The sequence below is a fragment of the Dama dama genome, chromosome 7 (genome assembly GCF_033118175.1).
Source record: "Dama dama isolate Ldn47 chromosome 7, ASM3311817v1, whole genome shotgun sequence".
In the NCBI taxonomy this organism is placed as follows: Eukaryota; Metazoa; Chordata; class Mammalia; order Artiodactyla; family Cervidae; genus Dama; species Dama dama.
The window spans coordinates 31,524,374-31,596,462 of NC_083687.1; the positions used below are offsets into that span (position 1 = coordinate 31,524,374).

A 72,089-nucleotide genomic window follows, 5' to 3' on the forward strand; every position below is an offset into this window, starting at 1 on the left:
GTCTTAAAATACTTCATTCTCAGTTATTGGTACATAATATAGAATTAATGATTCTTTTTTGGGTTGTGAGTATATAAAAATGTATAAACATAAAAAAAGCAAACTCTTAAAATTCAGAGGTGTTTGTTGCAGAATAATATGAAAAATTCTTGCCAAGAGTCCTCATAATAAAAAATGAAAAAAAAATAATAATACTTAAATTTAAGGATAGAAGAAGAAAGTTGAAGTGAAAATAATTAACATGTTATAGTAATATATGTTATCAATATGTACTTGATTGTGGCAATCATTTCACAGTGCACACATACATAGAGTCATCACATTATACACCGTAAGTCATAACTCTTGACAATTTTGTCAATTTTATCTTGATAGAGATGAAGAAGAAAAAAATGTTATGATAATGTTACAATCAGGGGATGGTAGTGACGCTCACTAATGACCAAGATGTGTTTTGCCACATATGCTGTTTTCCCAAAACCTAATAAATTTAGGACCAGAACAGCATATTGTGGTTTCTATTTGTATTTTTATTTGTGTGTAGTCAATGAAGAATGGAAATAAACTGAGCATGCAAAATTAACTACTTAAAAATCATCCTACAAAAATGGGCAGGAATTATATGTAGGCATTAGAGATTATTATTTATAAGTGTTTATTAATCTAAAAAAATGAATGATATTAAAAATTAAAGCAAGTTAGAAACAATTTATGTAGCATGATAATTTTTGTTTCATTTACTAATTTTGAAAAGTTTTACAAGTTTGAAATGATCAAAAACTCGTCAGTTACATGTAAAAAATAAAATTACATTTCCTCTAACCATATACAAAAATAAAGTCAAGAAATAGATTAAAGACCTAAAAGTAATAATAAGACTAGGAGCCATAAAACTCCTAGGAGTGAACATAGAACACTTTTTGAGATAAGTCACAGCACTCTTTCTGGATCTGTATGCTAATGCAAAAGATATAAAAGCAAAACCAAACAAATTGGACTTAATTAAGGTTAAACGCCTTTGACGGCAAAGAAAGCAATCTATAAGTAACAAAAGGACAACCTACTGAATGTGAGAAAATATTTGCAAATGATATGCTTGATAAGGGGTTAATACCCAAAATATATAAATAGCTCATTCAACTCAGTATTCAGAAAACCAAATGACTCAATCGAAAAATAGGCAGAAGGCATGAATAGACATTTTTCCAAAGAAGACATACAGATGAACAACAGGCACATTAAAAAATGATCAACATCACTAATTATTAGAGAACTGCAAATAAAAACCAGAAAGAGATATCACCCTCACACCTATCAGAATGGCTATCAAAAAAAGAAATCTTTGAGCAATAAATTTTGGCAAGTATGTGGAGAAAAGGAAAGGAAATTCTTCTTGATAGGAATGTAAATTGGTGCAGCCACTATGGAAAACATTATGGAGGTTTCTCAAAAAAAAAAAAAATACAACTACCAATCCTGGATATATATCTGAAGAAAACAAAAACACTAATTTGAAAAGATACAATGAGGTACCATTACACGCCAGTCAGGATGGCTGCTATCCAAAAGTCTACAAGCAATAAATGCTGGAGAGGGTGTGGAGAAAAGGGAACCCTCTTACACTGTTGGTGGGAATGCAAACTAGTACAGCCGCTATGGAAAACAGTGTGGAGATTTCTTAAAAAACTGGAAATAGAACTGCCATATGACCCAGCAATCCCACTTCTGGGCATACACACTGAGGAAACCAGATCTGAAAGAGACACGTGCACCCCAATGTTCATTGCAGCACTGTTTATAATAGCCAGGACATGGAAGCAACCTAGATGCCCATCAGCAGATGAATGGATAAGGAAGCTGTGGTACATATACACCATGGAATATTACTCAGCCATTAAAAAGAATTCATTTGAACCAGTCCTAATGAGATGGATGAAGCTGGAGCCCATTATACAGAGTGAAGTAAGCCAGAAAGATAAAGAACATTACAGCATACTGACACATGTATATGGAATTTAGAAAGGTGATAATGATAACCCTATATGCAGAACAGAAAAAGAGACACAGAAACACAGAACAGACTTTTGAACTTTGTGGGAGAATGTGAGGGTGGGATATTTGAAAAGAACAGCATGTATACTATCTATGGTGAAACAGATCACCAGCCCAGGTGGGATGCACGAGACAAGTGCTCGGGCCTGGTGCACTGGGAAGACCCAGAGGAATCGGGTGGAGAGGGAGGTGGGAGGGGGGATCGGGATTGGGAATACATGTAAATCCATGGCTGATTCATATCAATGTATGACAAAACCCACTGGGAAAAAAAAATAATAATAAAAAAAAAATAAAAAAAAAAAAAACAGAAAAAAAAAAAAGAAAAGATACATAGAATCCAATGTTCATAGCAGCATTAATTATAATAGCCAACATATGGGAGCAATCTTAGTGGATAAAAGAGATAAAGGAGATGTTACAATATATATGTCACACATGTACTGAAATACAAATAGTCCGTGTCACCACTTCACACATGAAAAGTTGTCAACATGATTATTAGAGAAATGCAAATTAAAACCAAAAAAAATCACCTCACACTTGTCACAGTGGCTTTTATCTAAAGGACAAGAAATAATGTGTTGGCAAAAAATATGAAGAAAGGGAACATATGCCTGATTCATGGAACTGAACATTGGTGCAGACATTATGGAAAACAATATGGAGGTTCCTCCAAAAAATTAAAAATAGAACTATCATGTGGTGCAGCAATTCATATTCTTGGTATTTATCTGGAGACACCAAAAACAGTAATTCAAAATGATATATGTACATATATGCTCATTTGCAACATTATCTACAAGATCCAAGATATGGAAACAGACCAAGTGTCCATCGATGGATGAATGGATAAAGAAGACGTGTTATTATAAACACAATGTAATCCTACTCAGCTATAAGAAAAGAATGAAATTTTATCATTTGCAACAACACAGATGGACCTTGAGGGTATTATGCTAAGGAAATAAGTCACACAAAGACACATACCATATGATTTCAACTATATGAGGGGTACTTTTTTAATAAAGCAAATGAACAAACAAAACAAAATTTATAGAGAAAAGATTTTGCCAGAGGGGAGGAGGGTTGAGGCGATGGAGAGGGGGTGAAGGGAATCAAGCAGTATAATATCCAGATATAAAATAAATTGGTCATGGGGTGTAATCTACAGCATGGTGAATATAGTCAATAATATCACACTGAAAATTTAAAAATTGCTAAGAAAATAAATCTTAAAAGATCTCATCACAAAGAAAAACTGTAACTTTGCATAATAGCTAATGGTAATTAGATTTACTGTGATCATTTGAAAATGTATACAAGTATCAAATCACTATGTCATATAATGTAAAAGTAAAAGACACACTAAAAAGGAAAATAAATAAAATAAAATTAGTTTCCAGTGTGTTGAAAAACCAAATGAGTCTATTTTAAAACAAATCTAGCAATAGAGGAGATGATACCAACCTCAGTTCAGTAAGTAACTAAGTATACATAAGGGACATTCTCATGGAGAACTCTGTCCCATGGAACTGTGTCTGCTAGCTCATCTGGGATAACCATAAATGGGCTGTTGAAAATAATGTCCAAGGGGCTCAGGAATAAAAAAAAAAAAAAAAAAAAAAAAACTTGCACGCCAAAAAGCACTCTTGATATTAATATCTATTTAGGTCTTTTGAATCTGGGCTTTTTTTTTTTTTTCTGACAGCATTATATCAAATAGAAAACTCACATTTCTGAAGATATTTCTTAAGCACTCATCTGCAAACTAGTTTCTTTGTCCTTTTCTGAAAATTTGAAAAATTCAAGTATGTTCCTTCACACTTCCTTTTTCTTAAGTGATGTTTATCTAAAATAAGGGTAAGTAAAAAGACTTTTGCTTCAAAAGCTATCCATTCTTAGAGAAGGTTGGAATGTGTGTACATCATAGTGCCAAATATTCATAGGAAAATTGGAAAGTATTACATTTCTGGGAGCCTTCTTTAAACATTGGAAATAACTAGTTTCGTACCTATAGAAAGAAACGAGATTTTTCTTTGTAATCAACTCAGTTTCTCAGTTGAACCTACCTTAAAAACATGTAAATTTTAGTAAACACTATATCTGACAGATATTAAATACCTGAATGAAGTGTGTAACCTTCATACAGTCATATGAACATTTTTAATATGTAGCATAATAAAAATCTGATAGATCGACTTGTCCACATGTTTCATCCAGATGTTTTTATGTCAAATAAAAATATTTTCTTTCTTAGCAATTTCTTAATTGCTTAGAAAATAAATCTTAAAAGATGCCATCACAAAGAAAAATTGTAACTTTGTATAATAACCAATGGTAATTAGGTTTACTGTGATCATTTCAAAATGTATAAATAAAAATATTTTAAAATAAAAAATAATATTTTCCCTCACATAACTTTAAAATCACTTCAAATATAAATAAAATACTGTATAAAGAAAACTATATATAAAAAGATACACTAGAATGATAATTTAGTGGAGACACAAAGAACTTTAAACCTTCACAGATCAATAGATCCCTATATGGTTAAACCATAAGCCTATGGGCTTTCTTTGTAGCTCTGTTGGTAAAGAATCTGCCTACAATGCAGAAGACCTGGGTTCAATCCCTGGGTCAGGAAGATCCCCTGGAGAAGGAAATGGCAACCCACCCCAGTATTCTTGCCTGGAGAATCCCATGGACAGAGGAGCCTGGCAGATACAGTCCATGGGGTCAAAAGAGTTGGACATGACTTAGCGACTAAATTACTATGGTTAAACAGTGATGGAAAATCACTGGAAGTAGATCAAAAATTGGATTAAAATGCCATGGTATGTAAGAGTTAGAAGTAATGAAATATCATGAGATTGATATGGGAAAAAATTAGAGATCTAGGGTAGAATTATAGCACTTAAATATACATTTTTGGAATGTAGAAGTCTGAATTTATACTCTCATTATCTCTCTACTTCATTGAAGAAATGTATTGATTTTTGATCCTTAAGAAATTTCCTAGTTATTAGCATACAATTGGGATGAATTATTAACAATATCTTAAGGTAGGAATACTAAAGTTTCCTTTGTCGAGGCGTTTTGGGATCAGTACTAAATGATTTAATGGGTATAAAATGCTTCCTGTAGTGTTTGGCACACCAGGCTCATTCAGAATTAGTTGGAATTATTGTTTTATTTTTTATTACACACATCTGACCTAGGTATTGTGTGGAATCAAAGGTGTTGTGTGGAATCAAAGACATCTTATCCCAGAGAAATTTTGTGTGACATTTCCCAGGATGGCTTTGAGGATTTAATAAAACAGAGAAAATGAAAACTGTGCTTTGCAACCCTACAAATGTAGTCTGTTGCCCCTAAACCAACGTCTCTGATCCTAAATTGGAAAAAAAGATTTTTCTCCTGGACCCAAAGGCTGTCTTTGTAGCTACATGCTGCTACTGCTACTGCTGCTAAGTCACGTCAGTCGTGTCCGACTCTGCGACCCCATAGATGGCAGCCCAACAGGCTCCTCTGTCCCTGGGATTCTCCAGGCAAGAATACTGGAGTGGGTTGCCATTTCCTTCTCCAGTGCATTGAGTAAATCACTGATAACTGTCCAAACTCTTACTTAAAAATAAGATAATCCCACTCAATAAAGAAAAATTCCAACATAGATCATTAAATTTTAACAAAATAATCAGTTGCCCAGTTTAAATCAAGTGGTTATGCAAGACAATTTACAGCATAAAAAGAGATACTACAAACTACTGACTGAATCCGAGTTTACTGAATGAGTCTAAATAGAAAAGGCACACCAGAAAGGTCACATTAATAGGGCTATTTGCTGGCAAGGAACATCAATATACCTCTTAGTATAGCCTTCTTGTGTTATTTATTTACATATTAATGAATATCCTAGTTCTGATTATTTTCTATCTAATACATTCCATTTGCACAAGAACAAGTATTGGTACTCATTCCCCTGGAGAAGGGAAGGCTAACCCACTCCAGTATTCTTGCCTGGAGAATTCCAGGGATGGAGGAGCCTGGTGGGCGGCAGCACAGGCTCTGTGGGGTCACACAGAGTCGGACACAACTGAAGTGACTTAGCAGCAGCAGCAGCAGCAGCAATGCCATTCCAGGCATATATCCAGAGAAAAACTTGGTTTGAAAATATACATGCACCCCAATGTTCACTGAAACTCTTTACAATAACCAGGACATGGAAGCAACCAAAATATCGAACCAACAGAAATATCCATTGACAGATGAAAGGATAAACCAGATGTAGTATACATATGTATACACATACTACAATATTCCATTGTATATATACATTCATAAGTAAATATACATATACATACCATATACAATGGAATATTGTAGTATACTTATATATATAATGGAATATGTATATATATACACACATGTAGAGGGAGAGAGAGAGTGTGTGGAATATTACTCAGTCATCAAAAAGAATGAAAAATGCCATTTGCAGGGACATGGATGGATCTGGAGATTATCATACTAAGTGAGGTAAATCAGATGGACAAGACTAATAATCTATGGTATCACTTATATGTAGACTCTAAAAGAATGATACAAACTAACCTATTTACAAAACAGAAAGACTTACAGATTTAGAAAATAAACTTGTGGTTACTAAGGGAGAAGGGTGGGGTGGAGGGATAGTCTGGGATTGACATGTACACACTGCTATATATAAAATACATAACCAATGAGGACCTACTGTATAGCATAGGGAACTGTGTTTAATACTCTGTAATAACATAAATGGGAAGAGAATTTGAAAAAGAATAGATACATGTAAATGTAAAAAAAAAAAAGTCCTTCCTCTCCACTCTTTTTAAGTTTATATTTTAAACCCAAAACTCCTTTAGACTTAGAGCACTTGATGCCTTTTTCTCAAGAATAGATTCCATTAAGTTAGGCCTTTATATTATTTTTTAATCAGACTAATTTATCAGCAACCTTATATTTGCTTTAACTGGAGAAGAAAATCTTCTGATAAACTTTTTTTCTTATTTGCATAAAGTGAACCTTTAATAAAAATACATAGATTAAAGCTAGTGCTTGCCTGCTAAGTCGCTTCAGTCATTTCTGAGTCTTTGCAACGCTATGGACCGTAGCCCACCATGCTTCTCACTCCTCTGTCCATGGGATTCACCAGGCAAGAACACTGGAGTGGGTTACTGTGCCCGCCTGGGTTGCCAGGCCCTCTTCCGGGGGATCTTCCCAATCCAGGGACTGAACCCACATCTGACATATCTTGCATTGGCAGGCAAGTTCTTTACCACTAGCGCCACCTGGGAAGCCCAAATAAACCTAGACTTAACGCCAACCCTTAGGTGAAGCCTTCTGATCCTGTGTGAGTGTCCTGCTTTCTAGCAACCCTGACATGGCGGGCCTCAGCTTCTCCAGGACTTGCATAAGTAGAAATCTGTAGCACTAAGCATGTTCTCCACAGCAACAGATCTGCCTCAAGCTTCCAGGACTTTTCTATTATATAACAAATTGCAAAGAACATCAAGAAGGTCCTGCTTGGAAGATAAACCAGCACCTAGCAACTGGGAGAAACCATCAGTGGGGGAGCAGTGGGGGAGGATTAACAAACATTACCAAATATCTTCATTTTATTGGTTTCCACCAATGCCAACATAAGGCGGAAATGTACAAGTCTACTCTTGTCCAGAAGACACTGACTACAGTGACTCTGTCCTTCCTAGGCCCTAATTAGTAACTGCAAAATCTGAGAGGATAAAGGCCTTTTCACACATGTACAGTACAAGGATCACTGTTTAAGAAGCTTGGAGATTACAAACTTACATGTCCACATTAATAGTCAATGTTCTCTTAAACTATGCCTATCTTTCAGGGACCCACAGCACCTAATATTAAAAAAAAAAAAAAAAAATTATTTTCCTGCCTTCAGTAACCAATCCCTGTTTCATTTTTGGTTAGATCACAAGTGTAGTCATGCAGAGTTGAATTCAAATTGTTAACTTATCTGAACTTCAAATTTAAGAAGTCTTAAAGAATCAAGTTAACCTGGAAAGTCTTCAATTTCAAGGATTTACAGTCCCGCCATAAATGACTCCCCAAATCCATACCAGTGTTGCCTCATTCTCAAACACAATATAAAAACTCTATTTCTCAGGAGAAGGAAAAGAATAACTAATAAATGTTGTCAACATTAGTGCCATGTCTTGATTTGATATTTGTTGTTGTTGTTCAGTCGTTCAGTCATGTCTGGTCTTTACAACCCCATAGACTGCAGCACACCAGGCTTCCCTGTCCATCAGCATCTGCTGGAGCTTGTGCAAATTCATGTCCCGTGAGTCATTGATACCATACAACCACCTTGTCCTCTGTTGTACCCTTCTCCTCCTGCCTTCAATCTTTCCCAGCATCAGGGTCTTCTCCAATAAGCTGGTTCTTCACATCAGGTGGCCAAAGTATTGGAGCTTCAGCTTCAGCATCAGTCCTTCCATTGAGTATTCAGGGTTGATTTACTTTAGGATTGACTGGTTTGATCTCCTTGCTGCCCAAGGGACTCACAAGAATCTTCTCCAACACCACAGTTCAAAAGCATCAATTCTTACAAGTTCAACCTTCTTTATGGTCCAAATATCACATCCTTACATGACTACTGGAAAAACCGTAGCTTTGACAATATGGACCTTTGTTAGCAAAGTAATGTCTCCGCTTTTTCATATGCCATCTTGGTTTGTCATAGCTTTTCTTCCAAGGAGCAAGCATCTCTTAATTTCATGGTTGCAGTCACCATCTGCAGTGATTTTGGAGCCCAAGAAAATTAAGTCTGTCACTGTTTCTTTTGTTTCCCCATCTATTTGTCATGAACTGATGGGACCAGATGTCATGACCTTTGTTTTCTGATAGTTGAGTTTTAAGCCAGCTTTTTCACTCTCCTCTTTCACTTTCATCAAGAGACTCTTTACTCTTGATTTGGTCCACTCCATGCATTTCTGGTGAACTGCTCATTGGGTAACTTCATCTCTTTGTTTATAGTAGTGGTCATATGACCAAAACAGGTAAATTAGTCCTATCCCAAAGGAAAATCTGAGATTAGTCAAGATCATCTTATTAAAAATGATATATGATACAGTGTATATAAATATATATGGTACAAAAAACTTTTCCTTCCAGTAGAATGCCAACTGTGCCAGTTTCCCATCATTGTTATAACATATTGCCATATACTTAGTGGCTTAAAACAATACAAATGCTTAGTACCTTAGAGTTCTGGAGATGAGGAGACTAAAATAGGTCCACAGGGATGTGTCCTTCTGCAGACATTAGGAGAGAATCTACTTACTGGTCTTTTCCAACTTCTAGAGGCCACCTATAATCCTTTTCTCCATCTTTAAAGTCAGAAGCTTAGTATCCTGTCTCCTCCCTGACCTCCTGCCTCCTCTTATAAGAATCTTTGTGATTATGTGGGCCCACTTGGGTAATTCAGGTTAGTCTCCTCATCTCAATTTCCTTAATTTATTTTTATCTATAAAAGTTATTATACCATGAAAGACAATGCATAATCACAGGTTCCAGGGACTGGGATGTGAACAATTTGAGAAAAGAGAACAATGAGAAATTATTTACATATCAAATTAAGTAATAAGTGTACAAGAAATAATGTAACTTTTTCTTTTTTATTGAAATATAGTTGATATGGATATGAGTTTGAGCAAACTCCGGGGGATGGTGAGGGACAGGGAAGTCTGGCATGCTGCAGTCCATGAGATCACAAACGGTTAGACACAACTGAGCAACTGAACAATTACATTCATTTCAGGTGTACTATGTAGTGATTTGGCATTTGCAGGCACCATGAAATGATCACCACAAAAAAGTCTAGTAACCATCTGTCCCCATGCAGTATTATGGGGAACTGACAATATTCCTTATGTTGTATACTACATTCCCAAGTCTTATCTATTTTCTAAGTGAAAGTTTGCATGTTTTAATCCCATTTCATATTTTGCACCCCCTCTGGAAACCATCTACTTGTTCTCTGTATCTATGAGTATGTTTGTTTTATTTTATTTGCTTGCTTGCTTTATTTCTTATATTTCATACATAAGTGAGATCATGTGGTATTTTTCTTTCTCTTTATTATTTCACTTAGGATAATACCATATAGATCTATTCATGTTGAAGTAAATGGCAGATTTCATACCTTTTTGTAGCTGACTCATATTCCATTACTGAGCATGCGTGCATGCTCAGTCACTCAGTCTTTTCTGACTCTTTGTGATCCCATGGACTGTAGCCCCCCAGGTTCCTCTGTCTAAGTAATTTCTCAGGCAAGAAATAGTGGAGCAGGTTGCCATGTCCTACTCCAGGGGATCTTCCCAATCCAGGGATCAAACTCACCTCTCTTCCATCTCTTGCATTGGCAGGTGGATTCTTTACCACTGAGCCACCTGGGAAGCCCAATATATATATATATGTCTTCTTTATTCCTCTACTGATGAACACTTAGATTGATTCCACATCTTGGCCATTAGTAATGCCACAATGAACTGTGATGTCCCTATATTCTTTCAAATTAGTGGTTTTGTCTTCTTCCAGTAAATACCCAGAAGAGAAATTGCTGGATCATATGGTAGTTCTTTGTCAGCAAAGGTCCATCTAGTCAAAGGTTATGGTTTTTCCAGTAGTCATGTATGGATGTGAGAGTTGGACCATAAAGAAGGCTGAGCACTGAAGAATTGATGCTTCCGAACTGTGGTGTTGGAGAAGACTCTTGAGAGTCCCTTGGACTGAGAGGAGATCAAACCAGTCAAACCTAAAGGAAATCAACCCTGAATACTGAATACTCATTGGAAGGACTGAGGCTGAAGCTGAAGCTCCAATACTTTGGCCACCTGATTCAAAGAACTGACTCATTGGAAAAGACCCTGATGCTGGGAAAGTTGAAGGCAGGAGGAGAAGGGGATGACAGAGGATGAGATGGTTGGATGGCATCATCAACTCGATGGACATGAGTTTGAGCAAGCTCCGGGGGTTGATGATGGACAAGGATGCCTGGTGTGCTGCAAACCATGGGGTCACAAAGAGCCAGACATGACTGAGTGACTGAACTGAACTGAACTGATGGTACTTCTATTTTTCATTTTGTGAGGAACCTCCACATCCTGTTTTCCACAGTGACTGCATCAATTTACAATCTCTGCAACAGTCACAAATGTTCCCTTTTCTGCCCAAGAATAAATGAACCTTAAAAATCACCATTTGGTGCAAAATAACAATCACTGTTTCTTGTAAGGATTAATAAAGGATGCTTGATAATAAGACCAGTGGCTGAAGGCTGAAGGCTCTCAGAGGGCGCTGCAAACATAAGCTTCCTGACCACCTGAGTGCCAGTCGCCTCCAGTAGTCACAAGTAGCTTGGTGGCCCCAGAAGTTTTCCTTGGCTAGAGGAAGCTTCATTTCCTCCAAGATCCTAAAGAGATCCTGTGAACCCAGGCTCCCAATCAAGCAGGGCACCAACCCACCCATGGCATCAAGTTCCTGACCATCTCCCATGACCATGGGCATCTCCTAAGTACCAGGCTCCCAGCAGGCCAGCACACTCAGGCTTCTTGGCATATTTCTGCCCTCGCCAACTCCCACAGTCCAGGATATCTCCTCTGGTCTTAGCTTCTGATCAGTAACCACAAACCAGGGTCTAGAGAGCACTTGTTAACTCATGATATTGGAGGGCCCCAGTACCAGGTTGACTGCTATTCCAGGCTTTTGATGCACCCCAGCACCAGGTCACCAAAATACTCCAGCAGCAGTTGACCATGGATGCCACTAGAATGCACACACAGACTCTCTAGACCAGCTGACTGGTAGAGGCCTTTGCCTGCCAAAGCAGATTTATAAAGACTAGTACAGGAACCTACATCCTCAGATGCACAGATACCAAGGCAAGACCACAAATATCATGACTAATCAAGAAGGTATGATACCACCAAACACAATACATACTGTAAAGAAATGCCAACTTCTCAATTCTCATCCTGTTATTAATATCTAATTCCATACCATTCTTTGTTGAACTTCATTTTGTTCATATAATATTTTCCTAATTTTATTTAGTTGTATACCTCTGTTTTCTTGTACTTGCACTGAATTTTTTAAAGGATTATTTGAATTCTTTGTTAGACAGTTGGTAGATTAAATTTTCATCCAACAGCAGCAGTGCATACATTCTTTTCAAGTGGACACAGATTACTCTCCAGCATAGAACATATGTTAAGTCACAAAGCAAGCCTTAGCTAATGTAAGAAGACTGAATTCATATCAAGTATCTTTTCTTACCAGAAACATAAGAAATTAGATGTCAATTACAGGATGACAATTGGAAAATTACAAGCAAATGGAAACTAAACAACACACTCCTGAACAACCATTGGTCAAAAAAAAGAGGGGGGACATCAAAAAATATCTTAAGACAAATGAAGATGGAAATACAAAATACCAAAACTTGCAAGATGTAGCAAAAGCAACTCTAATAGGCAAGTTTATAAAGATAAAAAGAAAAAAATTACAAAAAGCAATCTATCTTTATCTCAAGTAACTAGAAAAAGAAACAAACTAAGCCCAAAGTTAGAAACAAGAAAGAAAATAACAAAGAGCAGAAATAAATGATAGAGATACAAGAAAAGCAATAGAAAAGACCAACAAAACTAAGAGTTGGTTTATTTGAAAGAGAAACCTGACAAACCTTTAGGAAGATCAGCACAGAAAAAGAGAGAAAGCAGCTTTATTCACAATAGTGAAGACATGAAAACAACCTAAGAACCCATCAAAAGATGAATGGATAAAGAATATTCTACATACAGTCAAATATTCTTCAACCTTGAGAAAGAAGAAAATCTTGCCTTGTGCAACAATATAGATGAACCTTGAGGGCGTTATGCTAAGTAAAATAAATTAGAAAGACAAAAACAAGTACTGTATGTTCTCACTTTTATGTGAAATTAAAAAAAAAAAGGCAAACAGAAAAATAGTTAGTAAAAGGACGGTTACTAGTAGCTGAGATTGGGAGAAACAGAAAATGTTGGTCAAAGAGTACAAATTCTCAGCACTAAAATACTTTCTGGGGATTTGATTTACACATGGTGACTATAACAATAAATGAGTGTTAAGTCGCTCAGTCTTTGCAACTCCAGGGACTATAGCCCACCAGGCTCCTCTACTTGTGGAATTCTCCAGGCAAGAAAACTGGAGTGGGGTACCATGCCCTCCTCCAGGTGATCTTCTCCATCTAGTGATCAAACACTAGTCTCTTAAGTCTCCTGCATTGCCAGGCAGGTTCTTCACCACTAGTGCCACCTACTGTATTATAAACTTGAAATTTACTAAAAGAGTAGATCTTAAATATCCTCACTACAAAAAAAAATGTATAGTAAATGGGAGAACAGATGGGTTAACTATTTTTTGGTAAATATCTGCAATATGTACATGTATAGATCATCACAATGTACACCTTGAACTTGAACATGTTGTATGTCAATGATACCTCAATAAAGCTGGAGGAAAAATAAAAATATAAATAAATAAAAATTATGGATGAAAATTAAAGGAAATTGGAACTTCACCTAATTACGACCTTCTCCCCACCAGGTTCTTGTGAACTACCAAATAAACATAGTAACTTTATAGTAGAGAAGCCTAAAGACACCATGTTATCCAAGTGTTCAAAGTTCATATCATCAGTAATAGAATAAGTAAATACCAGGTTCCTTCTAATAAGATGCAGCTCAGGTGGACACAATATCAGTTTTGTGGAGTTTCATTGTCAAAAAGGAAAATTCTAATTGTGTATAAACACTGCTGCTGCTGCTGCTGCTAAGTCGCTTCAGTCGTGTCACTAGGCAAATATAAATTGAAAACCATTGTATAAAATAAATGGCCTATACTCTGCAGAAATATTTAGCTATTAAAGGCAAAGAAAAACTGAAAAATGGTTTCAGATTAAAGGACACTAAGAGACATAACACCTAAATCTCATTTGTTATCCTGAATTAGATCTTCACTTTAGGAAATACTCTCAGGAACAGTTAGGGATGGTTGTGCATATATACTATTTCAGAAAAATATTTAAATTCATATTAATATTATATAATTATAGACAGAATGGCAAAACACCCATGGTAAAACATTAACACTATGAACTCTGATGGAGGTCTAAATCTGTACTATTTTCTTTTCTGTAAATTTTATTGTTATTGAATTGTAATTCGAATATGGTGTATTTGTATTTGAAACTTTATTATGCTTGAAATCACTTGACATTGTCATAGCGTATGATAACCAGTGACCTTTCAGCTTCATATTTGTAAAAAGAATACAGTGTATGGCAATGAGGCTAATAAAATAGTAGAGAATGAGTGAATCTGAACTGGAAGCCAGAGCTAGTTTCTGTAACTATCTGATAGCATATTTGTGCCAATAATCCTGCACTGCTGAGATACACTAAGAACAAATAATTGAGCATGTGCTTGGGGAATATGCTGCACAGGAATCAGTATGAGAAGTGGGAAAAGATTAGGAGATATTGTCCTGAAGAGGAGGAAAATTTTACTAAGATAAAAGAAGAAGATGATCCTTCAGTGCATTTAGCTTCCATTCTTAGCTGAGAAAATGCTTTCATTGTCAGTTCTTCAGTAAAGTTGCCTGTGACCCAAATTCATGTGTGCTGTGTAAATGTCAATTTACCAAATATTGATTGGAGGTTTAGGGTTGGCAATGATAGAGTCTCAGATCTCCTAGTTGTTGTTGACCATAACAAGAGAACTCAGGTAAAAATCTATTGTCATTACCTGATTTGTCATATACAAGTTGCTTAAGCTTAGGTAAGTCTCAAAGCTTCTTCTCTTCAGTTTTCTCATCTAGAAAGTGAGAAAAAAACATACTTATATCCTGCCTGTGATAAAAAAGTTTCATGTAAAAGGTATGAAAATAAAGCAATAAAAACAACAGTATCTGCGGTGATCTTTGGGAGAATTTTTTGAAAGTAATCTTTACTTTAGATTACAAATAAATATTACAGCAACATGGATAGGATTCAAAATCATAAACACTAAAATTATGCATTTCAAGAAAAATAGTCTACACATACAAAAAAATATTTCTGTGTTTTTCAAGCATAAAAGGAAAAGAAGAAATGGAAAATTTCAAAGCTTTTTCAAGTTAGATAGTGAGATACTCTGGTACTGTATGAGGTATACCAAACAATAAGAATTTCATAAGTACAAGGTGGTTCAAAGAACTAAGCTATGTCTTTTAAGTTCTTAAAAGTGTCTTTTAAGTTCTTAAAAGATTTTTGCTCTGTGATAGTTCTTTTGTGTGGCCCCAGTTATTTACTAAAAGTTCTTTTATAGATATGATTCTCGGTTCTTCATTTCTTGAAAAGTAGCTTAAGGACAAATGTATATACCCCATATTATTGTTTATGGCTAGTTAGAGAAAAAAACTCACAGACACACAAAGGCAAAGACAAGACATCAGAATCAACGTACATGAGAGCCACACAAGAAATTGAGAGGAAAATGTGGGAGGTTTTTCTTTTTAATAATTTAGGGGAAAGGACTTGAATCAATCATATCTAAACTTTAGAGGCCCCCCAAACTAAAACAGACATTTAAGAACCATACAAAACTCAGGTGTTGCCAAGATTTTACTTTATTCCTTATTCCATTTTTTAGCTCAATATAGTGCAGTTTAAAGTGTTACATACATAGTACACTTATTTCAGATGGAGATGGTATCAATAATATAGGAAACAACACTATTACTTTAATCAAAAGTGCATTTATTTATTTATTTGAAAAATACATGCTAATTTTCATAAGAACTTTCTAACTACAAATATTCAAATCAGATCGAGCTTAGAAAAGAAAAAAACTACCATTTTCATATAGCTTTTATCATAAAATTTTTCCAACATATTTTCAAGTAATTCCTTCAAGTACCCATTGGATTCATCAAAACATTTTTCAGAGCCTAGCACTTTGTTGCCTTAGATATTATTTACTGCTTCTTGGGTTATCCAGGTGCTACAAGCACTTATTTCACCTAACAATACCTAGCCTATGATGACCATTACTTTATGAGCTATATAGCACAGCTTTAAACTTATTTCCATTTTCTTTACACCTCTCACAGAATTGAAAAAAGAGAAATACGAGATGCTTACTTCTGCTGCATTATTGAGAGCACTTCTAGTTACGACTTATGCAAGTCACTTTGTTACTAATGATAATAGGATATTATGGAATACAGACCAAAACTCCTCTCAATATTAACTAGTATTCAAAAAAAGAATAACAATGTTGGAGAAAATATTTAAAGTGTTTCAAAATGTCTTTCATTAAACAGAAGATCGAAGACAAATTGTATGACAAATTCTGCCTACAAAGCAAGAAATTAAACAACATATTCTAGGCTTTTTTTAAGGAATTATACCTGAATTTTATCAATTTTTATAATATTCTATGCTTCATTTTCAATTAAGAAAATTATACTTTTATTAGGTTTGTGCACTAAAAACTTAATATTAATGTTTCATCCATTTTTAATGGCTGTCATCACCACTAAAGAATGATTAGTATTTAGACAGACCTTGTCTAATTCATATCTATTACCACGAACTTTGTGACCTTGTGAGTGTACACACTCATTAAGTTCTAATTGAGTGAATGAAAGAAAGACTGATGAGTGGATGACTGGAAAAACCATTGGTGTAGAGATGTTCCACTTTACCATTCATGTCACCAGTATAACAGACCATCCTCACCCCATTAATCTCTTTACTGCCCCTCTTACATCTTTGTTTCTGAGGGTGTAGATTAGAGGGTTGAGGCTAGGTGTGACAACAGTATAAAAGAGGGCAATGAACTTGCCTTGATCTTGAGAATTTCCTGTTGGTGGCTGGAGGTATATGCACATGACTGGAATGAAAAAAAGGGATACGACCATAAGATGGGCTCCACACATCCCAAAGACTTTCTGGAGTCCAGTTGTTGACTGCATCCTCACCACTGCCCAGGCAATGGCACCATAGGAGCTGAGAATGAGGATGAGAGGTATGAGAACAAAAATGGAGCTTGTGACCATGAGGGACAGCTCATTAGCACGGGTATCAACACATGACAGTTGAAGCAGTGCTGGAACTTCACAGAAGAAATGGTCCACTTGGCGATGTCCACACAGGGGTACCAAAAATGTAAAGAAGGAATGAAGTGCTGAGTTGGTAAAGCCACTTACCCAACAAGCCACAGCCAACAGATGGCAGAAACGAGGGTACATGAGGACAGAGTAATGCAAGGGTCTACACACAGCTGCATAACGGTCATAGGACATGACCATTAGTAGCACACATTCTGTGCATCCCAGTGCGAGGACAAAATAAAGTTGAATCATGCAACCAGTGTAAGAGATGGTTTTTCCTGGACCCCAGAGGTTGATCAGCAACTGAGGGATGAAGCTGGTGGTGTAGCAGAGATCCAGAAAAGAGAGATTTGAGAGGAAGAAGTACATAGGGGTATGGAGATGGGAATCCAGGTATGACAAGATAATGATAAACAGGTTGCCTGTCAATGTCATCAAGTAGAACACCAAGACAACCACAAAGAGAACTACTTCCAGATGAGGCCAATTAGAAAAACCCAGTAGAACAAAGTAGCCTTCAGAGGTTGCATTCATTTTTTTCGTGGTCATTCATTACTTCTTATGTGAGGCAAGTATCATATATACCCTAGAAATGTAAAGAAGAACTGCAAGAGAAAAAAAAAAATCCCATCAGAGCCATCTGTAGTTACCTCTTTTGGGGTCTTTTAATTGCTTGTGTTTTATAAGTGCAACTCCTGAAAAAGATGTTAGCAGTAGACAAATACTTGAATTTCAGCAGGAACATTAAAAACAGTTAGCTTCACACGTGTAAGTCTGATACAGGCTTTAAAACTCTTAGTCTTTAACTAATTGTTACGCTAGACTACTGTTATAGCTCAGAAACCATGGAGGATAAACAGATAGCACATTGCCTAAAATAAATTTTTTGTAATTAAACATACGATTAATTATAAAGAATTATTAATCTATAAAAGGAGAGGAATTGTTAAAAAAAAATGTCGTCAGAACTCTAAATGATGTCTTGGGCCAAGGGACAGTATCCAAGAAAGAACAAGCTTGGAAAGAGGTACTTCCTGCTCAAGGCTGCAGTTCAGACCTCATCAAAGAGGGTGTGGTTGAGTCCACTGGATGACGAAGTTCACTGTGGCTGAATCAAAAAATAGCAATGGTCAAAGAGTGAATTACAAAGATACACCACTTAGAGATCACTGCCATTTGAGGGGTAATAGGAAATTTTCAAGATTTTTAATAATTTCTTTAGAATGAGACAGTATATCATGAGAAATATAAACCCAGATGCTTTTGTTGCTTCTTCTGATGCAGATATAATTTTCTTCTTCCTTACACAGTTGCATGAATTACATAATACATTAATTTTAAACAGTAGAAGCTCTGAGATATATTTATCTGTTGCATGACCCATCCTTCAGCATTCTTATAAAAGTTAAAAAGAAGATATGAGACCCAAATTTTTGTTTCGCTTAAAAATAGATGTAAGTAGAACACTGGTAGGAAATTTAGGATTAAATTTCTACTTACAGTAGGAAAGGAAAATAAAGACATCATCAAAGATTGCTTTCATAGGCTGTAGAATGAAATATCTCTTCTCTATTTTTGAAATACAACATTATGGATGATTCCCTGTATTTGTCTGCCCAATCTATGCCTCTTTATCTGTGGGCCAATGATCTCTTTGAAATCACCAACATAAATGTCTGGCTACACCATGTATTCTAATCTACTACATCAGTGCAGGAAAGCAGAGTCTGAAAACAACTATGATTATCATTATAACACAATAAAGGATCCTGAGTCTACCTAAAAGATCTCATTTTAGCTGGAAGGAGGGACTAGTTAGTGCATATACTGTGTCAGGGAATGGACCCCTTTTCCTAGAGCAAACAGAGCCCTTATGGAAACAAAAGAATACTGTGTTTTGTTTTCCTTGACAGAGGCTACTGGGAGTATAAATCCCAAAGTAGCAATTAATGCCCTTCAAGGAGTTGTCCTAGGTTAGAACAGTTTCCTGCTTTCTCCCAAAGCAGGGTGGAAAGGACCAACTGAAACCACTCAGTTAGCTGACTTGTTTCCCTAGACTGCCCTTGTGCATGCCCCACCCTGAGCTGAGCAAACACTCACAGCTCCACACTGGAGGGAGGGCTGCCACAACGGAGGGAAAAGCTCAGTGTGAAATGCTCTGGCAGCTGAAAAATCAAATGGCCTCTGAGCAGGGAGCGGGCAGCCATTCCTGGCACTTAGACAGGCACATCACGAGCAGAACAGATCTCTGACGGCAGCCAGACCACCACGCCCAGTACACTGACCATCGCCAAATAAACATCCCCAACCTCTCTTACTCCAGCACTGCTCCCCTCTGGGGCTGAGGGGCCAGTGCTGGGAGGGAGAAGAGCACACACTATAAGGGAATGGAGCCAACTAACCCAAGTCTCAGGGCTTCTGTTCCAGCAACGTGGGACCCACGCTTGCCTTAAATAGGGTGGTGACAGCAATTGAGCAGAGAGGAAGTCTTGGTTCACACCTGGCTCTGGCCCTAGCCCCTTCATCTCTAACCCTACCTCCTAATCAGGTGGTACCTGCCAGCACACTCTGAAGAAATATCTGTCTTGTATTCAAATCAAACTCAGCTTTTCCCCCAAAGCCACTGCACCCACACGAACTATACCAGGACACTCCCAAATCTGTACACTATTTCAAGATTGCCAGTGGTAACTGTTTCACCTAATTTCACAAAAACAGAGGAAGTTAAGCAAAATGAGAAGACAGAGTAATTTGTCTCAGTTGAAAAAGCAAGAGAAAATTCCTGAAAAAAAAAAAACAATGAGATGAAATAAACAATATACTGAAGAATTGAATAACCTCAGATATGCACATGACACCACCCTTAAGGCAGAAAGTCAAAAGGAACTAAAGAGCCTCTTGATGAAGGTGAAAGAGGAGAGTGAAAAACCTGGCTTAAAACTCAACATTCAAAAAACAAAGATCATGGCATCTGGTCCCATCACTTCATGGCAAATAGATGGGGAAACAATGGAAACAGTGACAAGCTTTATTTTCTTGGGCTCCTAAATCACTGCAGATGGTGACTGCAGCCATGAAATTAAAGATGCTTGCTTCTTGGAAGAAACGCTATGACCAACCTAGACAGCATATTAAAAAGCCGAGATGTTATTGCCAACAAAGCTCCGTCTAGTGAAAACTAAGGTTTTTCAGGTAGTCATGTCTGGATGTGAGAGTTGAACCATAAAGAAGGCTGAGCACTGAAGAACTGATGCTTCCGAACTGTGGTGTTGGAGAAGACTCTTGAGAGTCCCTTGGACTGCGAGGAGATCAAACCAGTCAAACCTAAAGGAAATCAACCCTGAATACTGAATACTCATTGGAAGGACTGAGGCTGAAGCTGAAGCTCCAATACTTTGGCCACCTGATGTGAAGAGCCGACTCATTAGAAAAGACCCTGATGCTAGGAAAGATCGAAGGCAGGAGGAAAAGGGGATGACAGAGGATGAGACAGTAGTATGGCATCACCAACTCAATGGACATGAGTTTGAGCAAGCTCCGGGATACACTGAATGACAGGGAAGCCTGCCTTGCTGTCGTCCATAGGGTCGCAAAGAGTCAGACAAGACTGAGCAACTGAACAGCAACAAAAAAGTTGAAAGCATTAGTGATAAGAATGCTAACTGAATAAATGGAAAGTGCGAGAGGAAAAAAATGGATGAAAAGAATAGATGAAAACTGTAAGAATTTTACCAAGAAAATAGAAAATTTTTTAAAAACAAGTCTGAACTGTAGCACACAATAACTAAAATTTAAAACACACTAGAAGGAATGAACAGCCAACTAGGTGATAGAGAAAAATACATAAGGGATTTGAAAGATTACTTTAAAATCACCAAATGAGACGAGCAAAAAGAAAACAGAATTTCAAAAAGTGAGCTTCTCGGTGCTGCTCACTGCAGGATGGAGTCCAGCACGCCTGTCAAAGCCAAAAACTCCAGCACCACCAGCCTGTGACAACCACCTCCTCCCCTTGTCCTGCCACCGCCACCGCCTGTGTCACCACCACTGGGGACAGGATGTACAATTAGGCCACAGTCCTCAGTGAGGAGACATATTTCTCAGTTCTGCGGTGTTCTTCATCACACATTTAGAAGTTTCTGAAGGGCAGTGGAGACTATTGCCAGGCACAGCGCAACTTCTATGCAGACACGTGATCTGTAGAAATTCACTACCACTCCAATAAGAAGCTTCCAGTGAGTAACCTGGACACAGAAGAATTGAACTGAAATTCACAGAGCATTTTTTTTTTCCACAGAGCATTTTTTTTTTTCCACAGAGCATTTTTTACAAGACTTCTGATCTGAATGGAGTAAACCTCAGTGCTCTTCATTTCTATCACCTTAGTATTACTGGATCAAAGAATTGTTGCTTCTTGTTAGGAGGGTCATTTCACTTCCCATTACTCTCAACTTCATACTCCAAAGCACTCAGTATTTCAAGTGGAGTATATTGAAGTAGATTCAGTTTCTTTGCATCATTTCTGTATTCAATTTTTAAATTTTTTCATAATCTTATTGAGCATTTTTAAACTAAATTAACATGCTTCAAATGAACCACCAAGATTCTATGGAACTCATATACTCATGGAACATGAGATTTCTTATTACACACAATCAAATTAATGCAACTTAAACAACTGTACAGAGGAACTTTAGAAGTACCACAATAATAAGAGGAAGTGTTGTTGTTCAGTCACTAAGTCCTGTCTAACTCTTTGTAACCCCATGGACTGCAGCAGCCAGGCTTCCCTGTCCATCACCAACTCCCGGAATTTACTCAAACTCAAGTCAATTGAGTCGGTGATGTCATCCAACCATCTCATCCTCTGTTGTCTCCTTCTCCTCCCACCTTCAATCTTTCCCAGCATCAGAGTCCTTCACTATCTCATGGAGCTTTCCCAAACTCATTTCCATTGAGTCAATGATGCCATCCAGCCATCTCATCCTCTGTTGCTCCTTTCTCATCCTGCCCTCAATCTTTCCCAGCATCAGGGTCTTTTCCAATGAGTCAGCTCTTTGCATTGGGTGGCCAAAATATTGGAGCTTCAGCATCAGTCCTTTCAATGAATATTCAGGGCTGATTTCCTTTAGGATTGAGTGGTTCGATCTCCTTGCTGTCCAAGGGACTTTAAGAGTCTTATCCAGTACGTCAGTTCGAAAGCATTAATTCTTCTGCACTCATTCTTTTTTATGGTCTAACTCTAACATCCATACATGACTACTGAAAAAACCACAGCTTTGACTATATGGACCATTGTCAGCAAAGTGTTACCACAATCATAAGAGTATGTGAAGTTACCACAATAATAAGAGTGTGTGAAGGAACTTACAACACTATTCTTGAGAAAGAAGGCATCCGTGACCTCAGTTGGCCTTTTGATGATGGTCCTGTATAGTAAGGACTCGTTCATAAAGTCAGAAGTTGAATGACTCCTTACTAAGATAAATGAACCCCCTTTCATGTAGTACTTTATCTTTTAGCTAACACCTGTTCACATGGTAAGATCATGAGGCTCCAAGGGAGAGAGTGGAAGCATGCAACACCTCTGAAGTCCAGCAGAATATCCCTCTACCACACACGTTGTATTAGCCAAGCAAGTCAGAGGACCAGTCAAAATTCAAGGGAGGAAACACTTGAGAAACACTAACACATCACTTATGCATGGAAGGAGCTAATCACACACATTGCAGAGGGTGTGGAGAGAGAAAAAGGTAGCTATTTTTTTTTTTTTTTTTTTTTGCTAACCATCTTCAACAGACACTATGCTTCCCCTGTATTTAAATAGATATTCCCTATCTATTTTGTGTCAAGTCTACCATTATGTCTTTAGTGTGTGTGTATGAATCCCTGAAAAACCAATGATCTGTGTTACTTTTTAAATAAATATTAGTTGAATAAATTCCTTAGAAAATACTGAGGGAGGAAATATCTATAATAACTCTCACTTTGAATCAGAACCATATGGAGAGAAATAAGGTCGGTGTTCCCTGGTAGCTCAGTTGGTAAAGAATCTGCCTGCAGTGCAGGAGACCCAGGATCCATCCCTGGGTCAGGAAGATCCCTTGGAAAAGGAAAGGGCAAACCTCTCCAGTAATTTTTCCTGGAAAATCCCATGGACAGAGGAGCCTAGTGGACTGCAGTCCATGGGATCACAGAGAGTTGAGCACGACTGAGTGACTAACACTTTCTCTTTCAAGGTGGGTGTAATTTATGTGAAATTAAAAGGAATTTTATTCATTAAAAAATACTTCTGGCTAAAACAATTCTTAATCATAAAATTCCTGAAATTCTTGTAATTTTCCCATACTTGTCTGAAGTTGTTTTCCAACTTATTTTTGTTTGACGTGTGATTCCCAACCTCTCTCACCAAAAAAAAAAAAAGTGGTTTCTGCTAATGAATTGAGCAGACATTTAATATTTTATATGCCTTTGGAGCTGTGTAACTTAACATTTGATACTTGACAATTTGTTTTATTATGTAATTGATTAAAACCATATATTTATACTGTCTGGGAACATGTGGTTATGGTTCTGTGGGAGAAATAATTTGTCAGTGTTCACCAGCTTGTAAAAATACAGTGTAAGGACTTAAACATTAAATAAATAATTACATGCATTTCTCTTTAAAAATGAAAACAACTTAAGGAATCTCTAGGACAATATCAAGGGTAACAGCATTCACTTTATAGGGATCCCAGAAAGAGGACAGAGAGAGAAGAGTATGGAATATGTAAACGTGGACCTGCATCTTGAAGCAAGCAGAGTTGGAGTGTTCCCTAGGCTCAGGCTGGGACATGAGCCTGGGGGGCAGTTTTGGGAAACTGGTCAGTCACTCATGCAGTTTTCAGTCCTCTCTCTCCTCACTGCTTTAGGAGCAAGCAAGTGTGCACAGCTTCTAAGGAGTGGAGTCCAAGGCTCCCACAGCCCTTCTCTTAATCTCACAAGCCCTGCAATCAGTCAAAGGCGCTCATCTCTGTCGAGGAACACAGAGCTGAGGTGCCCAGTATCTGGCTGGAACCACTCACTCTCTGGGGAGGATCTCTGCCCATGTAATCTCTCTTTTCCTCTGAGTCCCATCCCAAGGGTACAGGTCCTGACCTGATGCTTCTCTTCCTAACTGGCTTCCATGTGGATATTTCTTTTAGTCTTGGTTGTACAGGAGTCTTTCTCCCAGTCTCCAGTTAGTTTCCAGTAAGAACTGTTCCACATGTAGATATAATTTTTGTGCATTCATTAGGGGAGGGAGTTTCCTCATCCTCCTATTCCACCATCTGTTCTCTTCCTATGCATAATTCATCTAATGGGGCTGCAAGAAGCAGAATTTATATCCAAATGACAACTTCCTCCTCCCTAATCATTCTCATTTCCCTTTAGATCATGTCAATGGTAGGTATTCAGTACCTTATCCACTTTTTTAAATCATTTAAACAATAAGTATTAAGTATCATCTACTTTTTTCATCATCTTAATATATATCTTTGACTACTGAGGTTTTTTTTTATTACTTTTGACAGAAACAAATACTTTTATCAATTCCTGTATATCTGGAAGATTATTAATATTTATTAGAATGTTTTATAATAATCAGAATAAATACTAACTGCATTGATATAATATGATATGGAAGTTATTTGTTGTTTTCATAATTATTTTGGATAACTACTTAGTTTAATTCAAACAAAAATTTTAAATCTGAGAATTTCATAGTAATATTAATAGCATAGAGTGGTCACATAAATATTTGATTCCAGTAGTACATTTCCTTAGAGTTAATATCACATTGTGTATGCACTCTATGATAGCAGTTACATATAATATAGGCTATTCATTATATTTTACTGTTGATGTACTTTTACTTTGTTTTACCTTTTACCTTTTTTTTTTTTGCCATACTGTGAGGCATGTGGATCTTAGTTTACCGACCAGGGATTGAACCCATACCCCTTACACTGGAAGTGCAGAATCTTAAACACTGTACCACTATGAAAGTCCCTACATTACCTCTTATATTTATTTATTTTGCTTCCTAAATGTTCATATTCACCAACAAATGGAGACAGATGTGTCCATGGCAATCCCTGAGAGATAGAATCAGACTACTTCCTTACATACTTCTGAGAATATGTCTCCTGGGCAAGAAAGACAGGATAAGGATTCAGAACAGGGAGAAGAAATGAAGTGTAACATATTCATATACCTTTTTTTTTCATGGCGAGAAAAGTTCAAATATATCATCACGTAATCAGCACAGCCCTTCATGCACCCACACGTGTGTGTGTGTGTGTGTAGTTGAGAGCATGGCTAGGAAGGACATAGTGCTCTCTGAGAAGACAATCATCCTGGGATCAGATGTGGCGCTGATTACAACAAAATCTTCCCAGTCCATGGTCTTAGAAAAGAGGATTAGGGAGTTATACATCCTCTGAATTTTGGGAGGTTATACAGAGAGTGTTTAGACAAAAATTGGGAGTGGCTCATCAAAAGCAAATACTATCTACTTTTTTCTTCAAATATTAGGATTAAAGGTATGTGATATAACTGATGCCTTAAAAGAAAAGAGGGTTGTAGAAAACAGTGTATTAAAATGTGCACATGGATAGGCAATACCAAAAGCATTATTCAGTTCTGGAGACTATTTTAATCAGTTCTTTTCTTCTCCTTATCTGAAGAGTATAAGGATTTACTCAGTTTGCCAGTATCCCTGTCATAAAATTGTTATAAGTTGTTCTAAAATAATTATTTCTCAGGAAATAGGCATATCTCTTATTGTTGGGTAATGCAAATGCCTAGATTATCCTGTAAATGTTACTCCAAACAAATGATAATAGTTTCTGCTGAGCCACGTTAAGGCATCACTCAGCTAAATATCAGGTGCTTGATGAAAAGGCTATGGGTAAATTGTGGAAAGTAATGGGAAATCTTCTCTACAAACTAATGACCAACTTATATAAATTGTATCTACTATTCAAGCATTTTGAAATGGCGATTTCAGAATAACAAAGGTTAATATTTACTGAGGTTTCTTTGTATGCCAGGCACTGTACTGTTTCAGGTAAAAATATCTGATAATGTCCCAGACGTTTTCCTTCGACTAATAGGAACCAAATATTTCATTATGAAAACTGAGATTAATCAGGGATTGAGTCAGTTAAGAAGCATTTCTAATTTTTGGTGCTGACCAAAAATGAATCACTTCTGCTGGATTATTTCCAAAGCAGAACTGTATAGAATGTACTTGTCTTGGATTTTGAAGCTGGGTAAGGTGGTACATCGGAGAAGGCAATGGCAACCCACTCCAGTACTCTTGCTTGGAAAATCCCATGGACGGAGGAGCCTGGTAGGCTGCAGTCCACGGGGTCGCTAAGAGTCGGACACGACTGAGTGACTTCACTTTCACTTTTCACTTTCATGCATTGGAGAAGGACATGGCAACCCACTCCAGTGTTCTTGCCTGGAGAATCCCAGGGACGCGGGAGCCTGGTGGGCTGCCGGTCTATGGGGTCGCACAAAGTCGGACACGACTGAAGCGACTTAGCAGCAGCAGCAGCAGCAAGGTGGTACATGATCCCAAGCCACTGAGTTATTAAAATTATCTTGTCTCCTTCCTCTGTCACTGAAACTTCATCCCAAGATTCAAACCTTCACACACATGTCAATGTCCAATGGCCACATAATCTTTTATTACATTGAGTAGGAATAGGCAAATACAGTTTAAAGGGCATGAAGCTCTTATGTCTTTATATTAATATCACAGTGCATATTTGCTTGATGGCTGACTGAATATAGTTATTTAAATAATCTGGTAATAATAGGGACTATTGCAGGCCATATGAGTTGAGTTTAGATGATGATAAAAGTGAATTTTAATTCCTTATTTTTCATTCATGGTTTCCCTCTATAATGTTTCCATTTTAACTCAAAACAACTCAGCAAGCAAGACTGGAAAGGCTTCATCATTCATACAGAAATGATTAATCAGAGGCTTTAGGTCAAGAAAATGGATCAGGTGAGAGACAGAAAAATGTCTGTGCCAAACTGTTATACTGCCTGTGATGGTCCTTTCTGCAGACTCCTGACACCTGTCCTTGAGCATTCGCTCTCTTTCTGTCGACAATGATTAAAATTAAATATTCTTGCTATGAACATAAAGCTGACCTCTACTACATGGATTTCAAGATCCCTGCACAAAGGTCAACAGAGCAAATCCTGAAAACAATAGAAAGTGCAATGAAGAAATCAGATTTTACATGGTATAGTTTTACTAATATTCTTGTCAGTTTAAATATTTCGAAGCACTCATTTCACTCTCTTGGACAACTTATTTTTTCAAAAGTCTATGAATTTCATGAGGTTTTAAAAAGTACTTAACACAGGATGACTTTTTATTCATCCTATGCATCTAAGAATATAGAATGACTAACAGCATGCATTAGCCTTTGTGCAGTCAACCTTCCCTGTGTGCCATCCACAACTAGGTCTCTCCCATTCCCCACACCCCCCGACTTTCACCCCCAACACAGGCATTTGCATTTATTGTCTACAGTCTAAATGGAACAAGGATACTTATGAAATGAAATCTTTGCTATTATCACTACCTAGGAAAGAGACAGGTATTCTCCTTTTTTGGTCAGAATTTCCCCCTTGGTTCTCCATCAGTGTCACTGAGAAAGCTGCAATTCTTCCCAAATACAGGAGGATAGAATTAGTTTTAAAAAAACTTGTGTGTTTAACTGACAAAAGAGATGACAACTTCTCCACATCCAGAGCTTTTATGCAACAACATAGTCTATTATTTAAAAGTGAAGATTATAAGAAAATGTTTTGGGTTTTAAAAAAAGATAAGTAAACAATTGTCTCTTTTTCTTGCCACAGCCTTAACTGGATTTCTTTGCTACCTGCCAAATATAGATATTAAATTATATTAATTAATTTAATTAGATACAATGCAAGGTAAATATATGTATATTATTTAAAACAAGTGTAAATGCATTATAATACATTATGTGTGAGCAAATTTTTCAACAATCATACCCATCAAGGGTTCTTGAAATCATGCAGAGTTGTTACTCCATATTTAACAGAATTTTGAATCAGTCCACTTGTTTCTGACCCTTTTTTCCCACTGTTTAATCCCACGACAATAGTAAATGCAAAATAATCTGAAAATACTCAATGTTCAATAAATATTTGTTGAGTGAACAACTGAAGAAAGCAACTAAGCAACCAAAGAATAGGAAAGAAATAGAAATCATAAGACCTTTATTTGATAAAATGAAGGGGTGAAAGAAAATTGTACTGAAATTTTTTTTTTTCCAATTTATGTTTCAGGATGAGTGTATCTCCCAAACTGTTTAAACTACAGGTAAGAAATTTATCTCTGTGACTCACTAGAGCTTGTTAAGAGTAATATAAGAATTTATATTTCTATCTGAAAGAATCTTTCTGATGACTTAGCTTTCTTTTCTTCAGGTCATGAGTTTCAATTGTTCTTTGTGGCAAGACAACAGCATGTCGGTGAAATACTTTGCATTTACCAAATTCTCTGAGGTCGCCGAACAGTGCTTCCTTTTATTTACCCTCATCCTATTCATGTTTTTAGCATCACTTACAGGCAATGCTCTGATAGCTCTTGCCATCTGGACCAATCCGGCCCTCCATACCCCTATGTACTTCTTCCTGGCCAACTTGTCTCTCTTGGAGATTGGATACACTTGCTCTACCATACCCAAGATGCTGCAGAACCTTGTGAGTGAGGCCCGAGGAATCTCTCGGGAGGGATGTGCTACACAGATGTTTTTCTTTACATTATTTGGTATCAGTGAGTGCTGTCTTTTGGCAGCCATGGCTTTTGATCGCTATATGGCCATATGCTCCCCACTTCACTATGCAACACGAATGAGTCGTGGAGTGTGTGGCCATTTAGCAATGGTTTCTTGGGGAGTGGGTTGCACAGTAGGCTTGGGCCAAACCACCTATATTTTCTCTTTAGACTTCTGTGGCCCCTGTGAAATAGACCACTTCTTCTGTGACCTCCCGCCTATCCTGGCACTAGCCTGTGGAGATACATCCCATAATGAGGCGGCAGTCTTTGTTGCAGCCATTCTTTGCATTTCCAGTCCATTTTTATTAATCATTGCTTCTTATGGCAGAATTCTAGCTGCTGTGTTGGTCATGCCCTCCCCTGAAGGACGTCGAAAAGCTCTTTCCACCTGTTCTTCCCACCTACTGGTAGTAACACTCTTCTATGGCTCAGCATCTGTCACCTACTTGAGACCCAAGGCTAGCCATTCACCTGGGGTAGATAAACTCCTGGCCCTCTTCTATACTGTGGTGACATCCATGCTCAACCCTATCATCTACAGCTTACGAAACAAGGAAGTCAAGACAGCTCTTCGGAGAACTCTGGGCAAGAAAAATGTTTTGACTCACGGGTAGATACCAAAGGACCACACAAATTTCTTTGAAAAAGATGCACACTCAACCTCAGAGGAAGGAAAGAGAGAAAGAAAGACAGAGGTAGGGATAAAGAGAGGGAGTATGGAAGGAGGAAGGAAGGGTGGAAGGAGAGAAAGAAAGAAAGAGGGAGAGAAGGAGAGAGGGAGTGTAGGAGGTTGGGGAGGAGGAAGGAAGGCAGAAAGGAAGGAAGGAAACTCTGTACTTGTCAAGGTGTTTTGTAAGAAACTTCTTTAGTAACAGTGATTTTAATTTTGGAGATAGTTCTCTTCTTATAGCAAAAGTTCTGATTGCCCAATTCTGAAAGGAAATTGGCTACCAAAGAATTTTAATAAGTGAGTATAATACTAGACTGGCTTTCTAAAACATTTCAGTTTAGGCTAAAGTACAGGTTTAAAGTATAAATTACCAGATTATATCTCAGAAGCCTAGGAAATTTTCACTCCATACTCAGGCATTTTCTCTCCTCTGAGAGGTCCATATGACTTCTGCCATGGTCACTGGGGTAGTGCTTCCACATATTCCAGTCCCACATGACTCTTAATTCCCTAATAACTCTATGATGTTCATTACTTTCTTCCATAAAAATGTTTTAAATTCTTCATGCTTAATTACTGGTATATGAAGAGTCAAATAATTCTTTTTTGAGTTGTGGATACTATAAAAATGTGTAAACTCCAAAAAAGCAAACTTTTAAAATTCAGAGGTAATTGTGGCAGAATAGTAAAAGAAAAGCATGAGAAATTTTTACCAAGAGTCCCCATAGAAAAAATGTTTTTGAAAAGAAAGATAAATCATATTTAAATTCAAGGATGGAAGAAGAAAACTGAGCTTAAAATAATTAATATAAATATTTTTAATGATTTTATGTAATTTACAACATGTACAAATGTACATATGAATCCTGGCAGGATATATTTGGAAATTATTCAAAACTTGCTCTTAAGAGAAATGAGCGTAGTTACAACAAAATCTAGTATCATGAGACATCTATAGAAGAAATTACCTTGGATTTGAACATCTAGTCCTTGGGGAAGGGCTGTGGTCTATGAGGATTAGCAACTACCCATACAGTAGTGATAACATGACAGGAATGGAGAACTCTGCTGTTATGACAACTTAAAAATAGGATGAATAAATTTTAGTGATCTAACATATAGCAGTCTGACTGTAGTTAATAATACTGTATTGTATAATTAAAATTTGCTAAGAGAGTAGACCTAAGTGCTCCTACCACATACATATACAAAAGATATCTATGTGAGTTGATGTTATTTAACTTGATTTTGGCAATCGTTTCACAATGAACACATGTATAAAATCATCACATTATCCACCTTAAGTTTTAACTCGACATTTTTTTCCATTTTATCTCAATAAAGCTGAAAAAGAAAAATATGTGATAATGCTATGATTCAAGGATGGCAGTGATGTTCACAAATGACCAAGATTTGTTTTACTGGACACATTTTACCAAAAGCTATATAATTCATTGAAGACCCAAACATAATATATTGTAGTTTTTATTTATATCTGTGTGCAATTAACAAAAAATGGAAAGAATCTGAACATGAAAAAAACAACTAACAATTATGCTATAGAAATAGGCAGGAATTATATGCAGGCATTAGAGATTATTATTCAAAATGTTTATTAATCTAGAAAAATGATTATTAAACATTAAAACAAGCAAAAACAATTTGTATAGCATGATCACTTTTGCTTGGTTTACTAATTTTGTAAAGTCTTATAAGTTCAAAAATATAAAAAGCTGGGCAGTTACATGTAAAAGCATAAGATTAGAACATTTCCTCTCATCATATACAAAGTGCAAATGTATACCCAAAATGAGTATTAAAGACCTAAACGTAAAACCAGAAACCATAAAACTTCTAGAAGAGAACATAGGCAGAACACTCTTTCAGTAAAATCACAGCCATACTTTTTTAAAACTGTATCCTAAGGCAAAGGAAAAAAAAGCAAAACCAAACAAACAAACAAATTGGACCTAATTAATGTTAAAAGTTTTTTCACAGCAAAGAAAACAATCTTTTCATAACCAAAAGACAACCTACTAAGTGGGAGAAAATATTTGCAAATGATATGACTGGTATGGGATTAATATCCAAAATATATAAATAGCTCATGCAACTCAGTACCAAAAACACCAAATAATGCAGTTAATAAAATGGGCAGAAGGCATGAATACACATTTTTCCAAAGACATATAGATGGCTAACAAGCACATTAAAGATCAACATTACAATTTATTAGTGAAATGTAAATCAGAACCAGAATGAGATGTCACATCACACCCATCAGAATGGCTATCATCAAAAAAATGTATGCACAACAAATGTTGGCAAGGATGTGGAGAAAAGAAAATTCCTCTTGATGGGAATGTAAATTTGTGCAGTCACTATGAAAAACATTATGGAGGTTTCTCAAAAAAACTAAAATACAACATATAATACAATCTAGGAATTCCATTCCTGGGGATACATCTGAAGAAAAAAAAAAAAAACAACACTAATTTGAGAAGATACATGCAGTCCAACGTTCATACCAGCATCTTCTTGCCAAGACGTGAGAGCAGCCTTACTGTTCATCAACACTTGAATGCATAAAGGAGATAAAGGAGATATATATGTATATATATACATATATGTATCTTAAATATTGAAATATTGATACAAATGCTCCATATCATCACTTCTATTGGAATCTAAAAAATAAAACAAATGTATGTAACAACAAACTCATAAATATAAAGAACAAACTAGAGATTCCCAAAGGAAAGAGGGAAAGGAGGGGCAAGATAGGAGTAAGTATTGGATTAGTATGGGATTAATAGATACAAACTATGTATAAAATAGACAAGCAACAAGGATATATTGTGTAACACAGTCAACTGTAGCCATTTTCTTGTAATAATTTTTAATAGAGTATAATAATTGGAAAGACAGATGCTGAAGCTGAAACTCCAATACGTTGGCCACCTGATGCAAAAAACTGACTCATTGGAAAAGACCCTGATGCTGGGAAAGATTAGGAGAAGGGGACAACAGAGGATGAGATGGTTGGATGGCATCGCTGACTCAATGGACATGAGTAAAAGTAAACTCTGAGAGCTGGTGATGGACAGGGAGACCTGGAGTGCTGCAGTCCATGGGGTCACAAAAAGTCGAACACGACTGAGTGACTGAACTGAACTAATAATCTATAAAAATACTGAGTCACTATATTATATACTTGAAACTTCTATAATATTCTAAAATAGCTATACTTCAATAAAATGCTAATAAGATAAAGGGAAAAGAGAGCACTATTTAATTATACTGATAACAGAATATAGACATAAAGACAAGAATTTTTACCATAGTCAAAAAATCTTTTCATAGTGATAAATTTATGCTATCCCTCAAGAAGATATAATGGTTACAAACACATATGTATCTAGTAACAGATTGCCAAAATATGTAAAGTAAAAACTAACAGAAGTGATTGAAGAAATAGTTAATTCCAAAATAATAGTTAAACTTCAATACCCCACTTAAAATAATGGAAAGAACAATTAGACATAAAATCAGCAAAGAGAGAGAAGATTTGAAAAATATAAGCAAACTAAAACTAACAGACATCTACATAACACTGCACCCAACAAAAACAGAATACATATGTTTCTCATTGCATATGGAACATTCTACAGAGTAGATCATTTGTTAGGCCATGAAAAAAGGTCACCATAAATTTTAAGTGACTGAAAGTATGTTCTCTATGCACAATGTAATGATATTAGTATAAATTTTTAAAATATTGTGAAACACACAGGTATGTAGAAATTAGATAATGCACTCATAAATAATAAATGTCTCAGAAGAAATAAATGTCTTAGCAAAGAATTTGAGAAGAATGAAAACACAGCATACCAAAATATATGGAATGTAGCAAAAGTATTTCAGATATGTTTTGTATAAAAAAGAAATATATTTTAATTATTGATTTATCAATTTATCTGCCATGAAAAGGTTTAGGTGTGTGCGTAAAAATCAACTGACATAATATGTAGAAGATGACTCTATTATATTTTTTGAGTTACTAGTGTCATGAAATTTACATCTTTCAGAGCAAAATAATTTTGGAAATACTTGGAAAGCAAAATAATTTAGAAAATACATAGTCTTTTGATTGAAATTTTAAAAGAATATGAAACTGAAAGACAGAAAGAAGCCAGCCATGATGAAATCAGGGAAACAGCATTTTAGGCAGGAGAAATACAGTATACTAACGCATATATATGGAATTTAGAAAGATGGTAATGATAACCCTATATGCAAAACAGAAAAAGAGACACAGATGTACAGAACAGACTTTTGGACTCTGTGGGAGAAGGCGAGGGTGGGATGTTTCAAGAGAACAGCATCAAAACATGTATATTATCTATGGTGAAACAGATCACCAGCCCAGGTTGGATGCATGAGACAAGTGCTCGGGCCTGGTGCACTGGGAAGACCCAGAGGAATCGGGTGGAGAGGGAGGTGGGAGGGGGGATGGGGATGGGGAATACATGTAAATCCATGGCTGATTCATGTCAATGTATGAGAAAAACCACTACAATATTGTAAAGTAATTAGCCTCCAACTAATAAAAATAAATGAAAAAAAAAGTTCTGGAAGCAAACACAGAAGGAGAAATACAGTATGAAATCCCTTAAATGTGGAAATGAAAAAGAAATGATACAAATGAACTTACAGAACATAGACTCATAGACTTAGAAAACAAATTTATGGTTGCCAGGGGGACAGGACAGTTGGGAGTTTGGAAAGGTCATTTACACACTGCCATATTCAAATTGGATAGCCAATAAGGACCTATTATATAGCACAGGGAATTCTAGTCAATGTTATGGGCCAGCCTGAATATGAGAGGTCTGGGGGAGAATGGATACATGTATATGTATGGCCAAGTCCCTTCACTGTTCACCTGAAACAACCACAACACTGATAATTGGCTTTACCCCCCCCCCCCAAAAAAAAAGTTTAAAGTTTGGAAAAAAAAAAAACAGTATGGAAGCCAGAAATGATCTTGGCCTGTTTTTAAATGGAGAGTTATATCAGCTATGATCCCAGCATAAAATAGATGCACATTCCAACTGGGAAAATGAGAAAAGTTGAACAAAAAAAGAACTGACAAAGGTGTGAGAAGAATTTAAACACCAACAAAGGATTTTTATATGTGTACTACACATGCACTACCCTGGAACTGGTCATATTTGGGAGTCTCTCTCAAACCTAAGGCTTGAGGTATCAAAGAATTCTTTAGTTCTTTTGATTTGGATACCTCACGTATACTTCAAGTATTCAAAACAAAAGAATTAAAGAATTCCTTGATTTATGGCTTCTGGTTGCGTTCAGCCAATGAGAGTGGACAGTTGAGGATTAGAGAATGAGAGAACAGCTAATTTGTGTTATTTTCCATTTGCTCCCTCTTAGCTGGGAAACATAACGTTGCCTGTGTTGCTCAACCAAAAGTCATAGCTCCTGGAAGTATCACACAGGAGTCATAGCTCCTATGTATTACAGATTCTCTTTTTCTGCTTTCACTTGAGGTACAGCACAGAATAAAACATCAGTTCAGTTCAGTTCAATCGCTTAGTTGGGTCCAACTCTTCATGACCCCATAGACTGGAGCACACCAGACCTCCCTGTCCATCACCAACTCCTGGAGCTTACTCAAACTCACGTCCATTGAGTCAGTGATGCCATCCAACCATTTCAAACTCTGTCGTCCCCTTCTCCTCCCACCTTCAATTTTTCCCAGAATCAGGGTCTTTTCCAATGAGTCAGTTCTTCACATCAAGTGGCCAAAGTACTGGAGTTTCAGCTTCAACATCAGTCCTTCCAATAAATATTCAGGACTGATTTCCTTTAGGATGGACTGGTTGGATCTCCTTGCAGTCCAAGGGACTCTCAAGAGTCTTCTCCAACACCACAGTTTAAAAGCATCAATTCTTCAGCGCTCAGCTTTCCTTATGGCCCAACTCTCACATCCATATATGGTGACTGGAAAAACCATAGCTTTGACTAGACGACCCTTTGTTGGCAAAGTAACACCAGGGTTTTTTAATATGCTGTCTAGGTTGGTCATAGCTTTTCTCCCAAGAAGCAAGCGTTTTTTATTTTGATAGCTGTAGTTACCAACTGCAGTGATTTTGGAGCCCAAAAATATGGTCTCTCACTGTTTCCATTATTTCCCCATCTATTTGCCATGAAATGATGGGGCCGGATGCCACAATCTTAGTTTTCTGAATGTTGAGTTTTAAGCCAACTTTTTTACTGTCCTCCTTAACTTTGATCAAGAGGCTATTAGTTCTTCACTTTCTGCCGTAATGGTGGTGTCATCTGCATATCTGAGGTTATTGATATTTCTCCTGGCAAACTTGATTCCAGTTTGTGCTTCACCCACCCCAGGATTTCACATGATATACTCTACATATAAGTTAAATAAGCAGGGTGACCTGCTTATTATACAGCCTTGACATAATCCTTTCCTGATTTGGAACCAGTCTCTTGTTCCATGTCCAGTTCTAACTGATGCTTCTTAACCTGAATACAGATTTCTCAAGAGGCAGGTAAGATGGTCTGGTATGCCCATCTCTTTAATAATTTTCCACAGTTTGTTGTGATCCACACAGTCAAAGGCTTTGGTGTAGTCAATAAAGCAGAAGTAGACATTTTTCTGGAACCCTCTTGCTTTTTCGATGATCCAACAGATGTTGGAATTTGATCTCTAGTTCCTCTGCCTTTTCTAAAACCAGCTTGAACATCTGGAAGTTCATGGTTCACGTACTGTTGAGTCTGGCTTGAAGAATTTTGAGCATTATTTTGCTAACCTGTGAGATGAGTGCAATTGTGTGGTAATTTGAGCAATCTTTGGCATTACCTTTTTTTGGGATTGGAATGAAAACTGACCTTTTCCAGTCCTGTGGCCACTGCTGAGTTTTCCAATTTGCTGGCATATTGAGTGCAACACTTTCACAGCATCATATTTTAGGGTTTGAAATAACTCAACTGTAATTCCATCACCTCTACCAGCTTTGTTCATAGTGATGCTTCCTAAGGCCCACTTGACTTTGCATTCCAGGATTTCTGGCTCTTGGTGAGTGATCACATCATCATGGTTATCTGGGTCTTGAAGATCTTTCTTGTATAGTTCTTCTGTGTATTCTTGCCACCTCTTCTTAATATCTTCCATTTCTGTTAGGTCCACACCATTTCTGTTCTTTGTTGTGTCCATCTTTGCATGAAATGTTCTCTTGGTATCTCTAATTTTCTTGAAGAGATCTCTAGTCTTTCCCATTTTATTGTTCTCCCCTGTTTCTTTGCATTGATCACTGAGAAGGCTTTCTTATCTCTCCTTGCTATTCCTTGGAACTCTGCATTCTAATGGGTCTATCTTTTCTTTTCTCCTTGCCTTTTGCTTCTCTTCTTTTCTCAGCTATTTGTAAGGCCTTCTCAGACAACCATTTTGCCTTTTTGCATTTCTTTTTCTTGGAGATGGTCTTGATCACAGCCTCCTGTACAGTGTCATGAACCTCCATCCATATTTCTTCAGACACTCTTTTCTATCAGATCTAATCCCTTTAATCTGTTTGTCACTTCCACTGTATAATCATAAGGGATTTATTTTAGGTCATGCCTCAATGGTCTAGTGGTTTTCCTTACTTTCTTCAATTTAAGTCTGAATTTGGCAATAAGGAGTTCATGATCTGAGTCACAGTCAGCTCCTTGTCTTGTTTTTGCTGACTATATAAAGCTTCTCCATCTTTGGCTGCAAAGAATAAAGCCAGTCTGATTTTCGTATTGACCATCTGGTGATGTCCATGTGTCGAGTCTTGTCTTATGCTGTTGGAAGAGGGTGTTTGCTATGGACCACTGTGTTCTCTTAGCAAAATTCTATTAGCCTTTGCCCTGCTCCATTCTGTACTCCAAGGTCAAATTTGCTTGTTACTCCAGGTAACTCTTGACTTCCTACTTTTGCATTCCAGTCCCCTATAATGAAAAGGACATCTTTTTTGAGTGTTAACGCTAGAAGGTCTCGTAGGTCTTCATAGAACCATTCAACTTCAGCTTCTTCAGCATTACTGATTGGGGCATAGACTTAGATTACTGTGATAATGAATGGTTTGCCTTGGAAATGAACAGAGATCATTCTGTTGTTTTTGAGATTGTATCCAAGGACATTCAGACTTTTTTGTTGACTCTGAGGGCTACTCCATTTCTTCTAAGGGATTCTTGCCCAGAGTAGTAGATATAATGGTCATCTGAGTTAAATTCACCCATTCCAGTCCATTTTAGTTCACTGATTCCTAAAACGTCGATGTTCACTCTTGCCATCTCCTGTTTAACCACTTCCAATTTTCCTTGATTCATGAACTTAACATTCCTGGTTCCTATCAGTATTGTTCTTTACAACATCGGACTTTACTTCAGTCACCAGTCACATCTACAACTGGGTGTTGTTTTTGCTTTGGCTCCGTCTCTTCATTCTTTCTGGAGTTACTTCTCCACTGTTCTCCAGTAGCATATTGGCACCTACCAACTTGGGGAGTTCAGCTTTCAGTGTTCTATCTTTTTGCCTTTTCATACTCTTCATGGGTTCTTAAGTCAAGAATACTGAAGTGGTTTGCCATTTCCCGCCTCACTCAGTGCCCCCGACCCTGCAGCAAGCCATCACCGACCCACACCTTCCCTGGAGACACCTGGACACTCAAGGAAATTCTGGGTCAGTCCTCCTGTGGGGGTCACTGCTCCATTCTCCTGGGTCCTGATGCACACAAGGTTTTGTTTGTGTCCTCCAAGTGTCTGATTCCCCAGTCCTGTGTAAGTTCTTGTGGCTCTATTTTGGGTTAATGGTGACGTCCTTCAAGAGGGTTTATGCCATACCCAGGTCTGCTGCACCTAGAGCCCCTGCCCCTGCAGCAGGTCACTGCTGACCCATACCTCCACAGGAGACACTCAAAGGCAGGTCTGGCTCATTCTCTGTGGGTTCTGGTGTGCACTAGATTTTGTTTGAGCCCTCCAAGCATTTCTGGCAGGTATGGGGTTTGATTCTAAACACGATTTTGCCCCTCCTACCATCTTGCTGGGGCTTCTTCTTTGCCCGTGGACATGGGTATCTTTTTTTGGTGGGATCCAACATTCTCCTGTTGATGGTTGTTCAGCAACAAGTTGTAATTTTGGAGTTCTCACAGGAGAAGATTAGTGCACGTCCTTCCACATACCTAATGCAATAAAGAGGGGATCGGGACAGAAGAGGCATGAAATATACCCACCCATCACACTTGTAAAGTGGAACAAACATATGATTCACTTTATACTAGTGGCTACATTTAGGGAAAGGATAGTGGGATTATAAGCCATGGAAAGAGAATGTTCAAAGAGAGATATATCTGTTTATAGCTGTTATTCAGTACATTTAGATATGCTTTTTTCAAAATATATAATATACTCATGGATATGAGTGAAACTTTTTTTTCTATGTAAGAATTTAATTTTTTTAATTTATTTTTTAATTGAAAGATAATTGCTTTACAGAATTTCATTGTTTTCTGTCAAACCTCTACATGAATCAGCCATAGGTATACATATGTCTCCTCCCTCTTGAAACTCCCTCAGATCTCCCTCCCTAGCCCATCCCTCTAGGCTGATACAGAGCCACTGTTTGAGTTCCTTGAGACATAAAGCAAATTCCCAGGGCTATCTATTTTACATATGGTAATATAAGTTTCCATATTATTCTCTCCATACATCTCACCCTCTCCTCTCCTCTGCCCATGTCCATAAGTCTGTTTTCTATGTCTGTTTCTCCATCTCTGTCCTCAAATAAATTCTTTGGTACCATCTTTCTAGATTCCATATATATGTGTTAGTATACAATATTTATCTTTCTCTTTCTGACTTACTTCACTCTGTATAATAGACTCTAGGTTCATTCACCTCATTAGAACTGACTCAAATGCTTCCCTTTTATGGCTGAGTAATATTCAATTGTGTGAAAGTACCACAACTTCTTTATCCAATCATCTGTCAACGGACGTCTAAGTTGCTTCCTTGTTCTAGCTATTGTAAAGAGTGCTGCAGTGAACATTGGGGTACATGTGTCTTTTTCAACTTTGGTTTCCTCAGGGTATATGCCTAGGAGTGGGATTGCTGAGTCATATGGTGGTTTTATTCCTAGTTTTATAAGGAATCTATGAGTGTAACTTTTAAATCTTAAGGCATATATACAAATCTGACTACTATTATGTGTAAGTGAGAGATTAAGAGAAAGACAGTGAGAACTTGAAAGAGAGACTGTCTTGAGTCCTTATATTAGAAAAGTTAAATGTTCTAAAGAATTTTTTAATGTCACTTTATTCCTTCTCACTGAAAACACCAATTATGGGTTTTTTTTTTTTTTTTTTTTCCTTTTCTTGCCAACTCATTTTTATGCCCTTTCATTGTATGGTCAGAAATATTAAGTCTTATGTGAGATATTCTACAAATAAACAAAATAAGGTATTTGAGGGACTCACATTTAAATCCTCTAGAATCATTTACTCAAACTAGCTTTACTCTGATGATATCTTATTTTAAATTGTTGCTTAACAGCTATTTGAAAGAAAAATTAAGAAAACAATCCCATATACAATTGCATTGAAAATAATAAAATACCTAAAAATGAATTTAACCAAAGAAGTGAAAGATCTGTACATTGAAAACTACAAGACACTGAAAAAGGAACGGAAGGACATACAAATAAATGGAAATATATTCCACAGATTGATGGAGTTAATTTAAATATCCATACTACCCAGAACAATATACAGATTCAAAGAATTCCCTATCAAATTCAAATGGCATTTTACACAGCATGAGACCAAATAATTTTAAATCTTTTTATGGAACTATAAAGGTTCCTAAATAGTCAAAGAAATCTTAAAGAAAGAAGACCAAATCCAGAGGCATCATTCTCCCTGATCTCAAACTATATTAAAAATCAACAGAAAACAAAACAGTATGGTACTGGCATTAAAAAAGACATAATAATCAATGTAACAAAATAGAGAGCCCATAAACAAACCCACCCACATATGGTTGATTAATTTATCACAAAAAGCAATAATGATGTGGTAAAGGACAGTCTCTTCAACAAATGGTGTTGTAAAAATTGGAAGTTCAGTTCCATCACTCATTCATGTCTGACTCTTCATGACCCCATGGACTGCAGCATGCCAGGCTTCCCTGTCAGTCACTCCCAGAGCTTACTCAAACTCATGTCCATTGAGTTGGTGATGCCATCCAACCATCTCAAACTTTGTCGTCCCCATCTCCTACTGCCTTCAAACTTTTCCAGCATCAGGGTCTTTTCAAATGAGTCATTTCTTCACATCAGGTGGCCAAAGTATTGGAGCTTCAGCTTTAGCATAAGTTCTTCCAATAAACATTCAGGACAGATTTCCTTCAGGATGGACTGGTTGGATCTCCTTGCAGTCCAAGGGCCTCTCAAGAGTTTTCTCCAACACCGCAGTTTAAAAGCATCACTTCTTCGGCACTCAGCTTTCTTTACAGTCCACCTCTCACATCCATACATGATGACTGGAAAAACCATAGCTTTGACTAGACAGACCTTTATAGGCAGTAACATCTCTGCTTTTTAACATGCTGTCTGGGTTTGTCATAGCTTTTCTTCCAAGGAGCTAGTGTCTTCTAATTTCAAGCCTGCAGCCACCAACTACAGTGATTTTGGAGCCCAAGAAAATAAAGCTTGTCACTGTTTCCATTGTTTCCCCATCTACTTGCTATGAAGTGATGGGATCGGATGCCATCATCTTCATTTTTTGAATGTTGAGTTTTAAGCCAACTTTTCACTCTCCTCTTTCACTTTCATCAGAGGCTCTTTAGTTCCTCTGCACTTTCTGTCATAAGGATGGTGTCATCTGCCTATCTGAGGTTGTTGATATTTCTCCCAGCAATCTTGATTCCAGCTTGTGCTCCACCCAGCTCAGCATTTCACATGATATACTCTACATATAAGTTAAATAAACAGGGTGACAATATACAGCCTTCACATACTCCTTTTCTAATTTGGAACCAGTCCATTGTTCCATGGCCGGTTTAACTGTTGCTTCTTGACCTGCATACAGGTTTCTCAGGAGGCAGGTAACGTGGTCTGGTATTCCCATCTCTTGAAGAATTTTCCACAGTTTGTGTGATCCACACAGTCAAAGGCTTTAGCATAGTCAATGAAGCAGAAGTAAATGTTTTTCTGGAATTCTCTTGCTTTTTCAATGATCCAACAAATGTTGGAATTTGATCTCTGCTTCCTCCACCTCTTTTAAATCCAGCTTGAACATCTGGAAGTTCTCAGTTCATGTACTGTTGAAGTCTAGCTTGGAGAATTTTGAGCATTACTTTGCTAGCATGTGAGATGAGTGCAATTGTGTGGTAGTTTGAGCATTCTTCGGCATTGTCTTTCTTTGGGATTGGAGTGAAAACTGACCTTTTCCAGTCTTGTGGCCACTGCTGAGTTTTCCAAATTTGCTGGCATATTGAGTGCAGCATTTTTAAACAGTGTCATCTTTTAGGATTTGAAATAGCTCACCTGGAATTCTATCACCTCCACTAGCTTTGTTCATAGTGATGCTTCCTAAGGCCCACTTGGCTTCGTACTCCAGGATATCTGGCTCTAGGTGAGTGATTACACCATCGTGGTTACAAGGGTCACTAAGATCTTTTTTGTAGATTTTGTACACAATTTGTACACAGGAAACTGGGCTGCTACCTGACACTGTACACAAAATTAACTCAGAATGGATTAAAGACTCCAACATGAGATGAAAACTCATAAAACTCACAAAAGACAATGTAGACAGTAAGCTCCTTGACATCACTCCAGGCAATAGTTCTTTGGATCTAACCCCAAAAGCAATGTCAAGAAAAGCAAAAATAATCCAATGAGTCTGCATCAAACATAGAAGCTTCTTCACAGTGAAGGAAACCATGAACAGAATAAAAAAGGCAACCTAGAGAATGGGGAAAGATATTTACAAATCATTATATACAAAAATTTACAAAAACAATATCCGAAATAAAGAACCCATATAAGTCAATAACAAAACAACAAACAATCCAACTGAAAACAAATAAAAGTTATAAATAGACAATTTTTTGAAGAAGACATACAGATGGCCAACAAACACGTGAAAAGATGTTCAACATGACTAATTATTAGAGAAATGCTAATCAAAACCAAAAGTATCACCTCATATTTGTCACAGTGGCTTTTATCAAAAGAACAAGAAATAATAAGTGTTGGCAAGAATGTAAAGAAAAAAGAGCATATGCACAGCTCATGGGAAAGAAAATTGGTGAAGACACTATGGAAATCATATGGAGATTCCTTCAAGAATTGAAAGTAGAGTTATTATATAATCCAGCAATTCCAATTCTTGGTGTATATCTGGAGAAGATGAAAATACTAATTCAAAAAGATATATGCACCTATATGTTCATTGCAGCCTTATTTACAATGGCCAAGATATGGAAACAGCCTAAGTGTCCATCAATGGAAATATGGATAAAGAAGACATAGTATCATATACACAACACAACTCTACCCAGCCATAAGAAAAGAACGAAATCTTGCCATTTGTAACAACACAGATGGATGTTGAGGAAGTTATACTAAGAAAATAAGTCACACAAACAAAGACACATACTGTTTGTGGAATATTTTTTAAAAAGCAAATGAACAAACAAAACAGAACTTATAGAAAAAGGACTGGTATTTGCCAGAAAGGATGAGGGTTGAAAGGCGGGAAAGAGGGTGAAGGGAATCAACAGGTTAATTTCCAGCTATAAAATAAATTAGTCATGGGGATGTAATGTACAACACTGTGAATATGGTCAATAACATTACACTGCAAATTTGAAAATTACTAAGAAAATAAATCTTAAAAGATCTCATCACAAAGAAAAAATTGTAACTTTGTATAATGATCAATGGTAATTATAATTACTGTGCTCGAAATGTATACAAATGTCAAATCATCATATTGTACACCTGAAAATAATGTAATATGTGTCATTTATACTTCAATTTTAAAAATCATGAAAATTAAACATATTTAAAAAGGAAAATAAATGAATAAAATAAAATTAGTTTCCAGTATGTTGGGAAATCAAATGAGTCTATTTTAAAACAAATCTAACAATAGAGGAGGTTTAATACAAACCTCCACTCAGAAGGTAAACAAACATACATAAGGAGCATTCCCATAGAGAACTCTGTCCCAAGGAAGTTTGTCTGCTAACTCATCTGAGATAACCATAAATGGGCTGTTTGAAAATAATGCCCAAGGGTCTCAGGAATATAATAAAATTGCACACCCACAGGACACTCTTGATATTATCTACTAAGGTCTTCCTAAGCTGGGCTTTTTTCTTTGTGGCAGCTTTTTATCAAATGGAAAATTCACACATCTGAAGATATTTCTTAAATACTCATTTGCATACTCCAGTTTCTCGTCCTTCTCTGAAAATTTGAAAAAATTAAATGCATTCCTTGATGTCTCACACTTCTTTTTCTTAAATGATATTTATCAAAATAAGGGTAAGTAAAAAGACTCTTGTTTTAAAATCTATCCATTCTTAGGGAAGGTTGGAATGTGTGTACATCATAGTGCCAAATATTCGAAGGAAAACCAGAAAGCATTTCAATTCTGAGCACCTTCTTTAAACACTGGAAATAACTAGTTTGGTGTTGTAGAAAGAAACTAGATTTTTCTCTGTAATCAAACTCATTCTCTCATTTGAACCTACATTAAAAACATGTACATTTTAATAAACACTTTAAAAGTGTGAAAGTGAAGTCACTCAGTCGTGTCTGACTCTTTGCAACCATATGGACTGTAGCCTGCCAGGCTCTTCCATCCATGGGATTTTCCAGGCAAGAATACTGGAGTGAGCTGCTGTTTCCTTCTCCAGGGGATCTTCCCAACCCAGGGATGAATCCTGGGTCTCCAGCACTACAAGCAGACTCTTTACCATCTGAGCCACCAGGAAAGCCCAGTAAACACTAAATCTGACAAATATTAAATACCTGAATTAAATGTGTAGCTTGTATTCAATTATATGAACATTTTTAATATGTAGTAAAAATCTGGCGGATCAACTTGTCTACATGATTGATCCAGATGTTTTGAAATCAGATAAAAAATTTTCTTTCTTCAATAATCTTTTTCCACATATAACTTTAAAGTCACTATAAATATAAATAAAATACTGTGTAATGAAAATTATATAGTAAAAGATATACTATAATAAAATTTAGTGGACATTAAACCTTCACAGATAAACAGATCCCTATGTGGTTAAACAGTGATGGAAAAATCATTGGAAGTTCTTCAAAAGTTGGATAAAAATGTCATGATATTTAAAAGTAAAGAAATATCATGAGAATCACATGGAAAAGACTGGAAAGAGACCTAGGATAGGATTATAGCACTTAAACATACAGTTTTGGAATCTTTAAATTTGAATTTTTACTCTCATTATCTCCTACCTGATTGAAGAAATTGATTGCTTTTTGATCTTTAGAACATTCATAGTTGTTAGGCTACAATAGGGATAAATGATTAATAACATCTTAAAATATGGATACTAATATTTCCTTTGTCATGAGGTTTAGGGATAGATACTGAATGAGTTAATGGATGTAAAATGCTTCCTGTGTTGTCTGACACACAGCACTCATTAAGGATTAGTTGGAATTATTATTTTATTAATGTATTTCACACACCTGACCTGGGGTAGTGTGAAATCAAAGAGCCATGGTGACATCTTGGCCCTGAGTAACCTTATGTGACACTTCCCAGAATGGCTTTGAGGATTTGATGAACTAGTGAATGTGAAAACTCTGCTCTGCAACCTGACAAATGTAATCTGCTACCCCTAAACTGATAAGTCTCCTATCCTGAATAGGAGTAAAGATTTTCCTCCTGATCCAGTTCCCTAGACATAAAGATTGGGTTTGTAGCTACTTTGCCAACAAAGGTCTGTCTAGTCAAAGCTGTGGTTTTTCCAGTAGTCATGTATGGATATGAGAGTTGGACTATAAAAAAAAGCTGAGCACTGAAGAATTGATGCTTTTGAACTGTGGTGCTGGAGAAGACTCTTGGAGCTCTTGGACTGCAAGGAAATCCACCCAGTCAATTCTAAAGGAAATCAGTCCTGAATAGTCATTGGAAGGACTGATGCTGAAGCTGAAACTCCAATACTTTGGCCATCTGATGCGAAGAACTGACTCATTTGAAAAGACCCCGATGCTGGGAAAGATTGAAGGCAGGAGAAAAGGGGGACGACAGAGGATGAGATGGTTGGATGGCATCACTGACATGAGTTTGAATAAACTCCGGGAGTTGGTCATGGACAGGGAAGCCTGGCGTGCTGCAGTCACAAATAGTAGGACACAACTGAGCAACTGAACTGACAGTTAGCTAAGTCATTGATAACTATCCAAATGCATATGTACAAAAGGATAAACCCACTCAATAAAGAAAAATTCCTGCAAGATACATGACTAAACTTTAACATGAAAAACCAATTGCCCAGTTTAAATGAAGTAGTTGTGCAAGAAAATTTACATTCCAAAACAAAATTCTGAGTACAGGAAAACATGTCACAGCTAAATCCTCTCCATTTATATTTCAGGACACTGGCACAAAAATGTTTAAATTTCTATTTCAATTATAAATTACTACAATGGATTTGAATAAAACCTGCCTTGTCAGTTCCTATGAGGATGATGTAACTCTTCAACTATAATAACATACTTGTATCTGAACAAGGCTACCTTGATGATGCTTAAGTGCAGGGTTTTCTCCACCTCTTTCTTGTGCTATAGCTATAGCTAACAATTTTAGTCTTAATATTTCAGTAATACCTTGCAGCAGTGATTCTGAAAAGGAACTATCTGATTCCTAGGTCCCATGCCACATCTACTCTACTAGACATTTGAATACAGGGACCAATAAACTTCATTTTAACTGCATCTTCAGCTGATAAGTATGCAAACATAGTATGAAAAGCATTCCTTTGGAAAATCTGAAGCACAGTCATTTCTACTTGACATTTAACCCTCACCATAGCCCAAGGATGTAGTTACTGTATCTTTATTATACACAAAAGAAAATTCAATTTCAAAAAGGTTAGATTACTTAAGGTTTACTTAAGGTTACCTTTATTTTGTAGACTGTTGAAAAGAAATTAAGTCACCTAGTGTCACATTCGTTTCATTAGTCCTCTCCTCCAGTTCAGACGATAAAGCATCTGCTTACAATGTGGGAGACCTGGGTTCGATCCCTGGGTTGGGGAGATCCCCTGGAGAAGGAAATGGCAACCCACTCCAGTACTCTTGCCCAGAAAATCCCATGGATGGAGGATCCTGGTAGGCTACAGTTCATGGGGTCGCAAAGAATCAGACACAACTGAGCAACTTCACTTTGACTTTTTCCCAGTTAGTTACTGTACTCAACCTCCTATGACTGGATGCTTAATTGTGTGAGATACATAATTGTGTTTAATCATTTCTCAAAGTTTTTCTACCTTTTTGCTACTTCCCTGCTATAGGTGAAACAAATTGAAGATAATGGAACCAAATAACAAAAGCCATCCCAACGAGTTTATTCTACTAGGCTTTACTGACCGTCCTTGGCTAGAGCTTCCTGTATTCATTATTCTGCTTATAACATACCCCATGGCCATGATGGGAAACATAGCCATCATTCTGGTGTCCAAATTAGACCCCCATCTGCACAGCCCCATGTATTTCTTCCTCACCAACCTCTCCTTTTTGGACATGTGCTATGTCCCTCAGATGCTCTTTAACCTGGGAACGTCTAAGAAGACTATCAGCTATATGGGGTGTGCAGTTCAGCTTTATTTCTTCCACATAATGAGGGGCACAGAATGTCTGCTTTTGGCTGTTATGTCTTTTGATCGCTACATGGCCATCTGCAAGCCTCTACACTACACCCTCATCATGAATCAGCGAGTCTGTATCTTATTAGTGGCCACCGTGTGGCTGAGTGGAATGATCTATGCTGTCTCAGAGGCCACCATCACATTACAGTTAACACTGTGTGGTCACAATACCCTGGACCACTTGCTGTGTGAGATTCCTGTTCTGATAAAGACTGCCTGTGGTGAAAAGGGTGCTAATGAGCTCACACTCTCTGTGGTATGCATTTTTTTCCTAGCTGTGCCACTATGCTTAATTCTTACTTCCTATGCTTGTATTGGACATGCTGTATTTAAGATTAAATCTTTGGAGGGAAGGAAAAAAGCCTTTGGGACATGTTCCTCCCATCTCATAGTAGTTTTCTTATTTTATGGCCCAGCCATGAGCATGTACCTCCAGCCCCCCTCCTCCATCTCAAGGGACCAGCCCAAGTTCATGTCTCTCTTCTATGGAGTGGTGACTCCTACACTCAATCCTTTCATCTACACTCTGAGGAATAAGGATGTAAAGGGGGCACTGGGCAATCTGAGCAGCATTTTGAGGAGCATTTTCACTTCCAAGTGATAGTTGGTAGACATCAGATGAAATTATTTACCCATTTAGTAGGTATATAGAAGTTTCTTTAATAACTCATTCTTGTCTCATACTTTCCCACATCATGTTATTAATAGATGTTCTTCTTGCAAAGTATGTCATGTTTCTCATATTCTTAGGCAAGGGTGAAACTTGGCTAATACACACCAGTAAGGGCATTCTGTGGAAACGTATTAAAAAAATCATTCTATTTTGTTTGATACATATTGAAATAGTGGCTGTTAAACAGTAAAAAATGAAAGTACTGTAAACTATAATATAAACTAATCAGTTCAAGCTAATCATAAAATAGCATGGCAGCATTCATCACTGGACTTCCTATGACTATGTGCGTACGAAGTCACTTTAGTCATGTCTGACTTTTTGCAACCCTATGGATTGTAGCCCACCATGCTTCTCTGTCCATGGTATTCTGCAGGCAAGAACACTACAGTGGATTGCCCTGCCAGCCTCCAAGGGATGTTCCCAACCCAGGGATCGAACTCACACCTCTTACATCGCCTGCATTGGCCGGTGGTTTCTTTACCACTGGCGCCAACTGGGACACTCCCCTACGCCCTTGACACCTAAGAAACATTTCATCACTCTCTGCAAGATTTGCCACATCTAAGTGGACAGCAAGGTGCCACTGTGCATTCAGTATGAGGGACTCTACACCTTCGACCAACCATGAATTTATCTCACAAGTTTCAGTTCAGTTCAGTTCAGTCGCTCAGTTGTGTCCAACTCTTTGCAACCCCATGCCACATGCGACTGCAGCATGCCAGGCCTCCCTGTCCATCACCAACTCCCAGAGTTCACCCATACTCATGTCCATTGAGTCGGTGATGCCATCCAACCATCTCATCCTCTGAAGTCCCCTTCTCCTGCCTTCAATCTTGCCCAGCATCACGGGATTTTCAAATGAGTCAGCCCTTTGCAACAGGTGGCCAAAGTATTGCAGTTTCAGCTTCAGCATCAGTCCTTCCAATGAACACTCAGGACTGATCTCCTTTAGGATGGACTGGTTGGATCTCCTCGCAGTCCAAGGGACTCTCAAGAGTCTTCTCCAACACCACAGTTCAAAAGCATCAATTCTTCAGCACTCAGCTGTCTTTACAGTCCAACTCTCACATCCATACATGACAACTGGAAAAACCATAGCCTTGACTAGACGGACCTTTGTTGGCAAAGTAATGTCTCTGCTTTTTAATATGCTGTCTAGGTTGGTCATAAATTTCCTTCCAAGGAATAAAATTAAAATTACTTTTAATTTCATGGCTGTAGTCACCATCTGCAGTGATTTTGGTGTCCAAAAAAATAAAGTCAGCCACTGTTTTCTCTGTTTCCCCATCTATTTGCCATGAAGTGATGGGACCAGATGCCATGATCTTAGTTATCTGAATGTTGAGCTTTAAGCCAATTTTTTCACTCTCCTCTTTCACTTTCATCAAGAAGCTCTTTAGTTCTTCTTCACTTTCTGCCATAAGGGTGGTGTCATCTGCATTTCTGAGGTTATTGATATTTCTCCTGGCAATCTTGATTCCAACTTGTGTTTCATCCAGCCCAGAGTTTCTCATGATGTACTCTGCATATAAGTTAAATAAGCAGGGTGACAATATACAGTCTTGATGTACTCCTTTCCCTAATTGGAACCAGTCTGTTGTTCCATGTCCAGTTCTAACTGTTGCTTCCTGACCTGCATACAGGTTTCTCAAGAGGCAGGTCAGGTGGTATGGTATTCCCATCTCTTTCAGAATTTTCCACAGTTTATTGTGGTCCACACAGTCAAAGGCTTTGGCATAGTCAATAAAGCAGAAATAGATGTTTTTCTGGAACTCTCTTGCTTTTTTGATGACCCAGCAGATTTTGGCAATTTGATCTCTGGTTCCTCTGCCTTTTCTAAAACCAGCTTGAACATATGGAAATTCATGGTTCATGTACTGCTGAAGCCTGGCTTGGAGAATTTTGAGCATTACTTTACTAGCATGTTAGATGAGTGCAATTGTGTGGTAGCTTGAGCATTCTTAGGCATTGTCTTTCTTTGGGATTGGAATGAAAACTGACCTTTTCCAGTCTTGTGGCCACTGCTGAGTTTTCCAAATTTGCTGGCAGATTGAGTGCAGCACTTTCACAGCATAATTTCTTAGGATTTGAATAACTCAACTGGAAATCTATCACCTCCACTAGTTTTGTTTGTAGTGATGTTTCCTAAGGCCACAAGTTTATCAACCTCCATTTATCTAAATGCTACAATCCTTTAACAACCCATTGTTACTCTAACAAGCAAGTGTGCAATGTTTTATAATTTTAATTAAGGAATGTATCATTAAATATAAAATGAATAAAATATATGGGCAAAACACATGGATTTCTTAATGTTCCTTGTATATATCATAAGCATGAGCCTTCTGAATCAGTGAGAGAGCAAGATAGTGGTATTAATAATGAATCACAACATGGAACCATTTCATGCATAATGGGAACAGCTATGAACGCTTTTTGAAACTGCAAGAATCAGGATGAGAAAGAAATAATTTGTATTTCTATAATAGACAGCAAATTGATTACTTCAACAATGTGAGTATATTTTTGAGGTTTAGAATCTGTATCATTAAAAGTTGAAAGTGTCAAAATTAGTTCTAGGACTCACATTCAACTTCAAACTCTGTCATAAAACATCACATTTTTTAAAGCAAATTAAAGGATATTACATTTACTTGGTGTTTAAAATACGGTTAGAAATCAACATTATGGTGCTTCCCTGATGGTGCAGTGGTAAAGAATCTGCCTGCCAATACAGAAATCAGCATAATAGGTAATAACAACAAGAGTGATTTAGATATATTTCTGGCATGTCTTCTGGTCTAGCAAATCAAGGTGTAAGCAAATTATTGGATGATAGATCATATGTTTTCCTGAACAAGAATTAACTGCAATACAGATTTACTTTTTTGAAACAGAACAGACCATCTTGGTGCTTGGTCCAGTTCTTGAGACAAATGGACTTTGCTATATTTACTTTGAAAATAATTCTAAACAACTTTAAAAGTTGGCTGATAGGTAGCTGAAGTGCCATAAGATGTTTTTAAATTTGACACAAACATGCACAAAAAGCAAGAAAAATAAAAATTCTGTGATGTTACATAATATCTCTGATCATTTTTATTAGCTAAGATAAGCTTTGTTTAACCTAGTCTTATTTAGACAAAATGGTAACTTCTGTTTAGAACAAAATTCAATATTTAAGTTGAAAACTTAGCTATAGAGACTCTTTAGAGCTATTTAGATCACTTCTTTATCTTTTAGACCTGTAAAGACAACTCATTTCAGAATTGTAATTGTCTTCCACTCAGAAATCAATAGTGACAAAATACACCTTCAAGAATGGGTTTCTGCCCTCTTAAGTTTTAAAGTGCACAAACTCATGACCAGTGCTCATCAAACAAACAAAATAAAATGTATGGAGCACAAGCAGTCTTTGGAGGTGATGGTTTATATTGTTTGTGATGGCAGTATCATATGTATAGGCCCAATTCCAAATTTATCAAAATGCATACATTAAATATATTCAACTTTTTGTGTATTAAGCATGCATGTGTGAAAGTTGCTCAGTCATGTCCAACTCTTTAAGACACCATGGACTATACAGTCCATACAATTCTCCAGGCCAGAATACTGAAATGGGTAGCTATTCCCTTCTCCAGGGGATCTTCCCAACCCAGGGATTGAACTCAGGTCTCCCACATCGCAGGCAGATTCTTTATCAGCTTAGCCACCAGGGAAGCCCAACAACTTTTAAAGGAAGCACAATTCTTAAAGGAATATGAATCTGAACAGAGGAATAAAGCTATATTCACAAAAAAGAGGAAGAATTGAAACTTTTTTTAGAATCAGGTAGCAAAATTAGCTAGCGGGAAGCTGCTGTATAGCACAGGATTCTCTGTTTGGCATTCTGTGCATGACTGGTAAGGGTGGAATTGTGGGTATGGAAGGGAGATTCACGATGGAGGGGGTATGTGTATACACGTAAGTAATTCACGTCCTTGTACGGCAGAAACTAACATTGTAAAGAAATTATACTCCAATTAAAAAAACAGATGACAACTTACTCTTATGTAGGCTTTTTCCTTTGCCTTCATATCATGTCAATAATAGGTATTTATTATCTTATCCACTTTTTTATATTATTTAAACAAAAAATATTAAGTATCATACAGTTTTTTCATCATCATAATATATATCTTTGACTCAGGTTTTTCTACTTTTGATACAAACAAAAAGGTACTTTGTCAAATTCATGTTACTAGAAGATTAGAAGATTATTGTGATTTATTTAGTCTTTTATAATAATCAAAATAAATACTAACTGCATCAATATACTATCAATATGACATGAAAGTTACACCATTTTCATAATTAATTTTGATAACTACTTAGTTTAATTCAAACAAAAATTTAAATCTGAGTATTTTCTATTAATAGTATAGAGTGGTCACATACATATTTGGTTCCAGTAGTACATTTCCCTTGAATTAATATCACATTGTGTACGCGGTCTATGATAGCAGCTACCTATACTATAGGTTATTCATTATATACTGCTGTTGATTTACTTTTACTTTTCTTTTTACATTACCTTTAATATTTATTTATTTTGCTTCCTGAATATTCATACTCACCAAAACATAGAGACAGACCCATCCATGGCAATTCCTGAGAGAATCAAACTGCTTCCTGACATACTCTAGTGAGAAGAATACGTCTCCTGAGAAAGAAAGACAGGATATGGATTCAAAACAAGAAGAAGAAATGAAGTATAAATATTCATAATTCTTAATGTTTCAGGATGAGAAAGTGCAAACATCATCATTATGTAATCAGCACAGTCTTGCATGCTTGTGTGTGTGTGTGTGTGTGTCTGCGTGTGTCTGTGTGTCTTTGTGTGTCAGCCATAAGAGCATTGCTAGGAAGGACACGATGCTCTGTTAAGAGACACACAGTCTTCATGAAATAAGACATGGTCCTGACTACAGCAAAATCTTCTCAGGGCATGGTCTTAGAAGTGAGGATGTGGAGATTTATATCCTCTGAACTTTGGGAGGTTACATGGGGAGCGTGCAGACAAAATCAGCTACTGGCTCATCAGAAGTAAAAACCATTTACTTTTTTCACTCAAATTTTAGGATTAAAGGTATGTGATAAAATTGATGTCTTGAATAAAGAAGGTTGTGGAAGACGGTCAATTAAAATGCTAAAATGGATAGATTACACCCAAAGCATTATTCAGTTCTGGAGATTATTTTAAAAAGTTCTTTTCTCCTTCTCTGAAGCGTCTAAAGAGCTACTCAGTGTGCCAGTAGCTCTGTCATAATATTGCTGCAAATTGTTCCAAAATAATTACTTCTCAGGAAATAGATATATCTCTTGCTGTTGGGTAATAGAAATGCCTAGATTATCTTGTGCATGTTATTCCAATAAAATGATAACATAGTTCGTCTGGGTTATGTTAAGGCATCACCCAACTAAACATATAGACTACAGGTGAATTGTGGAAAGCAATGGAAAATCTTCTCTACAAACTGATGACCAATTTACATAAACAGTATCTACTATTCGATCATTTAGAAGTGACAATTTCAGCATAACAAAGGTTAATATCTACTGGGGCTTCCCTGATAGCTCAGTTGGTAAAGAATCCGTCTGCAATGTGGGAGACCTGGGTTTGATCCGTGGGTTGGGAAGATCAACTGAAGAAGGGAAGTGGTACCCACTCCAGTATTCTAGCCTGGAGAATTCAATGGACTGTATAGCCAATTGGACTGCAAGGAGTTGGATATTTATTGAGTTTTTCTTGTATGCCAGGCACTGTACTAAGTGTTTCAGGTAAAATATCTAATAATGTCTCATGTTTTCCTTTGACTGATGGGAAACAAAGAAACATTTCATTAAGAGAACGGAGATTAATAAGGGACTGAATCAGTTAAGGAGCATTTCTGATAATGCGGCACGGACCCAAAATGAATCACTTGTGCTAGATTATTTCCAAAGCAGAACTATATAGAATGTACTTGTCTTGGATCTTGGGTCTGGGTAAGGTAGCACATGAAGCCAATCCATTGAGCTATTAAAATTATCTTGTCTCCTTCCTCTATCTCTTCATACATCTATCACTGAACCTCCAATCCAAAATTCAAACCATCAGAATCTTGTCGATGTTCATTGGTCACTTAATCTCTTATCACATTGAGTAGAGACAGACAAATACAATTTATTATTGGGCATGAAACTCCAATATCTTTAGATTAATATCACAGTGCATATTTTCTTGATGACTGAATCTTAACATAGGCTTTTTATTGAAGTATAGTTGATTTAAGAGGCTGTGTCAGTCTCTGCTGTACAGCAAACTCATTTTTACACATGTGTACATTAAATAGATTATTTCTATAGACTGGTTATATAGAGGATATGGCACACATCATCCTATGAGTTTCTTAACATGAGACTTGTAAAAGGTTTTGATGCTGATGAAGCGCACTTTAATTCCTTGTTTTTCATTCATAGTTTGCCTCTGTAATGTTTGCATTTTAACTCAAAACAACTCAGCAAGAAAGATAGGAAGGGCTTCATCATCTTTTATTCACAGAAATGATTAATTAGAAGCTTTAAGTCCAGAATGTATGAGGTAAAAGCCTGAAGAATGTCTGTGCCAAGATGTTGTACTGCCATGATGACCCTATCTACAGACCCCTGACAGCTGCCCTTGAGGACCTCACTCTCTTTCTATAGACAATGATTAAAATTAAATATTCTTCATATGTACATAAAAGTGACCTCTACTACATGGATCTCAGGGTCCCTGGAAAAAAGGTCAACAGGGAGTAAATCCTGTAAAAAACACAAAGTGTAATGAAAAACATCAGATTTTGCTTGGTGTAGTACTATCCCCAGTGACAGGGAGGGAGAAGGGAATTTGACTACATTTGTTTGTATTCTCACCTGCAGCAGACCCATACATTTATCTCTCTATTATCTAATAATATTTATAAACAGAAAATAATTATTTGTAAGTTTAATTATTTAGAGGCACTCACAGACCTTTCTGGACATCTTATTTTTTAAATTATCTCTGAACTTTGTGAAGCTGTAAGAAGTACTTATCACAGGATAACTTTTTATTCATCCTGTAGGGCTAAGAATATCAAATGACGGACAGCATGCATTGGCCTTTGCACAGTCAGCCCTCCAGTGTATCATCCACCAGTTGCTTTCTCCCATGCCTCACGACCCTGACTCTCACTCCCAACACAAGCATTTGCATTTACTGCCTGCAGTCTAAATGGGACAGTATATTTATAAAATGAAACATTTGTGATGTCACTACTTAAGAAAGAGTGAGATATTCTCCATTTCTGGTTGGGATTTCTTCCTTGTTTCCTCCATCAGTGTCACTGAGGAAACTGCAGTTCTTCCCAGGTACAGGAAGATAGAATTAGTAAGTATTATATTAATAACATATTTGTATATTTAACTGATAAAAGAGATGGCAACTCCTCCACAATCAGAGTTTTTAATGCAGCTGCATAGGCTATTATTGAGAAGTGAAGATATTTAAGAAAATGTTTTGGGTTCAAAAAAAAGATAATAGACTATTATCTCTGTTTCTTTACTATAACCTTAAGTGAATTGTGTTGCTACATGGGGAATATATACATTAAACTATATTAATTAATTTAACTAGATACAGAGCACGATAAGTGTTTATAAATGTTTTAAGTGTAAATACATCATAATAGAATACTTAATGTGTGAACAAATTTTTCAAAATCATATCCCCCAAGGGTTCTGTAATCATTCAGAGTTGTTATTTCCTACTTAACAGAATTTTGAACGAGTCCACTTGTTTCCATCCTTTTTTGTTCATTGTTTAATCCCAGGACCCACAAACAGTAACTGAAAAATACTCTGAAAATACTCTGAATTCAATAAATACTTGTGGAATGAATGAGTGAAGAAAGCAAGTCAGTGGCAAGAGAATAGGAAATAAATATTTAGATATGATAATTTTATTTGATAAAATAATGGGATAAAAGTTAATTGTGCTGAAATTTTCTCTATTTTATGCCTGCTGACTAGATATAAAAGGGAAATTTTTTTCCATTTTATGTCTGCTGACTAGATTTGGCAACAGGATCAGTGTAACTTCCAAACTTTTTAAATTAGAGGTAAGAAATTTATCTCTGACTTGAGCTTCTTAAGAGCAATATAAAGATTTATTTTTCCAGCTAAAAGAATCTTTTTGATGACCTTGCCTTTCTTTTTTTTTTTTTTTCAGGTCATGAGCATCAATTGTTCCTTGTGGAGAGACAATAGCATGTCTGTGAAACACTTTGCATTTACCAAATTCTCCGAGGTCACCGAACAGTGTTTCCTTTTATTTTCCCTCATCCTACTCATGTTCTTAGCATCACTGACAGGCAATGCTCTCATAGCTCTTGCCATCTGGACCAATCCAGTCCTCCATACCCCCATGTACTTCTTCCTGGCCAACTTGTCTCTCTTGGAGGTTGGATACACTTGCTCTGTCATACCCAAGATGCTGCAGAGCCTTGTGAGTGAGGCCCGAGGAATCTCTCGGGAGGGATGTGCTACACAGATGTTTTTCTTTGCCTTATTTGGTATCAGTGAGTGCTATCTTTTGGCAGCCATGGCTTTTGATCGCTATACGGCCATATGCTCCCCACTTCATTATGCAACACGAATGAGTCGTGGAGTGTGTGGCCATTTAGCAATGGTTTCTTGGGGAGTGGGTTGCATAGTAAGCTTGGGCCAAACAAACTATATTTTTTCTTTGGACTTCTGTGGCCCCTGTGAAATAGACCACTTCTTCTGTGATCTCCCCCCTATTCTGGCACTAGCCTGTGGGGATACATCCCATAATGAGGCAGCAGTCTTTGTTGTGGCCACTCTTTGTATTTCCAGCCCATTTTTATTAATCGTTGCTTCTTATGGCAGAATTCTAGCTGCGTGCTGATCATGTCATCCCCTGAAGGTCGCCGAAAAGCTCTTTCCACCTGTTCCTCCCACCTACTGGTAGTAACACTCTTCTATGGTTCAGCATCTGTCAGTTACTTGAGGCCCAAAACTAGCCATTCACCTGGGGTAGATAAACTCCTGGCCCTTTTCTATACTGTGGTGACATCCATGCTCAACCCTATCATCTACAGCTTACGAAACAAGGAAGTCAAGACAGCTCTTTGGAGAACTCTGGGCAAGAAAAAGCTTTGACTCATGGGTACAAATAGCAACCCACTTAAACATTCTTTCCTGGGATATCCCATGGACAGAAGAGTCTTGCAGGGCACAATCCATGGCGTTGCAGAAGAGCTGGACACAACTTAGTGACTAAACAGCAACAACATACTCAGTTCAGCTCAGTCGTGTCTGACTCTTTGCGACCCCATGAATCACAACACGCCAGGCCTCCCTGTCCATCACCAACTCCAGGAGTTTACTCAAACTCATACCCGTCAAGTTGGTGATGCCATCCAGCCACCTCATCCTCTGTCATCCCCTTCTCCTCCTGCCTCCAATCCCTCCCAGCATCAGGGTCTTTTCCAATGAGATACTAGAGGACCATAAAAATTTCTCTTTGAAAAAGAGGCACACTCAATCTAAAAATAAAGAAAGAAAAGGAAGGAAGGAAGAAAAACATGCACTTGTCAAATTGTTTTGTAATAACCTTCTTTAGTAACAGCAATTGTAATTTTGGAGACAGCAGTCTTCTTATTGCTAAAGTTCTGATTGTCAAGTTCTGGAATGAAACTGGCTACCAAAGAATTTTGATAGGTGAGTCCAGTACTAGACAGGTTTTCCAAAATATTTCAGTTTAGGCTAATGTACAGACTTAACATGGGGCTTCCCAGGTGGCACTAGTGGCAAAGAACCCACCTGCCAATGTAGAAGATGTAAGAGATGTGAGTTCAACCCCTGGGATGGGAAGATCCCCTGATCTGTGCTGGGAAGCACAGCAACCCACTCCAGTATTCTTGCCTGGAGAAGCCCATGGACAGAGGAGCATGGTGGGCTACAGTCCACGGGGTCGCAAGAGTCAGACACAACTTAGCGACTAAACCACCACCACCACCAGTCCATGAGAGGTTCATATGACTTCTGCTCTGGTCACTGGGAGGTCTTCCCTCAAAGCTCAGTTGGTAAAGAATCTGTCTGCAATGCAGGAGACCCTGGTTCCATTCCTGGATTGGGAAGATCCCCTGGAGAAGGGAAAGGCTACCCACTCCAGTATTCTAGCCTAGAGAATTCCATGGTCAGTCCATGGGGTCACAAAGAGTCGGACAGGACTGAGCGACTTTCACTTTCACATTCTGGTCACTGGGGTAGCCCTTCCACAAATATCTGTCTCTCGCAACTCTTAGTTCCCCAAGAACTCTATGATGTCAATTATTTCCTTCCATAAAAACATTTTAAAATTTTTTATCCCTCATAATTGGTACATGATATAGAGTTAAATAACTCTTTTTTGAGTTATGGGTACTATGAAAATATGTAAACATCCAAAAGAACAAAGTCCTAAAATTCAGAGGAATTTGTTGCAGAATATGAGAAATTTCTACCAAGAGTCCCCATAGTAAAAAAATTTTTTAAAAAGAACAAGAAATCAGATTTAAATTCAAGGAAAGAAGAAGAAAGCTGAATTAAACATAATTAATAAAAGCAATTTTAATTTTTATGTAGTTTACAAAATGTACATATGTGCAGATGAATCCTGACAGAATATATTTGGAACTCATTCAAAAACTTGCTCTTAAGAGAAATGAACATAGTTACAACACAATCAAGTTCCTCTAGTCATCTATAGAAGCATTACCTTAAATTTGAACATCAAGTTCTCAGGGAGGTGCTGTGATCTATAAGTGATGAATAACTACTCACTGTAGTAATAATGTGACAAGGAAAGGAGAACTCTGACTGCTGCCATGACGATTTACAGATAGAATGAATAAGTTCTAGCAATCTAACATGTAGCATGCTGACTGTAGTTAATAATACTGTATTGTATTTGAAATTTGCTAACAAAGTAGACCTTAACTGTTCCTATCACCCACAAACACAAAGGATAGCTATGTGAGATGGTGAATATGTTACTTAACTTGATTGTGGTAATCATTTCACAATGACAACATAAAATCATCACATTTTCCACCTTAAGTCTAACTTTTGACAATTTGTATTATTTTATCTCAATAAAGCTGAGAAAAAGATGTGATAATTCTACAATCACAGGATGGTAGTGATGTTCACTAATGACCAAAATGTGTTTTGCCAGATATGTTCATTTTACCAAAAGCTATTTAGTTCACCAAGGACCAAAACATAATACACTGTGGTGTTTATTTGTATCTGTGTGCACCTAATGAAGAATAGAAATACATGTGAAAATAACTAAACAATTATGCTATAGAAGTAGGCAGGAGTTATCTGTAGGCAATAAAGATTATTACTTTTACATGTGTTTATTAATCTTAAAAAATGAATGATTTATTAAAAATTAAGGCAAGTGACAGGTTTCCTGGGGAGTTCAGTGGTAAAGAATCTGCCTGCAATGCAGAAGACGCAAGAGCTCCATCCTGCCACAGGCTCCATCCCTGGGCTGGGAAAATCCCCTGGAGGAGGGAATGGAAACCCACTCCAGTATTCTTGCCTTGGAGAATCCCATGGACAGAGGAACCTAGCAGGCTACAGTCCATAGTGTCGCAGAGTCTAACACAATTGAAGCGACTGAGCATGGCATGGAAGGCAAGTTAAAAACAATTGTATAGCATCATCATATCTGTTTAGTTAAGTAGTTTTGAAAAGTTTTATAAGTCTGAAATGATCAAAAACTGATCATTTATACGTAAAAGAATGTCTGCAACATTTCCTCTTATCATTTAAAAAATAAACTCAAAATCGATTAAAGACCTAAATTTAGGACCAGAATCCATAAAACTCCTAAGAGAGAAAAGAGGCAGAACACTCTTTGAGATAAATCATAGCAATATTTTTTTTTTTTACTCTGTATGCTAAGGCAAAAGAAACAAAAGCAAAAACAAACTAGACCTATTTAATGTTAAAAAGCTTTTGCACAGGAAATACATATATATATATATATTTATAAAACAAAATGACAATCCACAAAAAGACGACTGACTGAATGGGAGAAAATATTTGCAAATGATATATATGACTGGTAAGTGGTTAATATCCAAAATATATTAACAGCTCATGTAACTCAGTATCAATAAGACCAAAAAACTCAATCAAAAAATGGGCAGAAAGCATGAATAGACATTTTTCCAAAGAAGACATATAGATGGCTAACAGGCACATTTAAGGATGCTCCACATCATTAATTGTTAGAGAAATGCAAATCAAAACCAGAATGAAACATTACCTCATACCTATCAGAATGGTTATCATTCAAAACTTTACAAACAACAAATATTGGCAAGAATGTGTAAAATAGAAACTCTTTTAGACTCTTGATGGGAATGTAAACTGATGCGCCACTATGGAAAACTTCCTAGAGGTTTTCAAACACTAAAAGTACAACTACTCTACAATCCAGCAATTCCATTCCCGAGTATATATCTGAAGAAAACAAAAACACTAATTTGAAGAGATATGTACAATCCAACGTTTACTGCAGCATTATTTACAATAGCCAAGATATGGGAGCAACCTTAGTGTTCAGCAACATTTGAATGGATAAGGAGATAAAGGGGAGATTATAATATATATACATATGACACACATATATTAAATATCAATATAAACACTCCATGTTATCACTTCTACATGGAATTTAGAAAAATTAAACATTTGGAAATGGGGAAGATGGTGGAGGAATAGGACGGGGAAACCACTTTCTCCCCGACAAATTCATCAAAAGACCATTTGAATGCTGAGCAACTTCCACAAAACAACTTCCAAACACTGGCAGGGGACACCAGGCACCCAGAAAGGCGGCCATTCTCTTTGAAAGCAGGTAGGACAAAATACAAGAGACAAAGAGAGACAAAAGAGTTAGGGACGGAGACCCATACCAGGGAGGGAGTCGTGAAGAAATTTCCAAACTTCAGGAAACCCTTTTACCAGTGGGCCTGTGGGGAGTTTTGGAATCTCAGAGTGCAACATAACCGGGAGGGAAAAAAAAAAAACCCCACAGAATAGGCGCCTATCCATAACCCCCAGCGGAGAAGTGGCCCAGACACTCGCATCTGCCACCAGCCAGCGGGGCTGAACAGGGAGGCGCAGGATGCATGCTTAGGGTAAGGACCAGGCCTGAATGCCCTGAGGACAATCTGAGGGAGCTTACATGAGATAGCAACCCAAACTGTGGGGTAGCCAGAGAGAGGGAAAAAAAGAGAAAGAGAACTTTCCCGAGAAAAGTTCTAACCTAAGGCGCAGCCTGGCCTGCTCACATAACAAAGGACTGAGCGAATACCAGGGAAGGAGAAGTAGCCGACTGCGGACCGGCCCATCCACCCACGGAGGCAGAGAGGCAGGCTGGCGATAGCCAGAACCAGAAGGTAAAGGGCAATCTTGGCCCCAGAGACGGCATCCCCCACCAAACTTTGAGCAGGTTCCTCGTTGCTAACCATGTCTTCCTGGGACCCTGGATGGTTGACATCTCCCAGGAGGGCCACAGCCAGAGATCAGCTCCCCAGGGGAGACACACGGCACACCTGAGACAGCGCTCATGCCACGCACCCAAGAAACCAAGTGGCCAGGACTGGGAAGGTGATTAAGATGCATGGTTCACCTGGGACAGTGTGCTTGCCAAGTACCTGGTCACCTGAGCTGCTGGAACCTGGGAAGGGCATAAAACGCAGGCCCAAATGAGTTTGTGTCTTTGTGGAGTAACCGAGAACCTGAATCTGAGCAGCTTAGACCTAGGAAGTACACAAAACCCAGGGCCCACTTTGGACAATTCCCCTGCAGAGCAACCCGGAGCCTGAGCAGTGTAGACCAGAAAAGCACACACAACGTGAGCTGGGGCAAACCCAGTGTGGCCCATAGACTGTGAGCACTCCCCACACAGGCCAGTGACATTTGTTTGCAGTGTTCTTCCCTTCCCACAGCACAACTGAACAAGTGAGCCTAACTAAATAACCACCTTCACCCCCTTGTGTCAGGGCAGAAATTAGACAGTGAAGAGACTTGCAAATAGAGGAAACCAAAATAAACAAAGAAGAGGGAACCGCTCTGGAAATGACAGGTGCAACAGATTAAAACCCTGTAGTTAGCATTGACTAAGCATTGGAAGGGGCCCATAGACCTTGAGAAGAAGTATAAGCTGGAACAAAGAACTATCTGAAACTGCACTGACCCTTCACTGCCCTCAACAGCTCCAGAGAAATTCCTAGATATATTTTTACTATTATCATTTTTTTTTATTTTTAAGTTCTTTATTACTCCTTTAATTCTCATTTTTAAACCTATTACTTTGAAAAAAAAATCCTAGTTTATTTTTTGTTTTTATTTTTTTAATTAACTAATTTATTTTAATCAGAGGCTAATTACTTTACAATATTGTAGTGGTTTTTGCCATACATTGACATGAATCAGCCATGGGTGTACATGTGTTCCCCATCCTGAACCCCTCTCCCACCTCCATCCCCATCCCATCCCTCAGGGCCACCCCAGTAAACTGGCCCTGAGCACCCTGTCTCATGCATCAAACCTGGACTAGCGATCTGTTTCACATATGATAATATACATGTCTCAACGCTATTCTCTCAAATCATCCCACTCAGGCCTTCTCCCACAGAGTCCAAAAGTCTGTTCTTTACATCTATGTCTCTTTTGCTGTCTCATGTATAGAAGACCCTGGCTCAGAGGGTAAAGCATCTGCCTGCAATGCGGGAGACCTGGGTTTGATCTCTGGGTTGGGAAGATCCCCTGGAGAAGGAAATAGCAACCCACTCCAGTATTCTTGCCTGGAGAATCCCATGGATGTAGCAGCCTGGTAGGCTACAGTCCAAGGGGTCACAAAGAGTCAGAAACGACTGAGCAACTTCACTTTCACTTTCTTATTTTTAAAGCACATTTCATATATATATTTTTTATAATTTTTGTAATTGAATTTTTTAATATTTTTAGTATTGTATTTTTGAGAGTCTAACCTCTATTCTAGATTTTTCATCTTTGCTTTTTGGTATTTGTTGTCAATGTTGTACCTTTAAGGCTCTAATCTTCAGTACCAATTTTTACTTAGGGGTGTGATTACTGGCTTGATTGCTCTCTCCCCTTTTGACTCTCCGTCTTCTTCCCCAGGTCACCTCTATCTCCTCCCTCCCCTTTCTCTTCTCTACTTAATTCTCTGAATCTTTCTGGGTGTTCTGGGCTGTGGAGAACACTTAGGGAACTTATTACTGGCTAGATTGGTCTCTCCCCTTCTGACTTCCCCTCTTCCCCTCCTGGTCACCTCTATCTCCCTCCTCCCTCTTCTCTTCTCCGTGTAACTCTGGGAACCTCTCTGGGTGTCCCTCACTGTGGAGAATCTTTTCACCATTAACCTAGATGTTTTATCATCTGTGCAGTATGGATGGAGAAGTCTTGAGGCTACTGTAAGAATAAGACTGAAAGCCACAGGCAGGAGACTTAAATCCAAAACTTGAGAACACCAGAAAACTCCTGACTCCAGGGAATAGTAATCAACAAGGGCTCATCCAAAAGCCTCCATACCTACACTGAAACCAAGCTCCACCCAAGAGCCAACAAGTTCCAGAGCAAGACATACCACGCTAATTCTCCAGCAATGCAGGAACATAGCTCTAAGCACTAAATACAAAGTAACACCAAACCCATAGACACCTCAAAACTCACTACTAGATACTTCATTGCACTCCAGAGAGAAGAGATCCAGCTCCACCCACCAGAACACTGACACAAGCTTCACTAACCAGGAAACCTTGACAAGCCACTAGTCCAACCCCACCCACAGGGAGGAACCTCCACAATAAAGAGGAACCACAAACTATCAGCATACAGAAAGGCCACCCCAAACACAGCAATCTAAAGAAAATGAACAGGCAGAGAAATATTCAGCAGGTAAAGGAACATGATAAATGCCCACCCAACCAAACAAAGGAGGAGGAGATAGGAAATCTACCTGAAAAAGAATTAAGAATAATGATAGTAAAGATGATCCAAAATCTTGAAAACAAAATGGAGGTACAGATAAATAGACTAGAGACAAGTATTGAGAAGATGCAAGAAATGCTTAACAAGGGCCTAGAAGAAATAAAAAAGAGTCAATCAATAATGAATAATGCAATAACTGAGATCAAAAGCACTCTGGAGGGAACCAACAGTAGAATAACTGAGGCAGAAGGTAGGATAAATGAGGTGGAAGATAGAATGGTGGAAATAAATGAAGCAGAGAGGAAAAAAGAAATAAAAGAAATGAGGACAACCTCAGAGGCCTCTGGGACAATGTTAAATGCCACAACATTTGAATCATAGAAGTCCCAGAAGAAGAAAGCAAAAAGAAAGGCCATGAGAAAATACTTGAGGAGATAATAGTTGAAAACTTCCCTAAAATGGGGAAGGAAATAGTCACCCAAGTTCAAGAAACCTAGAGAGTCCCAAACAGGTAAAACCCAAGGTGAAACACCCCAAGACACATATTAATCAAATTAATGAAGATCAAACACAAAGAGTAAATATTAAAAGCAGCAAGGGAAAAGAAACAAAAAACACACAAAGGGATTCCCATAAGGATAACAGCTGATCTATCAATAGAAACCCTCCAGGCCAGAAGGGAATGGCAGGACGTACTGAAAGTAATGAAAGAGAATAACCTACAACCTAGATTACTGTATCCAGCAAGGATCTCATTCAGATATGAAGGAGAATTCAAAAGCTTTACAGATAAGCAAAAGCTGAGAGAATTCAGCACCACCAAACCAGCTCTTCAACAAATGCTAAAGGATCTTCTCTAGACAGGAAATGCAGAAAGGTTGTACAAACGTGAACCCAAAACAACAAAGTAAATGGCAACGGGACCACACCTATCAATAATTACCCTAAATGTAAATGGGTTGAATGCCCCAACCAAAAGACAAAGATTGGCTGAATGGATACAAAAACAAGACCCCTATATATGCTGTCTACAAGAGACCCACCTCAAAACAAGAGACACATACAGACTAAAAGTGAAGGGCTGGAAAAAAATATTTCATGCAAACGGAGACCAACAGAAAGCAGGAGTCGCAATACTCATATCAGATAAAATAGACTTTCAAATAAAGGAAGTGAAAAGAGACAAAGAAGGACACTACATAATGATCAAAGGATCAATCAAAGAAGAAGATATAACAATTATAAATATATATGCACCCAACATAGGAGCACCGCAATATGTACGGCAAACGCTAACGAGTATGAAAGAGGAAATTAATAGTAACACAATAATAGTGGGAGACTTTAATACCCCACTCACAACTATGGATAGATCAACTAAACAGAAAATTAACAAGGAAACACAAACCTTAAATGACACAATGGACCAGCTAGACCTAATTGATATCTATAGGACATTTCACCCCAAAACAATCAACTACACCTTTTTCTCAAGTGCACACGGAACCTTCTCCAGAATAGATCACATCCTGGGCCATAAATCTGGTCTTGGAAAATTCAAAAAAATTGAAATCATTCCAGTCATCTTTTCTGACCACAGTGCAGTAAGATTAGATCTCAATTACAGGGAAAAAATTGTTAAAACTTCAAACATATGGAGGCTAAATAACACGCTTCTGAATAACCAACAAATCACAGAAGAAATAAAAAAAGAAATCAAAATATGCATAGAAATGAATGAAAATGAAAACATGACAACCCAAAACTTATAGGATTCAGTAAAAGCGGTGCTAAGGGGAAGGTCATAGCAATACAACTATCTCAAGAAACAAGAGAAAAATCAAAGACATAACCTAACTTTACACCTAAAACAACTAGAAAAAGAAGAAATTAAGAACCCCAAAGTTAGTGGAAGGAAAGAAATCATTAAAATTAGGACAGAAATAAATGAAAAAGAAACATAGGAGACTATAGCAAAAATCAACAAAACTAAAAACTGGGTCTTTGAGAAGATAAATAAAATAGACAAACCATTAGCCAGACTCATCAAGAAAAAAAAAGGGGGGAGAAGAATCAAATCAACAAAATTAGAAATGAAAATGGAGAAATCACAACAGAAAACACAGGAAAACAAAGGATCATAAGAGACTACTCTCAGCAACTATATGCCAGTAAAATGGACAACTTGGAAGAAATGGATGAATTCTTAGAAAAGTATAACCTTACAAAACTGAACCAGGAAGAAATAGAAAATCTTAACACACCCACCACAAGCACGGAAATCAAAACTGTAATCAAAAATCTTCCAACAATAAAAAGCCCAGCACCAGATGGCTTCACAGGTGAATTCTACCAAAAATTTAGAGAAAAGCTAACACCTATCCTACTCAAACTCTTCCAGAAAATTGCAGAGGAAGGTAAACTGCCAAACTCATTCTATGAGGCCACCACCACCCTAATATCAAAACCAGACAAAGATGCCACAAAAAAAGAAAACTATAGGCCAATATCACTAATGAACATAGATGCAAAAATCCTTAACAAAATTCTAGCAAACAGAATCCAACAACATATTAAAAAGATCATACATCAGGACTAAGTAGGTTTTATCCCAGAGATGCAAGTATTCTTCAGTATTCACAAATCAATTAATGTGATACACCACATTAACAAATTGAAAGACAAAAACCATACGATTGTGTCAATAGATGCAGATAAAGACTTTGACAAAATTCAACATCCATTTATGATAAAAACCCTCCAGAAAGCAGGCATAGAAGGAACATACCTCAACATAATAAAAGCCATATATGATAAACCCATAGCAAACTTTATCCTCAATGGTGAAAAATTGAAAGCATTTCCCATAAAGTCAGGAATAAGACAAGGGTGCTCACTCTCACCATTACTATCCAACATAGTTTTGGAAGTTTTAGCCACAGCAATCAGAGAAGAAAAAGTAACAAAAGGAATCCAAATTGGAAAAGAAGTAAAACTCTCACTGTTTGCAAATGACATGGTTCTCTACATAGAAAACCCTAAAGACACCACCAGAAAACTACTAGAGCTAATCAATGAATATAGTAAGGTTGCAGGATATAAAATTAACACACAGAAATCCCTTGCATTCCTATACACTAACAATAAGGAAACAGAACGAGAAATTAAGGAAACAATTCCATTCACCATTGCAACGAAAAGAATAAAATACTTAGGAATAATCTACCTAAATAAATCTACCTAAAGAAACAAAAGACATATAAATAGAAAATGATAAAGCACTGATAAAAGAAATCAAAGATGACACAAATAGATGGGTAAATATACAACGTGCATGGATCAGAAGAATCAATATAGTGAAAATGAGGATACTACACAAAGCAATCTATAGATTCAATGCAATCCCTATCAAGCTACCGATGGTATTTTTCAGAGAACTACAACAAATAATTTAATAATTTGTATGGAAATACAAAAAACCTCGAATAGACAAAGCAGTCTTGAGAAAGAAGAATGGAACTGGAAGAATCAACGTAAATGCCTGACTTCAGACTATACTACAAAGCTACAGTCAGCAAGACAGTATGGTACCAGCACAAAGACAGAAATATAGATCAATGGGACAAAATAGAAAGCCCAGAAATAAATCCACGGACCTATGGACACATTATCTTCTACAAAGGAGGCAAGAATATACAATGGAGAAAAGACAGTCTCTTTAACAAGTGGTGCTGAGGAAACTAGTCAACCACTTGTAAAAGAATGAAACTAGAACACTTTCTAACACCATACATAAGAATAAACTCAAAATGGATTAAAGATCTAAACGTAAGACCAGAAACTATAAAAATCTTAGAGGAAAACATAGGCAAAACACTCTCTGACATAAATCACAGCAGGATCCTCTAGGACCCACCTCCCAGAGTAATGGAAATAAAAGCAAAAATAAACAAGTGGGACCTAATTAAACTTACAAGCTTTTGCACAACGAAGGAAACTAAAAGCAAGGTGGAAAGATAGCCTTCAGAATGGGAGAAAGTAATAGCAAATGAAGCAACTGACAAAGAATTAATCTCAAAAATATACAAGCAGTTCATGTAGCTCAATACCAGAAAAATAAATGACCCTATCAAAAAGTGGACCAAAGAACTAAACAGACATTTATCTGAAGAAGACATACAGATGGCTAACAAACACATGAAAACATGCTCAACATCACTCATTATCAGAGAAATGCAAATCAAAACCACAACGAGGTACCATCTCATGCTGGTCAGAATAGCTGCTATCAAAAAGTCTATAAACAATAAATGCTGGAGAGGGTGTGTAGAAAAGGGAATCCTCATACACTGTTGGTGGGAATGCAAACTAGTACAGACACTATGGAGAACCATGTGGAAATTCCTTAAAACCTGGAAATAGAACTGCCATAAGCCCCAGGAATCTCACTGCTGGGCATACACACCAAGGAAACCAGAATTGAAAGAGACATGTATACCCCAATGTTCACCACAGCACTGTTTACAATAGCCAGGACATGGAAGCAACCTAGATGTTCATCAGCAGATGGATGGATTAGAAAGCCATGGCACATATACACAATGGAATATTATTCAGCTATTAAAAAGAATGTATTTGAATCAGTTCTAGTGATGTGGATGAAACTGGAACCTATTATACAGAGCAAAGTAAGTCAGAAAGAAAAACACCAATGCAGTATATTAACACATATATATGGAATTTAGAAAGATGGTAAAGATGGCTCTATATGCGAGACAGCAAAAGAGACACAGATGTAAAGAACAAACTTTTGGACTCTGTAGGAGAAGGCAAGAGTGGGATTATTCGAGAGAATAGCTTTGAAATATGTGTATTACCATATGTGAAATAGATCACCAGTCCAGGTTCGACGCATGAGACAGGGTGCTCAGGGCTGGTGCACTGGGATGACCCTGAGGGATGCAATGGAGAGGGAGGTGGGAGGGAAGTTCAGGATGGGGAACACATGTACACCCATGGCTGATTCATGTGAATGTATGGCAAAAACCACCACAATATTGTAAAGTAATTAGCCTCCAATTAAAATAAAGAAAGAAAGAAAACTGAGCACCGAAGAGTTGATACTTTTGAATTGTAGTGCTGGAAAAGACTCTTGAGAGTCCCTTGGATGGCAAGGAGATCAAACCAGTCAATCCTACAGGAAATTAACCTTGAATATTCATTGAAAGGACTGATGCTGAAGCTGAAGCTGCAATACATTGGTCACCTGATGTGAAGGACCAACTCACTGGGAAAGACCCTCATGCTGGGAAAGATTGAAGGCAAAATGAGAGGGAGTGACAGAGGATGAGATGATTAGACAGCATCACTGGCTAAATGGACATGAATTTGAGCAAACTCCAGAAGACTGTGAAGGACAGGGGATCCTGGTATGCTGCAGTCCATGGGTCACAAAGAGCTGGACATAACTTAGTGACTGAACAACAACATGGATTTTGTGTGTAACTATATACTAGTCTGATTATTATTATGTGGAATGTTTATGTGTAAGAGAAAGAGAGACTAAGCAAAAGAGAGTCAGAGGTTAAGAGAGCAACTCAACTAATCTTTATGTTAAAAATCATTAAATGTTCTGAAAAACTTTTTAATGTCACTTTATTCCTCCTTGCTGGAAAAACCACTTATGGGTTTTTCTTTTCTTTTCTCTTCAACTCATTTTTGTACACCCTTCATTGTATGGTCAGGAATATTAAATCTTGCGTGAGACAGTGTACAAATAATAAAAAACATTTAGGGAACTCACATTTTAAACCCTCCAGAATCATTTACTCAGATTAGCTTTGCTCTAATGGTATCCTATTAAAAATTATTGTCCAACAACTCCCTGAAATAGAAATTAAGAAAACAATCTCATATACATTTGCATCAAAAAGAATAAAATACCTAGAAATGAATTTAACCAATGAAGTAAGAAACTAGAACACTGAAAACTATAAGAAACAGATGAAAGAAACTTAAGAACACACTAATAAATGGAAATATATTCCACACTCATGGTTGAATGAGTTAATATAAATGTCCATATTACCCAAAACAATATACAGATTCAATGAATTTCCTGTTAAATCCCAATGGCATTAATTTTAAATCTTTCTTGTTGTTGTTTAGTCACTAAGTTGTGTCCATTTCTTTAGCAATCCCATGGACTGTAGCTTGCCAGACTCCTCTGCCCATGAAACTTTCTTGGCAAGAATACTGGGGGAACTACAAAAGTTCCTGAATAAACAGAAAATTCTTAAGAAAGAAGACCAAATCCAGAGGCATCATGTTCCTTGGTTTCAAACTATCCTACGTAAGACACATGTGCTCCCATGGGTGATTCATGTAGATGTATGGCAAAAAAAAAAAAAAAAAAACCACAATATTGTAAAAGAAATTATCCTCCAATTAAAACAAATAAATTATTTTTTTAATAAAAGAAGTGGTAGTAAACAAAACAGTGTGGTACCAGCATAAAAACAGACAGATCAATGAATCAAAACAGAGAGCCCAGATATAAACCCATCCACATACAGTTGATTGTTGATTAATTTATGGCAAAGCATGTGGTTGTTTCACACTAAATAATTCTCACAAACACACAGGATTATGAGAGACAGTGCAGGTAGAGCTTGCAGAGAAGCAACTCCCCAAGAAAATGCTGAGTGCGTATTTATTGGTAACTTATCTTGCAATCTTTAACTAAGAGCAGTTAAAACAAGACAGAGACCAGAACACTGGAATTAAGGAGGCTTCCTCCAAGAGGTCCAGAGGTAATTACATGAGAGTGGTAAAGAAAAATCTTTGAAGATGAGGGGGTTTGCCCTGTGTTCAGAACAGCATCTAACTAACGCTGACTCATCAGCCAGAATTTATAGCTTAAGGACAGGGGGAAAGAGCAAGCAAGGAAGAGAGAATGAATAAGATTAAATTCCAGGAGACATTTCTGAGAAAGCAGTAAAACATGGTTAGCACAAAAGGAAGCAAGAATAATGTGGGAAAAAAACAATCTTTTCAATAAATGACTTTGTAAAAATTGAAAAGCTACATACAAAAGATTGAAACTGGACCACTATCTGACACCATACACACAATTAACTCAAAATGAATTTAAGACTCCAATGCAAGATCAAAAAACTTCCAGAAGAAACAGTAAAGTGTAAGCTCCTTGGAATCACTCTTTGTGATAGGTTTTTTGTATCTAACCTGAAAAGCAATGGCAAGAAAAGCAAAAATTAACCGAGTCTACATCAAACAAAGAAACTTCTTCATAGTGAAGAAAATCATGAACAAAATAAAAAGACAACCTAGAGAATGGGAAAAGACACTTACAAATCATATAGGCAAAAATTTATCAAAACAATATCCAAAATATACACCCCAATATTAAAACAACAAAAAGCTAACTGAAAACAGGTAGAAGTTCCAAATAAACAATTTTTTGAAGAAGACACTCACATGGCCCACAGGTACATGAAAAGCTGTTCAACATGGCTAATTATTAGAGA

General features: G+C 37.3%; 3 protein-coding genes and 1 pseudogene across 3 annotated transcripts; 3 read left to right on the top strand and 1 right to left on the bottom strand.

Annotated features, from left to right (window-relative positions):
- Nucleotides 1–16,881: 16,881 nt before the first annotated feature.
- LOC133059126 (olfactory receptor 2J3-like) lies at nt 16,882–17,808 on the bottom strand. The gene has a single exon (XM_061146162.1). The coding sequence runs from the start codon at nt 17,806–17,808 to the stop codon at nt 16,882–16,884; it is 927 nt and encodes a 308-aa protein (XP_061002145.1).
- Nucleotides 17,809–28,773: 10,965 nt separating this feature from the next.
- Nucleotides 28,774–29,736, top strand: LOC133059293 (olfactory receptor 10C1-like). Its single transcript, XM_061146281.1, has one exon. It carries the CDS (start codon nt 28,774–28,776, stop codon nt 29,734–29,736), a length of 963 nt encoding a protein of 320 aa, XP_061002264.1.
- Nucleotides 29,737–47,445: 17,709 nt separating this feature from the next.
- Nucleotides 47,446–48,381, top strand: LOC133059127 (olfactory receptor 2B11-like). Its single transcript, XM_061146163.1, has one exon. It carries the CDS (start codon nt 47,446–47,448, stop codon nt 48,379–48,381), a length of 936 nt encoding a protein of 311 aa, XP_061002146.1.
- An 8,350-nt stretch (nt 48,382–56,731) lies between these two features.
- Nucleotides 56,732–57,681, top strand: LOC133059128 (olfactory receptor 10C1-like; annotated as a pseudogene).
- Nucleotides 57,682–72,089: the final 14,408 nt, after the last annotated feature.

Bases quoted from the DNA above. Each gene is read 5' to 3' on its own strand.
- LOC133059126 (XM_061146162.1), bottom strand. From the start codon at position 17,808: ATGACCACGAAAAAAATGAATGCAACCTCTGAAGGCTACTTTGTTCTA.
- LOC133059127 (XM_061146163.1), top strand. From the start codon at position 47,446: ATGGAACCAAATAACAAAAGCCATCCCAACGAGTTTATTCTACTAGGC.
- LOC133059293 (XM_061146281.1), top strand. From the start codon at position 28,774: ATGAGTTTCAATTGTTCTTTGTGGCAAGACAACAGCATGTCGGTGAAA.